The following is a 72,089-nucleotide window of genomic DNA, read 5'->3' as shown; positions in this document are numbered from 1 at the left end:
AAAAATGTTAAGATATTTTGGATCGCTATATACTATTTTTAACAAAGTGATTTTATGCAGCAAAAGTAGTAAAACATAAATAACTATATAAATTTGGTATCAAAGTTATCATATCATATAAACTGCATGAGAACCCCATAAAAAATAAAAAAAACACTGACAGAATTGCAATTTTTGGCCACCCCACTTCCCCCCAAAAATTGCATAAAAAGCGATTAAGTCATACGTACCCCAAAATGGTATCAATAAAAAATACATCTTGTCCTGCAAAAAAAAAAGCCCTCATAAAAATGAAAAAGTTATCTCCCTTAAAAAGATTACATGTTATAAAATCCAGGTATGGCTCCTTCACTTCTTAATGCTGCCATGTCCCCAAACTGCAGTTTATGACCACATATAGGTTTTGTTGTATTCCGGAAAAAATGCATAACAAATTGTGGTGTACATTTCCTCCTGTTACCCCTTGTGAAAATGAAACAATTGGTGCTAAAGCAACATTTTACTGTAAAACATGTAATTTTCAATTTTCACAGCCAAGTGTTTCTAAATTCTTTGAAATGTTTGCCGAGCAAGATCGTTCACTGCGACCCTCAAATTCCTTGAGGGGTGTAGTTTCCAAAATGGGGTCACTTTTTTGGGAGTTGCCACTATCTCAGGGTCTCTTCAAATGCAATATGGTGCCCGGAAACTATTCCAGCAAAACCTGCACTCCAAAAACAATACTGTGCGCCTTCCCCTTCTGCGCTGTGCCATGTGCCCATACAGCAGTTTACGACCATATAAGGGGTGTCTCTGTAAACTGCAGAATCAGGGTAATCAACATTGAGTTTTTTTTGCTGTTATTGTGCTACAGTAAAACAATATATTATAATGGAAAATCTACACAAAAAATGACATTTTTAAATTTCACCTCCATTTTCCTTTAATCTCTGTGGAACACCTAAAGGGTTAACACAGTTTCAAAAATCAGTTTTGAATAACTTTGAGGAGTCTAGTTTCTAAAATTGGGTAATTTATGGGTGGTTTCTAATTCTATTATGTAAGCCCAACAAAGTGACATCATTTTGCTTCTAAAATTCGAAGCTTTCTAACATCCTAAAAAACAAAATGACATTTACAAAATGATGCCAACATAAAGTAGACATATGGTGAATGTACAGTAACTATTTTATGAGGTGCCACTCTCCGTCCAGAAAGCAGAGAAATTAAAATTTCGTAAATTCCTACATAAATATAAAATCTTCTGTAAATTTTTTGATTTTTTTAAATAAATAAAGGTAAAACATATTGACTTAAACTTACCACTAACTTGAAGTACAATGTGTCACGGGAAAACAATCTCCGAATGGCTTGAATAAGTAAAAGTTTTCCAAAGTTATTACCACATAAAGTGACACATGCCAGATTTGCAAAATAGGGCCTGGTCATTAAGGCCAAAACTGTCTGCAGAGGCAAAGGGTTAAAGGAAGCCTTTCTTAAGTGATAACCTATCCTTAGGATAGGCCATAACTAGCTGATAGGTGGGGGCCCGGCCCGTGCACCCTTACCGATCAGGTGTTCTGTGTAGGTTGGTTGACAACCAGAACTACATTGGTCTGTCTAATTGTTTAAAGGGATATGTGGAAATGGCCTAAAAACAACAGAAAACTCACATATCACTCCAAAATGCAGACAAAAGCAGTTTTATAAATCGGGGCCTGTGTTTTTATTTTTGTAGAGCTGTTTTTTTTTGGGGTTCCTGACAGTTTCCATTGCTGGCATGCTCTCGGTGTCACTTTTTGTTTCATGCAGTTTCACACAGACCTCTTTATTGGAAAATAAAGGTCTGAAAAAACACTTGTGAAGGTGTCCCCCACCCCTCCATTAAAAAAAAAAGGTATATATATCTTAAAGGGGTTTTCCGGAATTTTGATATTGATGGCCTATCCCCAGGATAGATGATCAATACATGATTAGCAGGAATCCAAATCCTGCACCCCTGCATTGTAACCCAGGGCCATTCACTTGAATGGGACTGAGCTGCGGACAGGTCACGTGACGAGGAACTAGCGTAGGAAAAAGCCACAGCACTCACCGGAGAGCCGCAAACTCTTCAAACAGCTGATCGGCAGGGATGCTGGGAGTCAGACTTCCATGATTAGGTACTGATCACCTATCCTGAAAATAGGTCATCAATATCAAAATCCCAGAAAATCATTTTAAAGTTAAGTACAGCGCAGGAGAAGAGCATTGAAAAAGTACATTTATTTCAGTAATTCCATTCAAAAAGTGAAACGGACATTCTATAGATTCATTACATACACAGTGATCTATTTCAGATGCTTATTTCTTTTAATGTTGGTGATTATGGCTTACAGCTAATGAACACCCAAATGTCAGTATCTCATAAAATTAGATTATAGAAGACCAATTAAAAAGATTTTTAATGAAGAAATGTTGGTCTACTGAAAGGTATGTACAGTATATGCACTCAATACTTGGTTGGGGCTTCTTTTGCATGAATTACTGCATTCATGAGGTGTTATGAAAGCCCAGGTTGCTTTGACAGCGACCTTCAGCTCGTCTGCATTGTTGGGTCTGGTGTCTTTTATAGATTCTCTATGGGGTTTAGGTCAGGCGAGTTTACTGGCCAATCAAACAGTGATACTGTGGTTATTAAACCAGGCAATAGTGCAACACGCCGGACCTGCAGGGTATAGCGAAGTGAGGTCACGGTTATGGGCAATCGAGGGTTACTCACTGTATTGGAGAACCCTGGGCAGGCGCGTGGCAGTGAAGGAGAGGTAGACACGGTTCCTCTGGGGCACACTCTGTATATAGGGACCAGGCCTGATGGTGGATGAGGTGCCCTGGAAGTTACAGGTATTTTGAGTGCCTGGGGCAAGGTCCCTGTGGGATTCGTGACGCCGGTGCCTTTGACGGTGGCACACCGGTTGGTAGTTGGAATGATGGAGGTACATAGGTAGTATAGTGAACCAAACGTTACTTTACTGAACAGTCCAACTTTGTACAGCAGGTGGTATACCCACAGTCTTTCAAATCACAGTTCCACAAGTAGGCTTATTCACAAAATGGCAGGTAATAATTATGCAAGATACGCAGAGGGTAAATTCACAATGCACTCAGAAGCAGGTTGTACCTTTTCTCAGAAATAGTGTACACTGTTCTTTCTAGAACTCCTGTCTGGCTTTCTATCCCAAGGCCCGGATGCCTAAACAGTGCTCCAGACAAAAAAAAATACCTAGTAGCCATTGGCTCCTGAACTGAAAAATTTAGGAGCCAAATCAAATTTTTAGTCGCCAAATCGAAACCGAATCAAAATTTTGGTATCGTGACAACGCTACGCCGATCAGATCGGCATAGGGTTGTTTTGATACCAAAATTTTGATTCGCTTTCGTCACCATAAAAAAGTATTGCGATACTCAATACAGCGCAAAAAAAACACCAAAAAAAGCCGCGTGCATTTCGCATTTTATGAAACATTCGGCCCATAATAGAACAGTCCTATCCTATTTTTTGGGGTGACAAGGTGACTAAAAAATGGCGAATGCTCACCGCATAGGAGACATTTTTTAATAATTTAATAGTTTGGACAGCGCTATGTAATATGTTTATTTATTTATTGTTTATATATTTTATATGTAAAATTGGGAAAGGGGGGATTTAAACTTAATATTTTAGGGTACTTTCACACTAGTGTTTTTCTTTTCCGGCATAGAGTTCCGTCCTAGGGGCTCAATATCGGAAAAGAACTGATCAGGCATATCCCTATGCATTCTGAATGGAGAGTAATCCGTTCAGGATGCATCAGGATGTCTTCAGTTCAGTCATTTTGACTGATCAGGCAAAAGATAAAACCGCAGCATGCTACGGTTTTATCTCAGACGAAAAAAACTGAAGATTTGCCTGAATGCCGGATCCAGCATTTTTTCCCATAGGAATGTATTAGTGCCGGATCTGGCATTCAAAATACCGGAATGCACCCGCACTAAATCCGGACCCATTCACTTCTATGGGGCTGTGCACATGAGGGGTGATTTTCACACATCACTTGTGCGTTGCGTGAAAATCGCAGCATGCTCTATGTTGTGCGTTTTTCACGCAACGCAGGCCCCATAGAAGTGAATGGGGCTGCGTGAAAATCGCAAGCATCCGCAAGCAAGTACGGATGCGGTGCGATTTTCACTCATGGTTGCTAGGATAAAAGTCTATTCACTGTATTATTTTTCCTTATAACATGGTTATAAGGAAAAATAATAGCATTCTTTAATACAGACTGCATAGTAGAAGGTCAATATAATAAACATTGGTGGCGCAGTGCGCCCCCCAACACCCCAGTATAAGAAACATTGGTGGCACAGTGTGCCCCCCCCCCCCAACACCCCAGTATAAGAAACATTGGTGGCACAGTGTGCCCCCCCCAACACCCCAGTATAATAAACATTGGTGGCGCAGTGTGCCCCCCCCCCCTCAATATAATGAACATTGGTGGCGCAGTGGGGAGTGCCAATGAGGGTTAAAAAATAAAAATTAACTCACCTCCTCCAATTGATCATCTCCTGTTCTTTCTTCAGGACCTGTGGTGACATCACTGTGCTCATCACATGATTCATCACCATGGTAATGGACCATGTGATAAGGTCAGTGACATCACCACAGGTCCTGAAGACAGAACAGGAGACCGACAGCTACGCGATCAACTGGAGGAGGTGAGTTAATTTTTTTAAGTTATTTTTTTAACCCTCATTGGCACTTCCCACTGTGCCACCAATGTTTCTTATACTGGGGTGTTGGGGGGGCACACTGCCACCAATGTTTCTTATACTGGGGTGTTGGGGGGGCACACTGTGCCACCAATGTTTCTTATACTGGGGTGTTGGGGGGGCACACTATGCCACCAATGTTTCTTATACTGGGGTGTTGGGGGGGGGCACACTGTACAGGGAGTCCAAGAAAGAATCCAATGAGTCACAAGTCGGATCTTTAGTTCTTTTCACCTGTGACTCATTCGATTCTTTCTCCCTGTACTTGTCAGTGACTCAGAGCTGCTAGTGCTCGCCTTGCCTCAGCTCTGATTGGTTGGTGGGCGGGGAGGGGAGGGGCTGGCAGAAGCAGCTTCCACTCTAGGATCAGATTACACTCCTCCCGAGCCCCTCCCCTCCCTGCTGCCGGCGGCTCTGTGTGCTGTGACCGAGCTGACTGAGACTGAGAAGAACATCGGCGGGGCAGAGAACCATCAGCTCCTGTGCCCGCCGCTGTTCAACTGCAGAGCTGCCGTGGAGGGTCTAGTCGCAAATGGCGACAAGACTAAAAAGTCTTGTCGCCATTTGTAAATTCTTAGTCGCATTGGCGACCATTTTGGTCGCCATCTGGAGCCCTGCTAAAGGGTGGCTTAAATCCTTGGTAATTATATCTTCCTCTGGTATTAGATTCTTGCTGAACTTTCTACTGCATCTGCCCATCAGGGTTACTTATCTTTCCCTGGAATTTCCTTTCTTGTTAGGTGGATGACTGTGGGTTTCTCCCAGGAGGTTCTGTCCTGCAACTGGGGTGTCTCTACTGAGCTAATCCTAGCCTCAGGAGCTTCAGGTGGACGAAGTGACTCCTCTAGTCCCCTGGAATGAACTAACTCTCTCCTGTCTGGGCCTTCCTATATATAACTAGGGCTCTCCAGCTCACTCTAACGTCCGGGAGGCTAAACTACACCCTGACAGGCCTGACACCCAGCTAATACAGGGAAAAACATGCACATGACATTCAATGCAATGAAACACATTAACCTGTGCAGTGCCCACCTTTACCTAGTGGGACACTACAATAGTACCTTTGGCAATGTAGGCAGGTGCCAAGTTGTGCTGGAAAATAAATCAGCATCTCCAGAAAGCTGGTCAGTAGAGGGAGGCATGAAGTGCTCTAAAATTTCCTGAAGGACAGCTGCGCTGACTGCACCTCAAGCAACTTGGACTGTGTCTCTCTCCACCCTTCAGACTCTGAGTCCTTGATTTCCAAATTAAATGCAAAATTGCATCTAAAAACAGGACTGTGCAACAGTCAAATTCTTTTTCTCCTCAGCCCAGGTAAGATGCTTCCTACGTTGTCTCTGGGTGACACAAGGAATGTGACAGTTGTAGCCCATGTCCTGGATATGTCAGTGTGTGGTGGCTCTTGAAGCACTGACTCCAGTCATAGTCCACTCCTTCTGAATATCCCCCAAATTCTTGAATGGCCTTTTCTTGACAATCCTTTCAAGGTTGTGGTTATGCACCTTTTTCTTTCTACTCAACTTTCCATTAATATGCCTGGATACAGTATTTTGAAAAGCCAGAGTGGCTTATACTCCTTGTGATACGTGTCAATGACTAGCTTCTGGACAACTGTCAGTTCAGTAGTCTTCTTCATGATTGTGTAAGTCCCGAAATTTAGATCCGTGCTGCCGATATCCCAAAGCAGAAATCCAAAGCAGCTGGGAAGACAAAGTTCCTCCTCTCCACACGAGCACACAGGCAATCACTGCAAGCTGGCCAAGTTTCCTCTCTCTGCTGGTTTCCTCCTCCTGTAATTCCTCTTAAGAGACAAACCAGAGAAGATCCAAGATAGTAAAGTACTGCAACACTAGGTTCAGTCAAGGATATTTATTATACTTACAGGATATTATATAAAACATGCATATAATAATAAAACCAGATGCCCTGGGAAACCAGACCCAGATTTCACCACGCTTTTTCCAGGGCCCTGCGGTGAAGGTGGCCTACTTCTATAGATCCTGCAGCACCAAAAAACTGTGGACTCTAGACATTCCATGATTGTGTAGCCAGGGCCGGTGCAAGAATTTTTGCCAACACAAGCGAAGCTACATTTTGGTGCCCCAGAAGTTGAACTCTATGGTTCAGTTGACCCATTGTTGTCCGTTTGTTGCAGCCGTAATACAGACGCTAAAATGCTCAAATAGTTCGGCCATGTGAAAGCAGAGAGGTTTTCATGTTTTATGCAAATATGGCTTAAAAATAAGCAAGATAAAAAGGCACAATTAAAAAACAAACCAAAATCAATGTAAAGAACCATAAGAAGGCAAATAGCGCATGCACACAACCGGCATTTTCTGACCCATTCATTTCTATAGGCTGAATTTTTGCGACGGTTCTGCAAATTACAGAGTAAGTCCTATTCTTGTTCATACTTTCAGACGGTAACAGCCCTTGCAATTGATGGGTGTGAAAAAAATACTGAATACACGCAGAAGGACCCCTCCTCGCAGCTCACCTGGCCCTGGTCCCATCTGCAGCAGCTGGCTTCTCCTCTGTGTGGTCCTGGTATCTTCTCTCTGCTTCAGACAATCACTGTATTAAGGACCGTATTTTTCGCCCTTTAATACGCACCTAGGTTTTAGTGAAGGATAATAAGAAAAAAATAATTTCCATTATACCTCAGGTCAAAACAGCAATCAGAACCCCAATGTTAATCAGACCGCAGATCAGACCCCCAATGCCTCAGATCAGACCCCCATGTCAGCCATAAGCCCCCAGGACGGCATTCCGGCAGCATCTGGTTGACGCAAGTGTGAAACAAGCCTTTGAAAGCAGCCACAAACTGGTGCCACACACACACACCACTTTATCTATTTTTTTTAGGTTTTTTTCTGTCATTGCATTCAGTTGTTCAGTTTTTATCGCATGGGGGTAAAAAAAAACTGAAGTTTTACAAACATCATCTCTTAGCAACCATCCGTGAAAAACGCATCCCCATTCACTTCTATAGGGCCAGCGTTGCATGAAAATCACAGCATGTTCTATATTCTGCATTTTTCACGCAACGCACAAGTGATGCGTGAAAAACAATGCTCATGTACACAGATCCATTGAAATGAATAGATCCGGATTCAGTGAGGGCGCAATACGTTCGCATCACGTATTGCACCCGCGCGGAATTCTCGCTAGTGTGAAAGGGGCCTTAGGGTGCTCTGCTACACTATATTTTCTTATTTTTTGGCTTATAAGTAACATACTTTTACTAGCCTTTTTTTTGTTTTTTTTAAGGGGTAGGGAGTCCATTTTATGTTAATTTTTCACAGTCCGTGTGAAAATACCTGAAAAAAGTCACATCTAGGCAGGGGTGTAGCTAGGCTTTCCAGAACCCAGGGCAAGGATTCTGCATGGCAACACCCCACCCCACCCCTCCACACACACACACACACACACACACACTTGCCACTCAAGTTTACATAAAGAGGGAAAAGATCAGTGGCGCACATGGCATAAGGCATGCCACAATTAAAGGAAACCTGTCACCGGGATTTTGTATATAGAGCTGAGAACATGGGTTGCTAGATGGCCGCTAGCACATCTAGCAATACCCAGTCCCCATAGCTCTGTGTGCTTTTATTGTGTGAAAAAATCGATTTGATACATATGCATATTAACCTGAGATGAGTCCTGTACGTGAGATGAGTCAGGGACAGGACTCATCTCAGGGTAATTTGCATATGTATCAAATCAATTTTTTCACACAGCTTATTTTTTTCCCCAAAAAAAATATTGCATGCTCTTATTAGGGTACCTTCACACTTGCGGCAGAGGATTCCAGCAGGCAGTTACGTCTGACATTCACTTAAATATGTTCAGGACCTTGGACGAGAATGCTCGGAGGATTAACCCCCTGTATGCCGCGGTCACGCTGACTGCAGCATACAGGGGGTTTGCGGCAGCTTGTACATCCCCATCAGGTTCCCATGCTGCGGTGACGGGGAACCGAGGGTTGCTATGGCAACCCTGATGCCTTGAACAGGCATCAGGACTGCCAGCTACGGAAGCCCAGGAGATCCAGCCCCAGGGCTGGGTCTCTAGGCAACTGTTAGCGTCTTACAGTGAAAGACACTGACAGTTCAATACAGCACAATACAGATGTATTGTGCTGTATTGAAACAGGGATCAGATCCTGTCCCATAGTGGGACAAAAAATAAAGTGAAAAAAAGAAGTAAAATTTTTTTTTTTACGTTTCAAGAAAAAAAAATATATAATAAAAGCGCCCTTTTCCCAAAATAAAGTAAACATTTTTTTTACAAAATAGGGAAAAAGAAAGTAGACATATCAGGTATCGACCGGCTCTATAAAAATATCACATGACCTCAGGTGAACACCGTCAAAAAATGTAAATAAAATCTGTTCTAAAAAAAAAATTTTTTTGTCACCTTACATAACTAAAAGTGCAACACCAAGCGATCAAAAAGGCGTATGCCCCCCAAAATAAGACCAATCTAACCATCACCTCATCCTGCAAAAATTGAGCCCTTACCTAAGACAATTGCCCCCAAAATTTAAAAACTATGGCTCTCAGCCTATGGAGACACTAAAACATGATTTTTTCTGTTTCAAAAATGCTTATATTGTGTTAAATGTAAAATAAAAAAAATAAAAAAATAGACATATTAGGTATCGCTGCGTCCGTAACAACCTGCTCTATAAAAATACCACATGACCTAACCCCTCAGATGAACACTGTAAAAAAATAAAAACGGTGTAGAACGGTGTAGCCATTTTTTACATAATGAAAAGTGTAATAGCAAGCGATTCAAAAAGTCATACGCACCCAAAATAGTGCCAATCAAACCATCATCTCATCCCTTAAAAATGACACCCTACCTAAGACAATCGCCCCAAAAAAAAACAAAAAAAAACTATGGCCCTCAGACTATGGAGACACTAAAACATGATTTTTTATTTTTTTGTTTAAAAAAATATTTGTGTAAATATTAAATAAATTAAAAAAAGTTATATATATATATATATATATATATATATATATATATATTTATGTTAGGTATTGACACATCCATAACAACCTGCTCTATAAAAATATCACATGACCTAACCCCTCAGGTGAACACCATAAAAAAAAAAACTGTGTAAAAAAAATGCAATTTTTTGTCACTTTACCTCACAAAACGTGTAATTGCAAGCAATCAAAAAGTCATATGCACCCTAAAATAGTACCAGACAGTCATCTCATACCGAAAAAAATGAGCCTCTACATAAGACAGTCGCCCAAAAAATAAAAACTATGGCTTTCAGAATATGGAGACACAAATTTTTTTTTTATGTAAAACTGAAACAAAACCAAGTGTCATATTTGGTATTGTCGCGTCCGTAACAACCTGCTCTATAAAAACATTATAAAATGACATTTTACCTTTTGTAAAATGACAAAAAAAATGAAAACTGTGCCAAAACAGCAATCTTTTATTAACTTGCCTCACAAAATGTGTAATATAGAGCAACCAAAATTCATATGCACCCTAAAATAGTACCAACAAAACTGCCACCTTATCCCGTAGTTTACAAAATGGGGCCATTTCTTTGGAGTTTCTACTCTAGGGGTGCATCAGGGGGTCTTCAAATGTGACATGGCAGCTTAAAGGGAGTCTCTCATCACAGTTTCACCTTTTTAACCCTTCCCATAGCTTTCTAGCAGCCTTATAGTTAATAAAAACGTTACCTATATGAGCAATCCTGGACTTATAAAACCGGCAAAAAACAACTTAATAACATATGCAAATGAGGGCTCGCAAGTGCCCAGGGGCGGCGTTACCCTCGTAGGTTGCCAGCTAGCATAGCCTTATCGTCGCTTCCCCCCGCCCATTCTTTCCCTCTGCCCGCCCATCTACTTCTTGTTTCGTCGAGATCCTGCGCCTGCGCACTCAGTCCGTCGGCCGGCGCATGCGCACTGCGATGCCCATTCCTTGTACTGCATCACAGTAATTAATGTGCATGCGCCGGCTAACGGTGCGAAGCCGGCGCATGCACATTAATTACTGAGATGCTGTACAAGGAATGGGCATCGCAGTGTGCAGGCGCGGGATCTCGGCGAAACAAGAAGTAAGTAGATGGGCGGTCAGAGGGAAAGAATGGGCGGGGGGAAGCGACGATAAGGCTGAGCTAGCTGGGCACCTACAAGGGTAACGCCGCCCCTGGGCACTTGCGAGCCCTCATTTGCATATGCTACTAAATAGTTTTTTGCCGGTTTTATAAGTCCAGGATTGCTCATAAAGGTAAAGTTTTTATTAACTGTAAGGCTGCTAGAAAGCTATGGGAAGGGTTAAAAAGGTGAAACTTTGATGACAGACTCCCTTTAAAATTATCCCAGTGAAATCTGCCTTCCAAAAACCGTATGGCATTCCTTTCCTTCTGTGCCCTGCCGTGTGCCCATACAGCAGTTTACGACCACATATGGGGTGTTTCTGTAAACTACAGAATCAGGGCAATAAATATTGAGTTTTGTTTGGCTGTTAACCCTTGCTTTGTTAGTGGATAAAAATTGATTAAAATGGAAAATCTGCCAAAAAATGTCAAATTCTGAAACTTCATCTCCATTTTCCATTAATTCTTGTGGAATGCCTAAAGGGTTAACAAAGTTTGTAAAATCAGTTTTAAATACCTTGGGGGGTGTAGGGGGTCACTTTTGGGTGGTTTCTATTATGTATGCCTCACAAAGTGACTTCAGACCTGAACTGGTCCTTAAAAAGTGGATTTTGGAAATTCTGAAAAATGTGATTTTTTTTTATAAATAAAAATGACATTTTTTTTACTCAGTTTTACCACTGTCATGAAGTACAATATGTGATGAGAAAACAATCTCAGAATGGCTTGGATAAGTAAAAGCGTTTTAACGTTATTACCACATAAAGTGACATGTCAGATATGCTAAAAATGGCCTGGTCCTTAATGGGTTAATGGCAGAAAAAATAATAATATATCAATCACAACAAAAAACGAAAGCCAAGTTTGCTTTCCCTCACATAGGTCACTGGGGGGTGGGGGGCAAAAATATAATCCTGCAAAGGTTTCAACATAAAATAAAAGCTAGTCACCTCTTCAATCCCTAATGACTGTACTTCTGTTGGTCTTTATTTACAATCTGCCAGCAAAAATGTGGCTGCAAGTAATCACTGTAGCCAATCAATGGCCTTAGTTGCCACATGTCATACTACTACTCTTAGAAAATAGCCCCTTAAATAAGTGTATAAATAGAACCTCAAACAAACAAATGTATAGCTTCAATCGTATCACATCTCATATGACATTAGAGTATAGGTGACTCTAAACTAAATTGAAGCATACACGTCATAAACTTAGGTAGAACAAAAAAGAGAGAGGCGGTGCACGGCGGCACCCGTATGACGATAACCCGTTTGTCCTACCGCGTAGTTTGGCAACTCCAATTGTGCCGCAGTTACCTCTCGGATCAGTGATGGGTCCTTGGTATTAATGGTGCTGCACACGGATAGGAGTCCGACCTATGGTTCCCTAATATTACCCTAGCGGGGTCCTACACTAGCCCTAAGGCTTAATGACGGTACACCCACTAGAACAAGGGTGTCCCGTCCGGAACCTAACCCTGGAATTGGAGACCCTGAATAGCCCTCTCCTAGAACATCCCTACATGCATGTTTCAATTACAGGTGAGAGTAAGACTCATCAGGGGAAACAGCGGGGAGCTGGGCAGTTAAGTATGACAGGATACACACATGATGTGCCATGTGCATCGGGATCAGCAGGCCCCAAAATAATTAATTTATCTCATAGATCACTCAGTACTATAGAAATTACTGTTCTTAGCAAGGGCCTATCCTTTGTTCCAACACGTCGTTTTGATGCCTTCTCATGGACCAAAGATTTACAACTATTTATTCGTAAATTGAGATGGCATAAATTCTTTAAAAACAAGGAGAAACGACAGTGTCAGGAACTTGGGATACCTACAGACATGCTTCCCGATGTTAGATTTCTAGACAGCTTGGGAGAAACGGATATCGGCCAGGAAGGGGAGGGACCCTTCACTGCACTTAAAGATAGGAGCATGAAAATGCCACCCCCTAGTGATATATCCTGTCTAGATGTCTTTTCCCAGCTTGTAACAGCTGATTTTTCATCAATCAGCCCTTCTGCTCCTACATCTAACTGCACAAGGGAATTAGAGTGAGAAGCTATTACTGCCTTAAGGAAGGACTCCTCGATTACCGTGAAGCTATCCGACAAAGGGGGCAACATGGTAGTCATGGACTCGGATGACTACAAACTCATGTGTGCACAATTACTAAAAGACAAAAAAGGCTATGAGATACTTCTCTCGAATCCAACTGAGCCGTATCTCCTAGCAGTTACCACCCTACCCCCCTGAAACGGGGTATCCCTAGGGGACAATACCTCCGAGTTCGGAGGAACTGCTCCAGTGACGAAGCATTCTTTAATGAGGCGAGGGCTCTCCAGGATAGGTTTATAGCAAGGGGGTATCCACGATCGGTGCTTGGGGAAGCCTTTAAGCACGCATCAACTAGTAAACGTAATGACCTACTAAGCCCTAAAAAGAGGATCACGGACAGCCCCCAACCATTGAGGACTATTTCAAATTTCGACACCGCTAACCCGGATATCAAAAAAATACTCAACAAATATTGGCCAATCCTGAGGATGGACCCGGACCTTTTACAGGTCGTTACGGAACGTCCATCTGTGTCCTATCGGCGGGGCAGGAGTCTCAAAGATAGGTTGGTAGCTAGTCATTTCACACCACCCGTCAGGGCAGGTACCTGGCTGGACCGGAGACCAGTAGGCATTTATAAATGTGGTAGTTGTAAAGCCTGCCCCTTCCTGAATACGGCCAAAACTATTGTAGGATCCACCTCTGGCCAGGTGTTCCAGGTACGAGATTTCATCAATTGTAGATCCAGGGGGCTGGTGTATTTGTGCCAATGCACTTGCCCTCTGGACTATGTTGGGAAAACTACGAGAGAGTTCAGAAGGCGTATTTTGGAACATATCAATGATGTCAAAAATAAGGAAATTACTCCGATAGCTGGACATGTTAATGATCATCATGGTGGGGATCCAGGATGTCTTCGATTCACGGCACTTGAATTAATACATCCATCGCCACGCGGAGGGGATTGGGACCGGAGGATCCTACAAAAAGAAAGCGAATGGATCCATAGACTCCGGTCTCAATCCCCCCTTGGCCTAAATGAAAGATTGACTTTTTCCTGCTTCTTATAATCCGTTTTGCTTACTGGCCTTTGGCCTATGCCAGTTACATCCACACTTTTTTCCCCTTCCCCCCCCCCCCGCCCCTTCCCTGTCCTTTCCTTTATCCTTGCAGCATATGGGCACGGATGGACATTTTTATCCTTTTGGACTGAGCCGGGTGCGTGAAGTACCCAAAACTTTTTGCTATCACAAACGGTGAATAGTAAATGTTTCACCGTCATCTCCATTATTTCTCTATATACTCTATATCTATTATTACAAGAACTCCTTGTCTTCACTATGGCCCTTTTATTTAATTATCTACCATCTTGATATCCTCTTTATCTATAGATTTATACATACCCCCCTCTGAGTATTAATCCGGAATAACTAAGCCACCATTTATTATCCAGATGGTTGATTTTTATATTTCTATATTACTTATTTTCATGTATCCATCATCATGGACCTACAAAAGCGGCTTTAGACTATCATTGACAGATTGTGGCCATGCACTTTTGCCACTTAATGTCGCTAGATATATATCATTGGGAGGATTTGATGCTCCCCTATTCGTTCTGGCCCTTTGCGCTCCACTCTGGAACGCAGGGCTCAGTCTGGTCATACCGCATCCAGACGCCGGGTTCGCTGTGCGTTCCACGCTGGAACGCAAGACCCTATGACGTCATATCCGGACGACTGAACCGGATATCCTGCGGCGTGCGTTCCACGATGGAGCGCACGCCGACACTAGTTCAGGCGTGTGAGCCACACACCCGGGGGGGGTCACCTATCAACAGGTGATTAGATTTCTAATTAGAGGACCTGTATAAATTAAGGGCTACTTGGATCTGACCAAGTATTGGACCCTGGGAGGCTTCTGAGGTTCTGAGGGACTCATCTTTATAAGTAAGTACTCCTTTTTTATTACAGCCAGCCAGGAGATGATACTCTCTGGGCATACCTGACATGTATGTACTTCTTTGTCATTAAGTGTACTTCAATTAGTGGACGGCCAGACCCTGAGGGGCCGGACTACACTATCCAGATCACCGTTAAAGGTAACTAGTCCATCAACTGTTACGTGACTGGAGATTCCGCTGTGATACTACCTATTACTATTTTTCTAGTATCCTTACATATTGGATGTGAGTTAAACAGACTCTGGACTACATTAATACAACCTGTTGTCTAGAGCACCACTATTTAGAAGACTGCCATTTGTTTCTCCTGGCATCAACCACGATCACGTATGCGCTTTATATCTTGCCGTACTCCAGTGAGTGTTCTCCTATAATCTGATAGATGTTGGTGGAGGCGTCTCACAATAGTGGGTGTGTAACCTGTGTACGCTTGAACGCATATATATAGCGTGTGTTATCTTTTTCTTTACAGATATCTACGGTTGATGGCTGTCTGTGAGTTTCACATGCCCGCTATATCAAGATGCCCGATCTTGTATTTATCCCTTTAGACCTCCCGGGAATACTATCTGGTCCAATTCCCTTTCATTTTTAACTTTATATGTTATTTGACACCGCCTGCTAGACGGCTACCTGATAGGGATGCCAACATTGTTTGGGTCTCCTCCCGTCTGACATGGTCTTTGCTCTATTATCCTTATTGGTGATTTATCTTATACGTATCCACCCCCTGATGATCCCACATGGTGGGGGAAACGCGTCGGGGCTTTACACAGACTTGATCTGTGACATAATTTGACTATCCTTCATTCGGTGTCTTTATGTAATTATAGTTTAGTTTATTGCATCGTGTACCTGTTGGTCCTCTGCATCAACAGGGCTGTATACGCCGTGCACTGTGTGTTATTGATCCTCCTTGTCCACGCCCATACCGGCCCGCCACAGTCGACCCTGACTCTCAACCACCTCACTCGTTAGGGCACATCAGGAGTGTCCAGTTAGGTTCGAGGACAGGGGGCCTCCACCATCAGGAGTCGCCCCTGGGCTCAGGGCCGAGCATTAGGGTTTTTAGCCTAGGGCTATCTCCAACATCCCCTCCCCCAAAAAAAGTTTGGTTATCTGGGTGGTCCGATGTGGGCTTGGACATTATGTGGACAATGTGTCTGTCTTAAGTAATATTAAACTTTAATCATTTATATTTTTGCTAGGGTTAGGCTTTAGCTGGACTTGACTAAATTTTGAATACTTAACCCATCATTATATTCTTTATCTCAATTTGCTGGATGTTTGTATCTCCTAGAACTAAGAAGTATCCTCCAAGATGCTAGATCTCAGAAATTGATTTCTCAGGAGGAACAAGATTTTCTGTATCCAAAATCCCCGGTACTTGCAACATTTTATAGTTTACCCAAAATCCATAAGGGCACCAATCCACTCAAAAAGAGGCCAATCGTATCTGGAATTGGCAGTATCTGCCAGAACATTGGAATCTATATTGATAAGATTCTTATGCCGTTTGTGGTGTCCCTCCCGTCCTACATCAGGGACACCATGGACCTCCTCAAGAGATTGGAAGGTGTCAGTATGGATAGGGGGTTAATTTTGGGCAGCATAGATGTCGAGGCCTTGTATTCATCTATTCCCCATCATGTGGGACTCGGGGCCGTACAGCACTATCTAAGTATGAGGGGACGTCAGTATGTTGCACACAATAAGTTCATCTTAAAACTTTTGGAGTATTTGCTTACCCCCAATTTTTTCTTGTTCTGTAACAGGCTCTACCACCAGCTCAGGGGCAAAGCGATGGGTTGTTCTTGTGCGCCAACCTACGCAAATTTGCTCCTGGGCTAGTGGGAATCAACTATGGTCTTTGCAGACAACATGTCGTTGGACACCGCCCCCATAATCATGTGGGCGAGGTATGTAGACAACATTTTGGTAATCTGGAATGGCACAAAGTCTACTTTTTCAGATTCTGCGAACAGTCTGAATAACAACAATATTGGGCTCAGATTTACTCATGAATCCAGCACGGATACCCTCCCTTTCCTGGATATATCGATCTCTAGGAGAGAATCGGAGGAACTATCCACCACTATCTTTAGGAAAACAACCTCGACAAACTCTGTCCTGCATTAGAGCAGTAGCCACCCTGTACCCCTTAAAAAAAAAAGGGATTCCATGTGGCCAATATTTGCGTCTTCGACGCAACTGCTCAGATGCAGCAGAATTTAAAAAAACAAGCAGACATCCTAAGGACAAGATTCTCGGAGAGAGGATATCCTGACGATGTCCTGAGGAAGGCGTACTGTAGGGCCATCTTAGCTGTACGTACAGAATTATTGGTGCCTAAGGAGAAAAAAGTGGAAGATCGTAAAATTTGTCTTATTGCAACTTTTGATAGTACTGTCGACCGTACGAGGAAGATCCTTGAGAAGCACTGGCCCATCTTACTTTTGGACCCAGATATCAGTGAGGTCATACTTGATTATCCACAGATCACGTTTAGGAGGGGCGGCAGTCTCCAGGACCTTCTGGTGCACAGCCACTACGTGCCAACTGCCCAGCCAGGAACATGGCTGGACCGCAGACCCATTGGCAGTTTTAAATGTAGTGGCTGTGTAGCTTGTAACATCATTCAACCAGGGAAGTCTTTCTTTAGCAATAATCTGCAACGTGCATTCCCGATTAAAGACTTTATCAATTGCCGCACTAAGGGGGTGATTTATAAGATCACCTGCGAGTGCGGCAAAGAGTACATTGGGAAGACAAAACGGGAATTGCGCAGACGCCTGGGTGAACACCTCGGTTACATTGCTAATAAAAGGAACACGGCTGTGTCCAGGTACGTTCAGGAATGTCACCGGGGTGATTCAAGATGTATTAAGGCTATGGGAATTGAACATGTGAGAGCGCCAACAAGAGGTGGGGACTGGGATAGAATTCTGTTGCAGCGTGAAGCTCGCTGGACATTTGTATTGCGAACGCTCTCACCTCTGGGCCTTAATGAACAGCTCAACTTTAGCTGTTTCATTTAATATTCTTACACTACAATATCTGGGCCCCAAATAGAAAGGGACCTTTGAACCAATGTTCAACAAAAACCCTCCCACAATATACTTATAAAAATATCCTCTTGTAACTCGCTCACTATTTGTTTTTGTTTAAAATGTCCTGATCTCAAGTTAACCAACTATTTAAGAGCAGACTTAGCTCTCTGGTGCCCAATATATGCTTCCCTCCAGATATGAGCTCTGCATGTGTATTGGGGGCACCATATTTAAGTAATCATTTCCCTGTGTGGAATTTATGCTATAAATGCATTGTTATATATACGCGACTTCGTATTTCAAGATGTGCATTCGATCGGAGCCGGGAATGCGTCCCCGTTGCCCGGCAACCAGGTCGGAATAGTATCTCGCATACATCTGCGAGATGCAGCGCAGTGACGTCACCTTACGTCTGTGCGCTCCAAGCTGAAGAACTGGCCTCATACAGCGCATGCGCTATTACACTCAGCGCTGCACTCCAGAGGCGTGGCTCAAGAACCAAGCCTTATTTCCAAGGTTAGTTCCGGAAACCTTCTGTGCGCATGCACGGTTGTATCAAGCGCCGCACAAGGGAGGTATATCCGGAAACCAAGCCTCGGTTTGGGGGCAGGTACAATATTTAAACCCGAACAGGTACCGATGCCATTGCTGACCACATCGGGCCCAGAGCGGGGTGGATACTATCTATTTCCTCCACCCTGTGTCACAGGTTATCAAGCTCCTTTTGAGCAGTACCAGGCCTCATAGCTTGTAACCTGTGAATTAAGGATGCACATGGCACATCATGTGTGTATCCTGTCATACTTAACTGCCCAGCTCCCCGCTGTTTCCGATGAGGAGTCTTACTCTCACCTGTAAGTGAAACATGCATGTAGGGATGTTCTAGGAGAGGGCTATTCAGGGTCTCCAATTCCAGGGTTAGATTCCGGACGGGACACCCTTGTTCTAGTGGGTGTACCGTAGTTAAGCCTTAGGGCTAGTGTAGGACCCCGCTAGGGTAATATTAGGGAACTGTAGGTCGGACTCCTATCCGTGTGCAGCGCCATTAATACCAAGGACCCATCACTGATCCGAGAGGTAACTGCGGCACAATTGGAGTTGCCAAACTACGCAGTAGGACAAACGGGTTATCATCATACGGGTGCCGCCGTGCACAGCCTCTCTCTTTTTTTTCTTCTACCTAAGTTTATGACGTGTATGCTTCAATTTCGTTTAGAGTCACCTATACTCTAATGTCATATGAGATGTGATATGATTGAAGCTATACATTTATTTGTTTGAGGTTCTATTTATACACTTATTTAAGGGGCTATTTTCTAAGAGTAATAATTAAAAGTTACCTTTTAATATCAATTTTTTTTTTTATCACTTATACCATATTACTCATTAATGCAGGTGGTCCTCTAAAATATATCATATACTCTATATATACAGGTCCTTCTAAAAAAATTAGCATAGCGTGATAAAGTTCATTATTTTCTGTAATGTACTGCTAAACATTAGACTTTCATATATGTTAGATTCATTATACACCAACTGAAGTAGTTCAAGCCTTTTATTGTTTTAATATTGATGATTTTGGCATACAGCTCATGAAAACCCCAAATTCCTATCTAAAAAAATTAGCATATCATGAAAAGGTTCTCTAAACGAGCTATTAACCTAATGATCTGAATAAACTAATTAACTCTAAACACCTGCAAAAGATTCCTGAGGCTTTTAAAAACTCCCAGCCTGGTTCATTACTCAAAACCGCAATCATGGGTAAGACTGCCGACCCGACTGCTGTCCAGAAGGCCATCATTGACACCCTCAAGCAAGAGGGTAAGACACAGAAAGACATTTCTGAACGAATAGGCTGTTCCCAGAGTGCTGTATCAAGGCACCTCAGTGGGAAGGAAAAAGTGTGGCAGAAAACGCTGCACAACGAGAAGAGGTGACTGGACCCTGAGGAAGATTGTGGAGAAGGACCGATTCCAGACCTCGGGGGACCTGCAGAAGCAGTGGACTGAGTCTGGAGTAGAAACATCCAGAGCCACCGTGTACAGGCGTGTGCAGGAAATGGGCTACAGGTGCCGCATTCCCCAGGTCAAGCCACTTTTGAACCAGAAACAGCGGCAGAAGCGCCTGACCTGGGCTACAGAGAAGCAGCACTGGACTGTTGCTCAGTGGTCCAAAGTACTTTTTTCGGATGAAAGCTAATTTTGCATGTCATTTGGAAATCAAGGTGCCAGAGTCTGGAGGAAGACTGGGGAGAGGGAAATGCCAAAATGCCTGAAGTCCAGTGTCAAGTACCCACAGTCAGTGATGGTCTGGGGTGCCATGTCAGCTGCTGGTGTTGGTCCACTGTGTTTTATCAAGGGCAGGGTCAATGCAGCTAGCTATCAGGAGATTTTGGAGCACTTCATGCTTCCATCTGTTGAAAAGCTTTATGGAGATGAAGATTTCATTTTTCAGCACGGCCTGGCACCTGCTCACAGTGCCAAAACCACTGGTAAATGGTTTACTGACCATGGTATTACTGGGCTCAATTGGCCTGCCAACTCTCCTGACCTGAACCCCATAGAGAATCTGTGGGATATTGGGAAGAGAACGTTGAGAGACGCGAGACCCAACACTCTGGATGAGCTTAAGGCCGCTATCGAAGCATCCTGGGCCTCCATAACACCTCAGCAGTGCCACAGGCTGATTGCCTCCATGCCACGCCGCATTGAAGCAGTCATTTCTGCAAAAGGATTCCCGACCAAGTATTGAGTGCATAACTGAACATAATTATTTGAAGGTTGACTTTTTTTTGTATTAAAAACACTTTTCTTTTATTGGTCGGATGAAATATGCTAATTTTTTGAGATAGGAATTTGGGGTTTTCATGAGCTGTATGCCCAAATCATCAATATTAAAACAATAAAAGGCTTAAAACTACTTCAGTTGGTGTGTAATGAATCTAAAATAGAGTCTAATGTTCATCAGTACATTACAGAAAATAATGAACTTTATCACAATATGCAAATTTTTTTAGAAGGACCTGTATATTCTTTTGCCACATGTCATACTACTGGCATCACTGCTTGGTGAAATTTGTATATATATTTTTTAAGTATCAGACAACCTCTTTAAAAGAGATCATGTCGTCTCTTTTGATAGGTTTGTTTTAGGAAATACTTGCAATGATAAGTATTCTTAAAGAGTCACTGTACTTTCACACAATTTCATTTAACAAAGAATGGTGTAACAAGCAAATTTCCAAAATCATTTAAAAAAATAAAAATAAAAAAACCTGTAAAGTTGTGACCACTAGTGGTCTCATTTCTGCCTAATTTGCAGTCCACTGCCTGTTGTCAGGCGAGATCCGTCCCTAGTAACTAGGGATGTCCCGATACCGGACATTTGCATGAGTATTTGTACCGATACCTGATAGCCGTGCAACGGCGAGTCCCATATGACATCTTGCCTTTCGGCTCCCTCACTTATCGCCTTCATTTTGCAGACTGCGCATACGCCGTTTAGTTCCATCGCGCGCAGCCGTCACTTCTCATCTTTAGAGTGAGCGTGATCACTGGCTTCAGGCGCTGGAGAACACAAGGCAGGGATCACCCTCACGCTAAAGACGAGAAGCGACGGCCGGACGCGAGCGCGATTAAACTGAACGGCGCATGCGCAGCCTGCAAAATGAAGGCAGCGAGTGAGGGAGCCGGGATCGCACTGTAACAGGCAGCGCACAGCACATGCGCGAGAAGAACGCAGTCCCGGCCTCACGGCAAGATGTCCATCACAATGTAGAGAGGAGGGGTAAGAGGCTTATCGTGCCTTGACTGCCCCCTTGACTTCAAGAAGGTGCCAACAGACATTAAAACTGCAATTTTAACAAATATGAGAAGACAGACTGAGGAAAGAAAATCATTATTAGCAACACACTCGGGGATACTTTAAGGTACTGTGGTTGGTTTAATATTTGTTTTCCTGGTGACAAGTTCCCTTTAAAGCCACTTCCTCCCAGTACTCTGGTACATCTGCATGGGAAGGATTACAGCAAAGCAGGTGGGTATGGTGCATGTAATGGAGGAGAAATTCAGTTAATTTCCCTCCATTTCATGTTCAAACAGTGAATATAAAATAAGGTGGGGGGGGGGGGGGGGGAGGGAAATGGGCATATAATAGTGATTCCCAACCAGTGTGCCTCCAGCTGTTGCAAAACACCACCTCCCAGCATACCCAGACAGCCTTTGACTGTGCAGGCATGCTGGGAGTTGTAGTTTTGCAACAGCTGGAGGCACGCTGGTTGGGAATCACTATTATATGCCCATTATCTCCCTTTATATGCCCGTGTTTCTAAACCAGTGTGCCTCCAGCTGTTGCAAAAACTGGATTTTTGTACTCACCGCAAAAACCTTTTCTTGTAGGATATATTGGGGGACACAGCATCATGGGTATATGCCCAGCTACCACTAGAAGTAAAAAGTGTTGGCTCCTCCTATCTGGGCTATACCCACTGCAGATGCAGGAGTAAACCAGTAGGTAGAAAAGCAGTAGGAGCACAAGAAAAAAAACTGCAAGGCCTCTTTCACACGGGTGATATTTCCGCACGGGTGCAACGCGTGAGGTGAACGCATTGCACCCGCACTGAATCCGGACCCATTTATTTCTATGGGGCTGTGCACATGAGCGGTGATTTTCACACATCACTTGCACGTTGCGTGAAAATCGCAGCATGCTCTACTTTATGTGTTTTTCCCGCAACGCAGGCCCCATAGAAGTGAATGGGGCGGCGTGAAAATCGCAAGCAAGTGCGGATGCGGTGTGATTTTCACTCACGGGTGCTAGGAGACGATCGGGATGGGGACAATCATTATTATTTTCCCTTATAACATGGTTATAAGAGAAAATTAATTAATTAATGTTTTGCACTTGCGCAGAAAAATTGTGCATTTTCCCGCGACGCACCCGCATCTTATCCGGCCCAAAAACATGACGCCCGTGTGAAAAAGGCCTAAGCCAACAAGTCCTAAACCAGAAAGGACCAACAGAAAAACATAGCCACAAAAGGGTGGGATCCGTGTCCCCCAATGCATCCTACGAGAAAATGATTTTACGGTGAGTACAAAAATCCAGTTTTCTCTTAAATGCATTGGGGGACACAGCACCATGGGACGTCCTAAAGCAGTCCACAAGGGAGGGCAGAAAAACAGCAATGCAACACAAACTTCTGCTTGCAGAACCCTGCGCCCAAAACTGGCATCAGCAGAGGCCAAGGAGTGGATGTGATAAAATTTGAAAAACGTATGGACAGAGGCTCAAGTGGCGGCCTTGCAGAACTGGGAAGCTGAGGCCTGATGTCTAACCGCCCAAGAAGCCCCGACCGCCCTAGTGGAATGAGCGGTCAATCGAAAGGGAGGAACACGACCCTTGGCAACATAGGCCTCCTTAACTGCCGACCTAAGCCAACGGGATATGGTGGCCTTGTAAGCTTGGAGGCCCTTGCAAAGACCTTCAGGGATCACAAAGAGGAAGTCCGACCGGCGAAAGGGCTCAGTCAACCAAAGATAGAGGCGAAGCGCCCTAGCAACAACCAAACGGTGAAGAGAACGCTCCCTAGGATGAGAGGGGTTAGGAAAAAAGGACAATATCCTCATTAATGTAGAATGAGAACACCACCTTAGGGAGGAAGGAAGGGACTGGACGCAGAACCACCTTATCCTGATGAAACACTAAGAAAGTGGATTTGCAAGAGAGCGCAAGAAGTAATCGCCACAAGAAAGGCGACCTTAAACGAGACAAAGGAAAGAGAAATATCCTGTAAAGGCTCAAAAGGGGAGGCCTGAAGCGCGTCCAGGACAATGTTCAAGTCCCACGGTTCTACAGGAGGACGAAAAGGCGGAACGCGGTGAGCGACCTCCTGCAGAAAGGTTCTCACTCGGCGGCGAGAAGCCAGGGGTTTCTAGGAAAAGAACAGATAGGGCTGAAATCTGACCCTTGAGAGAGGCCAGCTGAAGGCCCTGTCAAAGCCCGCCTGGAGGAAATATAAGACCCTGGGAATAGACAGGTAGAGAGGGTGAAACTGAGCAGCCTCACACCAGGAAAAATAAGTCTTCCAAGCATGATGATAAATTCTGGAAGACTGGGGTTTACGTGCGTGGAGCATAGTCTGCATAACAGACTCCGAGAGACCGCGGGGTCTCATAACCGCGGCCTCAACCGCCACACCGTTAAACGCAGCCGATGTAAATTTGGGTGGAGTAGCGGACCTGGGAAAGGAGGTTGGGACGTAGAGGGAGGCGCCACACCGCGTCTGCAAGTAGGAACAGAAGATTTGTGTACCATGCACGGCGAGGCCAGTCCGGGGCTACCAGAATCGCCAGAACCCTGGGAAGGAGCGGAATGGGAGGAAAGAGGTACACGAGACCGAACTGGGACCAAGAAAGGACCATAGCATCCGAGGCCAGCGCCTGAGGGTCCCGGGACCTCGCGAAGTAGCGTGGGACCATGTGGTTGAGATGCGAGGCGAAAAGGTCCATGTCCGGCGTGCTGCAACGCTGACACAGATGAACAAACACCTCTGGGTGAAGAGACCACTCGCCCGGTTCGGGGTTTTGGCGATAGAGTCCGCCGCCCAATTGTTGACCCCAGGAATATGGACTGCAGAGAGGATCGGAACGAAGGACTCCACCCACTGAAGTATGCGAGATGCCTCTTCCATGACCCTCATGCTTCTGGTGCCCCCTGATGATTCAGGTACGCCACCCCAGTGGAGATGTCAGTCTGGATTCGGACTGGAAGACCGGAGAGAAGGTGTGTCCAATGAGAGAGAGCCAGAAAGATCGCCCTGAGCTCCAGAATATTGATGTGCAGGGTGGATTCCACTGCTGACCACAGGCCCTGAGCAGATAGGGACCCAAAGACAGCTCCCCAACCCATCAGGCTGGCGTCTGTGGCGATCACCTGCCAACGAGGGGGAAGAAAGGACTTGCCCAAAGATAGGGTGCAAGGTAGAAGCCACCAGCACAACTCCTTGCGTACAAGACGGGGAAAACGTACCAGACGGTCGAGGCCCGGCTTGTACTTGTCCCAGCTGGATAGGATCACCAGCTGAAGAGGCCTGGAATGGAATTGCACAAATGGGATTGCCTCGAAGGAGGCAACCATCCGGCCCGAAACCCGCATGCACGTCCGAAGAGGTGGAGGGGACTGCTTGCGAATGCAAACCACTGCATCTCGGAGAGCCACCACTTTGTCCTGGGGAAGGAACACTCGACAGGAACTAGTGTCTAAGGTCATGCCCAAGAAATCCATTCTCTGGCAGGGAACCAAGGAGGACTTGGGATAGTTGACCAACCACCCAAACGGAGACAGGACAGACAGGGTGATACGGAGGCTGGCCAGGTTGTCCTTCAGAGACGGAGCCTTCACCAACAGGTCGTCCAGGTAGGGAATCACTGCCACCCCCTGAGTGCAGAGGAGAGCGATAAGAGGGGCCAGGACCATCGAGAAGACCCTTGGGACAATCGCTAATCAGAAGGGCAGAGCCACAAATTGGAAATGCAGAGAACCCACCGCGAAGCGAAGGAACCGCTGATGGGCCACGGCAATGGGAATATGAAGGTATGCGTCCTGTAGGTCGATGGACGACAAAAAAAAAAAAAAAATCGCCCTCCTCCAGTGAGGCAATCACTGACCTGAGCGACTCCATGCGGAAGTGTTGGGTCCCAACAAGGCGATTAAGCGCTTTTAGATCCAGGATAGGGTGGCGGGAGCAGTCCTTTTTGGGGGACCGTAAAAAGATTTGAATAAAATCCCTGGAAGCGTTCCGACTCGGGGCCATGAACAATCACTCAGAGGGATTGAAGGGACTGAATGGCCAGGAAAAACTATGCTGCCTTTACGGAAGACTTGGGGGGACGAGACATGAAAAGCCGACTCGCAGGAAGAGTGGAAAACTCTATTCTGTAACCGGAGGAAATGATCTCCAGGACCCATGCGTCGTCCACGCTTGCACGCCACGACTGCTGGAAGTCCAGCAAGCCCCCCCCCCATGTGGTAAAGCGCAGTCATGCAGAAGAGGTTTTTGCAGACTGGGGCTTTGAAGGCTTGGGGCCAGAGTGCCAGGCAGATCTGGCCTTGAAGGAAGGCCCCCCCCCCCCCGACTTCTTGTCCGAGTGGGAGGAAGAGTCCCGAAAGGAGCTAAAATTTTTGGACCTTGAAGTCGCCAAGGGAGGGCGACTGCGTTTCTGGGGAAGTAGGGAGCTTTTTCCTCCCGTGGCCTCTCAAATAAGCTCCACCAGGCGCTTCCCAAACAGCTTTTCACCCTGAAAGGGGAAAGAGATCAGCGACTTTTTGGAAGCTACATCTACCGCCCATGGCCGTATGGCGGATGGCCACAGAGTTAGCAGCCGCACTGCTAGATCGGCCAGCCGATTCCAGGGAGACATCACATAGGCATCGGGAAGCCTGGAGAAGCTGAGAAGCAAAAATCAAAACCTCACCTGGAGCAGAATCTGGCAGCAAAACGGATGAGCTGCTTGGCCCAGACCACGCAGGCTTTGGCGACCCAGGAGGAGGCAAAAGCACGCTGAACAGCGGAGCCGGCCGCTATAAAAACGGCCTTAGCCAAGGAATCAATCTTATGGTCACGGATTCTGCACTGAAAGGAAACAGAGCGTCCGAACCCTTAGGCTGGGTTCAGACCTGAGCGTTCTGAAACGAGCGCTCTGTATGCGCGATTGTACGGGCGTTTACAATCGCGCATACAGAGACAGGCGTGCACACATTGTCGCGCGTTCCCGAATATCTATGTGCGGGAACGCGCGACAAACGCCCCAAAAAAAGCTCAAGCACTTGTTTGAGCGTTGGGCGTTTTACAGCGCGATCGTACGCGCTGTAAAACGCCCAGGTGAGAACCATTCCCATAGGGAATCATTGGTTCTTGCCTGTTGAGCGTTTTACAGCGCGTAGGAACGCGCTGTAAAACGCTCAGGTCTGAACCCAGCGTTAGAGATCTGCAGGCGCTTATCAGGCTGACTCCACTCCTTTGCCAGGAGTGTGTCTAGGTCCGGGTGGTTAGGAAAAACCAACACTAAACGCTTGGAACGGCGGAAGGACACAGGATCCTGAGAAGAGGAGGGAGTACCCTCCTGCACATTGAGAGTGTCTCTAACCGCCTTAATGAGGTCCTGCATGGCCGCAGATAAAGTAGAACTCTGCTCTGATACAGAATCGGAGTCAGAGGTGTCCCCAGGAGCGGCAGAAGACGAGACTTCACCTGTCTCAGACTTGTCCAGGGAGTTACCAGAGGACGCGGAGGATGAGCGGGACGCGTCCGAGATCACTCGAGGTCTTTTACGGGACCTGGTGTCAGAGCGGCAGCGAGCCCCTTCAGCAGCATGGTCCCTGTGAGGGGCAGAGACTGCCACAATTTGAGCAGGCAAGCGGTCCAGCGACTGCACCATGGAATGGGACAGGCTGGCAAGGTCACCTATGGCCTGGGACAGTGAGGCGGCCCAATCAGGAGGAACCGCCACCGCAGGGGGTACCAGGGCATCAGTAGGGGGCATGGGAGCAACGCACTGCACGCAAAGAGAGTTAGGTTGCGGGGAAGGAAAAGCTTTACTGCACTTAGAGCAAGCATAGAAAATAGCTACCCCAATAGACACCCGGGCTTTAGGGTCCGTACTAGCAGAGGACATAAATGGCAAAAAAGAAAATAATTGTATAGCCAAAGAGGCTATACTACCAGGCCCCAGGTACTGTGCCCCACGATGCGAAGAAGCAGTGAAAAAAAGAGCAGGAACAGTCTAAATGGCGATCAGGCTTTAGCTGCAAAATGGAGCCTCTTCTCAGCTCGCAGAAGAGACCGTCCCTTGAGAGGAAAAGACCGCGCCTAGCAGTGATACCGTGTTTCCCCGAAAGTAAGCCCTACCCCGAAAATAAGCCCTATCTCAATTATCAGGACGGGCTGTAATATAAGCCCTACCCCGAAAATAAGACCTAGTAAATCTCCTTAAAAACGCTTTGTAAATGTTGCCTAGTGTCTCCGTTTGCTGCTACCGTATATTTAAAAAAAAGAAGTTTTCGCTCACTGCTGTCCCGCCGGAGGTTCTCTTCTCTCCTCCTGGCTGATGTCTGCTGCTGCTTCCCTGTTTCATTGCCGCTGACGTCAGCCGTGGATCTCCTCCCTCCAGAAGCCGTCTTCGGCGCGCTGACGTCAGCGGCAATCTCGGCTCTTCATTTTCCTCCCCTCCTCCCGCTGACGTCTGCGCCCCCCCCCCCCGCCCTTTTTGCACGGAGCTGGCTGACGCACCTCTCTGTACAGGGACCAATCATCACCTCAGAGAAGAGTACCGTACTGTAAACGCTGTTAAACAGGTATTTTTACAGTACCAGAAATACCTAATGATATAAAAAACGAACTCCTGACCTGATAAGGGGGGGGGCTCGGGACACAGAATTTTTACCCTAGATTTTAACAGGTTTTTAAGAAAAGAAAATAAGCCCTACCCTGAAAATAAGCCCTAGTGTGTTTTTTTGGACTAAAATTAATATAAGACCCGGTCTTATTTTCGGGGAAACACGGTAGGAGCAGGCAAGGAGGTCCCTCCCAGTGCGAGGAGCAGTCGGAGCACCCCCTGCAGCAGGACAAAAAAACCTGCATAAAGAGAAAAAGAAAGAAAAAAATAAAACAAAATAGCAGCAAGACCTGCAGGAAAAAAGCAGGTCGTGTCTGCCTCCTAAAGACACTAGAAAAAAAAAATGCATTCAAGAGAAACTACAACTCCCAGCATGCCCGCACAGCCAAAGGTTGTCCGGGCATGCTGGGAGTTGTAGTTTTGCAATAGCTGGAGGCACATTGGTTGGGAAACACTGTTATAAGCCCATTTATTAATATATTAACCCTTGTACAAAGTAAAAGTAAAGCAGTTGTCCATAGCAACCAAATTCCAGCTTTAATTTTTCTCATTACCATCAGCAACTGCGCCGCTGTTATAATTGGTATCGGTAATTGGTATCGGTGAGTACTTAAATAAAGGGATCGATACTCTGTCTGAAAAAAAATGGTATTGGGACATCCCTACTAGTAATGAAAGAAGACAGCAGATAGGAAGTGGGAGTGTGTCAGAGATAGCAGAGATCATGAGCCTGATAGAAGAGTGAAATGCATCTAGTTGTGCAGCCGCAACAAGGAATAATATGGCTGAAAGATACATTAGGGAAGCCCTATAAAAAAATAAAAATAAAAGTTTCTTTCACAGTTATGAGTGTACAAAGAATCACAGCCATTATGCCAACTTTTTTTTTTTATCTCGTGTATGCTTTAAGCATTTTGTTAGAACTCCGAATTGTGCTGTTTCTCTGTTATTCCTCCTTGAAATTTATGAATAAATGACAACAGGGTGTTAACCTTACCATCATGAAAGGGGTGTGTCCCTACAGAGTCTGGCACTTTCAGCAGAAAATGGACTATGCAAGGATTTTTAAGGACACCTCCCTCCAATTTATTCATAAATTTATAATAGTTATAACAGAAATAACAGTGCAGAGTTCTAAGAAAAGCGATTGCGATCCCAGCATTATATTAGATTATAATGAATACAATTAATTACTCAGACATTTCAGTGTAGATGACAAGTCCTAAGAACACACTGTTTGTTTTTCAATAAAGCTACCTCTACTTACCTGTATTTGGAACTTTTTAAAACCAGAATAGTTGGCCTTTTACAGTACTGTCAGAAACACAATGTTTTGCTGAGACGCATTACAAATAAATGCATAATCATTTTGTTCAGCACAGATTTATAGAAATAGAGAAGAAAGCGCAAGCAGTTACATAAAAATGAAATGTAGAGGGTATGTACATACGTGGGGTTTTTCTTTTTTAACACAGACATGAATAATCAGGGCACTCAATCTACAGCAACACAATAACAGACTCTGCAATTCAACATATGGCGCCTTAAAATGAAATCTCTTGCAAAACATGGAGCCACTAATAAGAATCACATTTAAAGTGTGTGCACATAAAGGGAAAACAGCACTATACACAAGCATGTGTCACACACACTAAAAATCAGTTCCAATACACAGCACCAGGTAATAAATGACAGGATTCCTCATGGCAGAGGAAGTATTTTGAGTCCCAAAAATAAAAAAATAAAAAACAAAACAAAAAAAAAGAGCCATCAGTCCTGAAGCAGGCCAAGAATACAGGAATAAAGCGCAAGTAGGTTCATTCCTTTTAAAAAAAAAAATATATATACATTTTAGGTGAATGGTCTGCTGTCACTAGAGCAGCCCAAAATGAACACCTGCAAGTACGCAATGGTCTTGGTGAAACTGGAAGTGATCTGTCCGCTGCTCACACTTTGTCTTTGTGTTTCACTTTTGAAAGCCTGCGTGATGCTCCACTCTTGTTTAGTAATTTTAGGACACGGTCCTTGTGATCAAGTACTTTAAGCATGCAGTCCCGGGATTCTGTAATCTGGTCCATCACTAGTTTACAGCGCTGCATGTTACCCTGCAGAAAGGAGCACAATGACATTCACATCAGTCTAGTGCTTTTAATGACTGATGACAATGGACTGTAACATGCTGAAAATTACATGAAGCAAATATATAAACAGCGACAACAGCAACAGACAAGCCCCGTCTATATACTTTATTAATGCATATGGTTGTCAGGAACATCCTCTATAAGATTATTATAGATGCAGTCCATGATTTTTTATTTTTTTTTCCCATTGTAGCATTGCGCGTTTATGCTAAAGAGTTTGGCTTCATATGTCCATACAGCTATTACCCAGGTGCACTATGGAACATCCAGGTAAACTTGAGATTGGCCCTTCCTTCACAATGCTACCTTTGAAGGAGAAAGAAAACTGCACCAAACCACAAAAACCTCATCCCAACTGTGAAGCATGGTGGAGGAAGCATCATTGTTTGCGGAGGCTTTGTTGCCTCGTGGCCTGGATGTATAGTGATCATTGAGAGAACAATTAATTCTAAGGTCTATCAAAATACTTCACTGAAGAACATAAGGGCAGCAGTCCATGATCTCAAACTTAAGAGACACTGGGTGATGCAACAAGACAATGACCTACATATAAGTAAATCAACAATAAAACTAGAAAAGCTACAATTTCTGGGGAAATTGTTTGAAGTGTTCTTGCCTCCACCAGTAGTCTACAATTGGAGTGGGCAGAGTAACTGGTGTGTGGTTGGAAGTGGCTGGAGTAACTGTGGAAAGGTTGGACTGTGCAGAGTAACTTTATGGAGTGGGCAGAGTAACTGTGTGGAGTGTTCGAGTGAGTAAAGACAGTAAACATTACACTAACCAATGGATTGATCAAATTTAAAAAGTGCACATGGCAAGCTTGATAGAGTGAGAAATGCATTTCAACTTTTATTTATATATATAGCACATTTAATTGCAATGTTGTTGCCCAAAGTGTTTCACAGTTACATTTATAAAAAACATTAGCAGCCGATTTGTGTAGGTGGGCTTGAAAATGAGGAAGTGGTGGCAGTTTAGAAATTATGTCCTGATTTTTCAGCTCACACTCTAGCTTTAAACATTCCGCCATTCATTCCTTTGGGACCAATTTCGCCACAAAAACGACAATATTTCTTGAACCATTCGGCATATTACTGTCTATGTAGTGTAAAAACTGTGGGAGGAGTTAGGGTGGTAAATTTGGCTATAATAAGAATATATATGTGAGATAACAGCAAGTGGTCTTGCCATGCAGGAACACTTAAAGGGATTCTGTCACCAGTTTTTGACCCCCACATTCAAAAATATGGTTATGTGCATGGAGCCCTTGTGATTCCTAATGTGGTCTTATAAGCTAAATCTGTAGGCTCATTTAGTGTAAAAAACGTTTTATCTAACCTGTCATTCATCAGATTAAGGTGCCCAGGAGGATGCTCATGTCTCCAAGATGCCGCCCGCCGCCGCCGTTCGTGCCCAGCTCCTCCTTTGCTGTCATCAGCGATGTGCCCAGCTCCTTCTTTGCTTTCATCAGCGATGTGCCCAGCTCCTCCTTTGCTGTCATCAGCGCCGCCTGAGAATACTTTGCAACGCCTCCGGCTCTCCCTCACTCCCCCCTCCTTCTTCTCTAAGATCCCGCGCGTGCGCCAGCGTTCAGGTCATCGAGAGGTTGAGCGAAGTGCCAGCGCATGCGCACTTCGCTCAATGAAGCTGAACGGAGATGTCCGCACGGGCGCATCAGGCACAGGCCTGTGCGCACGCGCGGGATCTTAGAGAAGAAGGAGGGGGGAGTGAGGGAGAGCCGGAGGCGTTGCAAAGTATTCTCAGGCGGCGCTGATGACCGCAAAGGAGGAGCTGGGCACATCGCTGATGACGGCAAAGGAGGAGCTGGGCGCGAACGGCGGCGGCATCTTGGAGACATGAGCATCCTCCTGGGGACCTTAATCTGATGAATGACAGGTTAGATAAAACGTTTTTTACACTAAATGAGCCTACAGATTTAGCTTATAAGACCACATTAGGAATCACAAGGGCTCCATGCACATAACCATATTTTTGAATGTGGGGGTCAAAAACTGGTGACAGAATCCCTTTAAATAGCTGAAAAATATTTGTGTTTTTAAATAGCCAAGTCAGGGTACTGACCTTAACCCTTCTGAGATGCCCTGAAAAAGGGCTGTGCGCACAAGGTATTCTAAATATATTAACTGCAGGGAGGAATAGTCCAAAATTCCACCTCAACTTTAGGTTAAAGGGAGTCTTTCACCTAAAATGACCATTATACACCACAAACATGATGATATCCATTACATTCCCCATATTATAATCTTACCTTTCATATTGCTGTCCGTCGCCTATTCTCTCCTAAAAACGCTTTTATTCCATATGCTAAATAGGTTCTGAAGGTGCCCAGGGGTGGCGTTTATGCGGCCGGTGCCCAGGCTCCACGGCGCTGTTCAAATCAAACCCCTCCCCTTTCACCCCTCTGGCCCGCCCTCGGTTCTTCAGATACCATCCTCCAGTCAATGACAAATCCGGCGCCGGCGCCTGCGCACTCCATTACTCACTAGGGCAGAGGCAGCAGAGCATTTAATGCGCATGCGCCGGCCCGTACATCCCGATCTAGCCGGCGGAAGTAAACTGCCAAAATATCGGGATGTACGGGCCGGCGCATGCGCATTAAACGCTCTGCTGCCTCTGCCCTAGTGAGTAATGGAGTGCGCAGGCGCAGGCGCCGGATTTGTCATTGACTTGGAGGATGGTATCTGAAGAACCGAGGGCGGGCCAGAGGGGTGAAAGGGGAGGGGTTTGATTTGAACAGCGCCGTGGAGCCTGGGCACCGGCCGCATAAACGCCGCCCCTGGGCACCTTCAGAACCTGATTAGCATATGGAATAAAAGTGTTTTTAAGAGCGAATAGGCGACAGGACAGCAATATGAAAGGTAAGATTATAATATGGGGAATGTAATGGATATCATCATGTTTGTGGTGTATAATGGTCATTTTAGGTGAAAGACTCCCTTTAATCTTATTTGCAGATATACATTTTTGCGAAGCAATTACTGATGAAGTGGGATCTGCAGATCACAGGTTTATAAATGGAAGGGTTCACTTTTTCTCTCTACACTGTGGATGTTTACTCTGTCAACTCAATAAAAGAACAGCACAACTGTGTGTGGCAAGTTTAGTTAGATTGTGTCAGTCTTTAATTGGTACTTTGATAACAATCAGACCCCATTTAAAAAAAAATAAAGTAATCAATGCAGAAATCTAGGTAATCCCAAAGGGTTCACTTACTATTTCTTTCAACTGTCAGTCCCCTGCTGCTTCAGCGACTCCCATCAGTCTGTGTTTACTTTGCTGCAGCAATCACCTGCCATACATCTACAGCATAGTAGTTGTGAACCATCACAGCTTTAGTGTTGAAGCTGTAGGGAATTTAACCACCTAAGGCTACTTTCACACTTGCGTTTGATCGGATCCGTTCTGAACGGATCCGATCATATTAATGCAGACGGAGGCTCCGTTCAGTACGGATCCTTCTGCATTAATAACTTAGAAAAATTTCTAAGTGCGAAAGTAGCCTGAGCGGATCCGTTCAGACTTTCAATGTAAAGTCAATGGGGGAAGGATCCGCTTGAAGATTGAGCCATATGGTGACATCTTCAAGCGGATCCGTTCCCATTGACTTACATTGTAAGTCTGGACGGATCCGCACGCCTCCGCATGGCCAGGCGGACAGCTGAACGCTGCAAGCAGCGTTCAGCTGTCCGCCTGTCCGTGCGGAGGCGAGCGGAGCGTTCAGCTGAACACCGCCAGACTGATGCAGTCTGAGCGGATCAGCATCCATTCAGACTGCATCAGGGCTGGACGGAAGCGTTCTGCTCCGCTCGTGAGCTCCTTCAAACGGAGCTCACGAGCGGACAGCAGAACGCTAGTGTGAAAGTAGCCTTACTGTTTTGCCCCAGTCCAGCTCCAGCAGTGGGAAAAGTAGCTAACTGGAGGGGGACGCCTGCTTTAGATGCTGCTATCTCCTGAATGGTAGCAGCTAGAAACATGCAACTGATCTTGTTTGAAAGCTGACAATAAGGGAATGACAGCAATATGTTCAGTACAGGGGAAGATATCACTGATAGAAATCAGGATGCTGTAAATGCAGCTGAAAGTGAATTTTACCTGCGATTATTCCCGACTTGACTTCTAACAGCGATTTCTTTGTTGCTTGTCATTTTGGTATTGTATGAAAGCCTGGACTGTCACCTTTCAAACAAGACCAGTTGCATGTTTTTAGCTGCTACCATTCAGTAGATAGCAACATCTAAAGCAGCCCTCCCCCTCCAGTTAGCTACTTCTACCACTGCCCGAGCTGGACTCGGGCAAAACAGTTAGGGGGTTGAAGGGGTTTTCTGAGTTTCATATATTGAAGGCCTATCCACAGGACTATGAATAAGTGCAGCATCAGAGCTTTGGACGACTCCGGGCAGCCCAGCTGATCAGCTGTTTGAACAGGCCGCAGCGCTCCAGTGAGTGCTGCATTTTCTTAGGCCAGTGATGTCACGTTGATTGGTCACATGGCCTAGCTCCAGCACACAGTCCTATAGAAGTGAATGGGCCTGAGCAGCAATACCATAGTGCGATTATGGAGACACCACATTTATAGGTTTGTTATGATTTACTACTTACTATAATTAAAAGGGGCTTTTTTTTTTTAAAAGGAAATCAAACAAATTTATGGTGTTCTCTGTGTGGGTTAAAGTACAATGGGATAATTTGACAGACTGAGTGATTACAGATGTGGCAAGCAGAATAATTTTAATATATGTTTAGCTGTGTGAGTTTTTACATGTAAATTTTTCTACATATATTTTTTCTAAATCTTTATTTAAAGTGGTTTTCACATTTTTTTAGTTCACTTGGGGGACCTGTACCTGCCAAAGACAGGATTCAATAGCCACTGGAACATGGCAGGCCTGGGGACCATCAGAAGGCAGGCCTGGGGACCATTAGCCATCTAACCTAATCAGGTACCGTGATTTCTATTGACCACAGCATCTGAGGGAGTTAAATTGTTGTCTCTGATACCGGCAGTGAGAGAACCGGTTGCCAGCTGCATTATTTAGCTGACACCTGCAAACAATGACCACAATGTACAATTATAGGCCCCGGGTTGTTAACTATCTGTGCTCAGTGACACAATGTTATGTCAGTGGGAAAAGGTTAAGCCAATGCAAACAGTTATGTCAAGGCTGCCTGATAAAACTACATTTCCCCTGCTACATTTCACCAATATTACCATCCAATAGCCAGGGAGTAACTCAAGCGTACTACCTTTCTTATCCCAAACTCTAGTGACTTCTTTATCTCTATAGGCGACCATGGTGGTCTCCAAGAGTGTGGAGGTCCAATGCGGTGACCTCTGGCTACAGGGCCTGTAGATAGGCAGCCATCTAATCTCATTTGGACGATGTTAGCAATCCAAGATTTTAGAAAGATTTATTAGAAAGTCTAAAACACTCCCTGATGATTAGTTACAATAAAACTTCGATTTTTAACAGTTCCCCTTTAGGCCTCAAAAGGAAAAAATGACTTTGCTACTAATTTCTTTTTTAAACTAGAGTAAAAACATGCATATAGAGTTTCATCGGGTATCGAATTATCAAAACTTTTGTACCGGTATCGATTCGATACCGGGATTTGACATTAACCGCTACTGCGCAGCCTAGTATCAAAGAACATGGCGCACGCTGAGAGCAGCGCTCTCCATGTTCTCCTCAGCAGCACAGGGGAGGAGGAGTCACTCCCCCCTGTGCCGCTGCTGCCAATAAGAAGAGAGAGGGGAGGGGCTGTGGCCACTGCACCACCAATGAATATAAGTAACCTTCTAATACAAATACAGAAGGCGGGTGCTGGCGGTAGAATCACATAGCTGGCTCCTGACCTCTATGACAGGGCGCTGCGATCCGTGGCAGTTAACCCCTCGGGTGCCACAGCTGAGGGGTTAACTGTCGCTGATCGCAGCGCCCTGTCATAGAGGTCAGGAGCCAGCTATGTGATTCTGCCACCTTCTGTATTTGTATTAAAAGGTTACTTATCTTCATTGGTGGCGTGGCGTGGCGCAGTGCACCCCCCCCCCCCCCCCCCCCCCCCAGTGCTGTGTGCACAGGGCAGCAGGGAGAGTGTAAAGTCCTATTCACCCTTAGGGTGAATAGGACAAGAGATTAATAACTATTTGCCCCCTTAGGGGCTAGAACCTGGGGTCTTTTAAATAAAAAGTAAAAAACTAAGAAATAAACACCAAAATATTAAGTTTAAATCACCCCCATTCCCAGGTTTACATAAAAAAAAAATATATAAACAATAAACATATTACATATCGCCACGCCCCAAAAAGTGTGCATTATGCGGTGAACGCCGTAACAGAAAAATAAATAAATAAACCTGCGCGATTCACCTTGTCCCCCCCCAAAAAATAGGATCGGACTGTTCGATTACGGGCCGGGCGTTCAAAAAAGCAGCGTTCATTTCGCATTTTATGGGTGTTTTATTTTTTTTGCGTGGTATCGAATGGTATTGAATATTGCAATACTTTTTATGGTATCGAAATCTAAAATCAAAATTTTGGTATCGAGACAACCCTACATGCATATACTTTACATAAAAAAGTAAGATACCTGTATAAGTTCGTTGATCCTGTGCAAATCATCATCTGTGGCAGTTTTCTTTTTCGGAATAAGACCTTCTTGTAGCACAGTTAAGCGATCAAACACATCTTGCTCTAGTTTAGTCTGAAAAATCCATGTATATATAAAGGTCAGTGTTCTAATTGAAAAAGTATAAGAAAATAAAAAGAACATGACAAGTCTTTAAAGACCACAAAGCTTACTAATTGGAGAAGCTGAGCGGCACAGAGATGAGTCTTCCAGCCTTGTACACGACAAGCAATCCCCTTCTGGTTGGCAATCTCCTGTAACGTCAACTTCTTCTCTTCTGCAAGGAAACAACCCAGAAACACAACAGTTGATGAAAAATTGGTGCTTTCTGCTTCTTGAATAGCAAATTGACCTAGATGATAAATCCAACTGGACATTTGGAGCCTAAATCTCAAGACGTAAAGTTCTGTTTTACAGAATGACCTCTTTATTAAAATATCGGCAGTCTTTAATATGATCATGGCATTCTGCACATTTTCCAGTTACTTGCCTTTGACCCGTACATCACTGTAACGCTGAAAATGATGATAGGCAGCTTTCCAAGGATTACGGTAGTGACGGAGAAGAGTAATGGGGGGCCGAGGTTTAACTGGGACATAACGTACACCTTCTTCATCTGAAAACAAAAGAAATGTAACAGCTAGCTTAGATGACTGCTGAACCTTAAAGGGCTTCTGTCACCCCACTAAAGTGTTTTTTTTTTTTGGGCTGGTGAAATTAGTTATATTGCGATATATCACAATATAATTGTGTCACTTACTTTGTTCCAGCAGTTTCTTCAAAAAACGAAGTTTTATCATATGTAAATTAGGTCTCTAACAGCAAGTAGGGCGGCTACTTGCTGCTGCAGAAATCCGCCCTCTCGCCGTGTTGATTGACAGGGCCAGCCGGGATCTCCTCCTCCGGCCAGCCCTGTCGGCATTTCAAAAATCGCGCGCCTCTGTGGGTTCGGCGCAGGCGCTCTGAGATGAGGAGGCTCGTCTCCTCAGAACTCCCTCAGTGCGCCTGCGCCGATGACATCACCGAAATAGAAGACGTCATCGGCGCAGGCGCACTGAGGGAGTGCTGAGGAGACGAGCCTCCTCATCTCAGAGCGCCTGCGCCGAACCCACAGAGGCGCGCGATTTTTGAAATGCCGACAGGGCTGGCCGGAGGAGGAGATCCCGGCTGGCCCTGTCAATCAACACGGCGAGAGGGCGGATTTCTGCAGCAGCTAGCAGCAAGTAGCCGCCCTACTTGCTGTTAGAGACCTAATTTACATATGATAAAACTTCGTTTTTTGAAGAAACTGCTGGAACAAAGTAAGTGACACAATTATATTGTGATATATCGCAATATAACTAATTTCACCAGCCCAAAAAAAAAAAAATCACTTTAGTGGGGTGACAGAAGCCCTTTAACTTGTGTTCAAGCACATTTTGAAAAATCCAATTCAAAGAATAGAGCCTGATAACTTATTCTCTGCATCCAAGATTTGTGTAGCAATGTAAACAAGAGAAACCAGGACATTAATTAAATAAATAAATAAAAAAGACATGCAATACCTATATACTCCTTAGGTGGGGACTTTCGTTTCTCTGGGCGAGATGTGAGCGGTTTTACAGAGTGACATTTCTCCTCATCTGTACTATTGGTCTCCATCATATCACCTTCCTCTGTAGATATAATATGCTGCTGTTTGCGAGGCTTTTTACGAGGTGAAGCTCCTGGTGGCAATTCACCAGCAGTAACAGAGATGTTATTGGCTAACAAAGCAAGTGGGGAAGAGATAGATCCAGACGTCAGTGGAGGCACTGCTGGTAAAACAAAGCACAAAAGTAGAATAAGAGTATTGTAAACATTTCTACATACTAAATAAAGCACAACACAAACTTTCACATTAAAGGAGTTCTCCCGGTCAGTGATAGCGATGACCCTCAGGATAGCCTGACACTCCACTCCACACCACCCCCCCACTGATCAGCTGTTACCGGCACCTGAAGCAGCACTCTTAATAGAGCCAGAAGCACAGCTCCAGTCAAAGTGTAGAGGCTGGGCCAGGCAACTGCAGCTCCTATTCACTGTGTGGGACCACCACCGATCTGATTATTTATGACCTATCCTAAAGATAGGTCTTCAATAGCAATAACCCAGAAAATCCCTAAAAAGTGCTAAGAAAGTTCAGGCTGTCACCAGGCCATTACAGGTGACAGTGTCCTCATTGTCTCCACAAAATTAGGGGTCATCTGTTCTGCTTGTTTCTCGTGACTATAGACATTAAACTCTGTCTACCTGCAGCCACCACTAGGCAGGATCACTGCATGCAGACTTGTACAGCTAGTATTTTTAATGTGCAAGTACCTATAAAAAAAACTGCCATTTATAAGTTAAAAACAAGTACAGTATAGGTGCAGGGACAAGGGACAGCAACCAGAGGGGAACACAATGGAAACAGTTAATATCTTTCCACAGAAAATAGGAAACAAAGATAAAGTGCGAGTGCAATAAGTGGCAATGACTAGATATATGCAGGACAGGAAGGTTCGCGCCATTCCTTAGGAGACACTTTATGAGTAACCGATTCCTCTCCTGCATATATCTAGTCATTGCCACTTATTGCACTTTCTTTGTTTCCTATTTTCTATAAAAAGATATGAACTGTTTCCATTGCGTTCCCTTCTGGTTGATGTCGCCTTTTCCCTGCACCTAAACATGTTTTTAACTTATGAATTTATCAATAAAATTTATATTGATTCTAAGCGGTCTGGCAATTTATTATAGGTACTTATACTATGCTTTTGCCATAGGTTTACACTAATTTGAGTAACACATGTATAGTTAGCATGAATTTTTTTAAAATAAGCTGAGTTTCTTTTGGTTTTTAATTTTTAATGTTTGAAGGGAAGGAAGCAGCAGAAAATGGAGCAGAGACCCCCTAGAAAGATAGATTAATACATTTATCAGCAGAGATGTTCAGACATATTTAGCTCAAATAAAATGAAGTCATAAGTACAGAAGTATGCCATATACTGTGCATTTTAAAGGGGTTGTCAGGGATTCTGATATTGATGACCTATCCTCAGAATAGGTCATCAACAGTCTTGAGCGACTAGAGCTTCAGTTCATCGATCCAAAGTTGATTCAGTCAAACACTTCTTTCTCCGTACAGCATTAAAATGTATTGGGTCTGTGGAGCCAAACTTAATTTCTCCCAAAGTTCCGCGAGACTTTGGCGAATTAATTCGGTATTCATTTCTGCATCTTTAATAACATTTAATATTAGGAATCCAAAGTCGGGGTTTGGTACCAGCTGGTACCTGTCCATCAACAGTTTTATGAGGCTGCAGCACTCTGGTGAGCTCTGCTTCCTCCTCCTAGGCCAGTGACGTCACATTAATTGGTCATGAATGGGGCTGAGCTGCAATACCAAGCGGAGGCCTGGACCTGACCATATGACTAATTATACATGCACATGAATCAGTGTGGTGTGACAAAATAGCCCACTGACCTGTTGGAAGGTAGAACTTGGTATCCACACCAGAGAATTGTGGAGAATTTACAGTAACTGGGCCATGAATATTAATGAGGTTTACCCTACCAATAATTGACATTGGATATTTAGTTCAGGCATTTATTTTAGCCTGAAAACTTTTCTAGTAAGGAAGTAATATAAAGTTGCAGAATCTCATGGAAACTGTAATACCCACATACCAAACTGAGGATACACATTGCAAAGCTCACAGACAATCTCACAACTGCCCGGTGAGGATGCAACGGCATCAGCACAAAATTCATGTCAGTTCTACTGCAGCTCAACAATACAAAATGGGTCACTTTTTAACTTATTAAAAAGAAAACTGCATACCTGAAACTGGCCTTGCTATGTCCATTGGCTCCACTTCTTCCTTCACTTTGGCCTCTTGTACAGCTGTTCCAGAAGGTGCACTGCTCAGGAGAGGTGGAGGTGCTGACAAGGTAGGAACAGCAGCTGGAGGGACATGAATGCTGCTGGGGAGCGGTCCAGGCACAGGCTGAGAGGGAGGGCTGGGTACAGCAGCTGCAGGATGATGAGAAGAAGGGAGGGATGCAGCTGCACTCGGCTGCTCACCACCTGTGCCTGGATCCCCAGTCACTCCTGGTGCCACAGAGATGTGAAGTTCAGCTTTAGGTTTAGCACTGCATGATAAGAAAATGCAAGTATACATTTGGTGAAACATAAAACTTACCGATCAGTGACAGAGAAAATTTTGTAAAGGGAAACAAAACTAATGGAGCATTAAATGTACAGAATTTCCTAGAGGGCAGCAGATTACTGCTCGGGATAGGGATGCAAATCAATGGATTGAATTCTCAGAAGGGCACAAGGAAAGGGACTTAAAGACAATCTGCCATAAAACCGGACACATACTTCTTTCTAAACAGCACTGTCAGATTATTAATTTAATGACATAGAAGCTCCAGCCATTGTCCCTGAAGACAGAGCGCCCGTGTTTCTATGGAAGATAAAGACAAACATGAAGGGAGGGAAGACCACCTCCAATGTTTAAGGAGACTTCTGGTTTTTGCATGCAAGGGTTTCAGTAGGTATAGACTCTCCTTATATACACAGGCTCATCAACTAAAAAAACAAACAAAAAAAAAACAAAAAAACAAAAAAAACACCCAGATAGAAATACTGGATTGCTGCAAAACATGTCATGCAGTTGTGCATGTCTCAGGCAGATATGCAAAAGATTACAGGTGTGGTCTGATTGCGCACAGGAGGGCGTATAAGTGCTTCCCCCGATGCACTATAAAAAAGCTCTCATAGGCTACTTTTGGGTAGTGTACCTCTTGGCGAGTGATCAATAACTGCATAATGGAAGCAGTCACTAATATTCGTTATATAAACCGCACAGCCATTTATCCCCCCCCCCCCCCCCACTTTTTTTTGGGGGGGGGGGGGGGGTTTAGTGTCTTATAAAGAGAAAAATACTATATATACATACACACACACACACACACACTAATTGGCTTCCAATAAGAATTACATTGAATAAAATGTTCTACTAAAATTACCCAGCAGGTCGAGGAGAAGCAGAGGTGCTGCGCAGAGCACTGTCATGGCGAGGGCTCACAGCATCTCCTGGATGAGGAGGAATAAGGCTTTTTCGAACAGACAACCTAAGAGGGAAAAAAAGGCAAGTGGCAATTGCAAAAAACACATAATAATATGACCTTATCTTGTGGAGGTTGATAGATATTTATTAACACTTACCCATCAGTGGTAGGCTTCTTGCGCAATATGCTAGGCCGTGGAGAGGAGCCCTGGGCTGGGGAACTACCAATACCTGGACTTTGATTGTGACCCTGCATGACTGTAGCACTTGCTGCTGCTGTAGTAAAAGCACTATTTAGGGGATTGGCAACTATTGTAGCCCCTTCTGCAAGTACGACTGCAATGACAAAAAAAAAAAAAAAAAGGGGGGGTGTAAGGTTATAGAAAGCAAAGTTTCAACCTTTCTATAAGACACATTCATCTATGGAAAACATTATATTCTGCCTCATGTTTCTATGCCACTCAGATCAAGCTCTCATCAATATGCATATGCCAAAGGCTATGTAATTCAAAGATATACAAGTAATGTGTATTTCCAATAACAATTAAAATACAAGCACATACATTGAAATCAGTAAACTGTTCAACACGAGAAAATACATTTAATCAAATGTAATCTGTCATTAGAAGACACAATACCAGAAGGCTTTGGGTCACTTGATGCTTGTTGGGCATTAACTGAAGATGTCTGGACACCCTGAGTAGTGATAGATCCTGCTGGATGCATTCCTTGGTTGCTGATGGGAGGGGGAGGGATACCCTGGGTAGCAATTGGAGTAGCTTGAATGCCTTGTGTACTGAAAGGTGTAGGCTGCATCCCTTGTGAACTGACTGGTGCTGGTTGAATTCCTTGTATGTGACGTGTGTGTGACGTGTCAACATTTATCAGCTGCATGGGGTTCAAATGGACTGTGGAAGCCACTGACTGGGCTGTGATGGCAGAATTTGGAGCTTGAGCTGAAACTAAAATGATATGCAAATATTATTTTTCAAATAATTATCAAACATTATATATTATCATAATATTATTATGATTAATGTCTCACTAGCAATTTATTAAAAATATATCCTCATTTCCATGGAATAAGAGTATCCCTTTAAAATAGAATCTGTTATCATAGAGGCATATCGAAGGTTTTTATCAGTGAGGGTCAGAGTGCGGAGACAAATCTCAGCACTCAGACCCCACTGATTAGGATTAAAACCTTTGATATGTTGCTACGACATATGAAAAGTTTTTTCAAGTACAGGGACACTTTAACACTGGACTTATTAGTAACTGCTGAAGGTGTATTCCCAGGTAAGACATTTATAGCCACAAACACAAAAAAACAAACAAAAGCAAAGCGCACAATCTGCTCACTAGTAACTATTAACTCAAGAGAACAGACCACTGTCCAAATGTTCATAGTAACTTATGGCATCGTCATCCAAAATGACAACCTTCAAAGACCAGGCATAAACAACAACAAGGAGTTCAGAAAACACCCATCTGAAACCTTTAATGTATGAAAATCATTAAAGTTTTTTTTTTAGGAGTACAATATTGATACTCAATTTTAGTAGGGGTGCCAGGAGTCATACCCCCACTATCAGATGTTTGCAGAGACTGCAGCGCTCTAGTGAGCTCTACTGTCTCTTCCTAGACAAGCAATGTCATGTTCATTGGTCACACAGCCTATGTGTAGCTCAGTGCCATTCAAGTAATTGGGCAGGGCTGCAATACCAAGTACAGCCACTAAACAACGTAGGGCACTATGCTTCATGTGCGGTGAGAAGGTTGCAGTGCTCTTCTTCGAACAGCTGATTGGCAGGGGTCTGACCCACAACAATCTGATGCTGATGATCTCTTGTGAGGATAGGTCATTAGTATTGTACCCCTGGAAAATGGCTTTAAAGGGGATTTTCAGTACTTGTATACTTATGGCCTATCCTCATAATAAGTGATTAGTAACAGATCGGTGGGGGTCCAACACCTGGCACCCCCAACAATCAGCTGTTTTGGGCAGCCCCTCGAGTTGGAAACTATATTGTGAACTGAGCCAGATGCACAAGGTTCCATCCACAGACCCCCACAGATTTGATATTGATGACCTATCCAAAAGATGGGCCATCAATATCTAAGTACCGTAAAACTAATTTAAACCTAAAAATATAAATAAGCTTGCAACAGAAGTTTTCCAACCAAAGGCATTTACACAATTTTCCCATAGATGTATTTAGTTGGACTAATAGGAATCCAACAGGAACTTTCATGTCCTAATTCCTAAAAGGGGAAGAAATGTTTTTCTCTTACTGACCTGGGTATTGACGAATAGTGGATACCGAACTGGTTATAGGTGTGTAGGTATGAGCAGCCAACGGGTAGCCAGTTTGAGGATATGTGGGTAGAAAATACTGTAACTGCACAGGTACAGGTGGTCTGTGAAAGTGGAGAGATAATGAGTATTTGTAAAATATTTTCATACACAAATTTTAACCAAACCTCTAAATTACAATACAATAAGATCCATTTGTATTACAGGACATTTAGGCAGAAGTACTGATGGAAGTCGTTTTTTAAAGGGGCTTTCCAAAATTTTGATACTGATGACCTATCCTCAGGATAGGTCATTAGTACGAAAATCTCAGAAAACCCATTTAAAACAAAATAGGGTTAATTACAAACATTCCTAGTTCAGACAGCATGCACAAAGTCACACTACAGATTGTGTTACAGTGCTCACAGCCAGCTATACACTCCCACCAATGGAGTTACAATACCTCTACGGTTTTTTAAGCACTGAAAACTGCATGTTATGAGTAGATGCTCCAGAATTGTTATTGCATGGGGAATGCAAGTAGTATGAAACAAGCAGTGTATAATGCGATGGAAAAATTAATGAAGCCAGCAAAGGAGCCAATATGGACAATCACAATATATTATTATTAAGTGTCTTTTATTAAAAGGGTATTCCCATTACAATGGGAACATATTGCTAGGATACGCCCCCATTGTCTGATAGGTGCGGATCCCACTTCTGGGATCCGCATGCGCAGCCGCCCTACATTCATTTCTATGGGGCTGCTGAAAATAGCCGAGTGCTGACTGGTGCGCCCCCATTCACTTATTTGGGGATAGCGCTGGGTGGTGCCTGAACCCCGTTAAACCCAGGGTCCTCCAGCTACCGCTCTCCCCGCTCCGTTCTTGGTGTAGGTGCGGATCCCAGAGGTGGGACCCGCACCTATCAAACAATGGGCACATCTCCTAGCGACATGCCCCCATTGTCTGCGATGGGAATATCCCTTTAACTTTCTGTACATGATAAATGACACTTGCTGAAGTGAGACAGCCCCTTTAAGAAGGCACAGAGTTGTTGTTTTTTGTCAGATTCCAAGAGACTCAATCAGAATTTGCATTACGGAGACAGACAGACAGAAATTCTCCCCTCTAAGTACTAAGACGCCATATTGTGGAATATAAAAAGCACAAAAGGCGTCATATTGTGGCAAATAGAGCACGTCGATGGAAACAAACTCAACTTGCTAGCAGATGGCATACAGCAAACAAGAATTGCTGATTAGAAAAAAGTAGCACAGATACATAACGCTATTATATTAAATGAAAGCAAAACCTTCTCGAAATCCACCTCTGACACAGGCTCAAACCTACTTGTGAACAGAGCGTTATTCGATAGTCGTTGGATACAGAGGCATCATTTCCTTTAAGAGAGTAATTCTAACGGAGACATCATAACTGATTGCCCTATGCAGCTAACTAATCAACTGAAATTAATTCAGGACTTGCTGTCATGTCCTGTACACTGCAAGGCTCTGTTCACATCTGCACACTGGTTCCTGTTGCTTACCAGAGAGAATGCCATTTGCACTGCTTTAGCAAACAGCCAATGCAAAAACATAATTATAGTACATTTGCTGCACATGAAAATACGAGGCTATAACGTACCTATTTTCACTCCGTGCCTCCATGGCCATGGGATTGGGAGAGGATCTGTGACCGGGAATAGGGATAAGATTGCTTCTCTCAGGCCCATACTCTGATTGTATTCGAGGTGAAGTGTGGGAGATTTGCTGTGGAACAACCTTAGCTAAAAGATAAAATAAGTCAATTTAACTAAATGAAAGCAGAAGTGTCATAGGGCGATAAGCACAGGTATGCAATAAAACAGACCAGATAAAATCAGGCCATTTTCAGGAATCTGCCTTTCTTTTGACTACGCTTTGACAGTAGATCATTTTTTTCTCAGTTGGTTCTGTGTGCTCAAAATAGCCATTAACGGGGGTTGACCACTTTAAAATTTCTTGTCCAAAGGTGCTGGAAACAGTACAATAAGCCGCTTACTAATATACAGCTCCTACCGTCATGTTGTACAGTCCACTCCCCTATCTGCACTGGGCTCCAGTGCTCAACATGGCAGTTGACGAAGTGGCACATGACCAGACCCATCCATCAGCTGTCTTCACTGAATAACACGACATTATGCGTACTAGGCTCCCATGGCGTATGCAGTATTCTTCAGTGGAGGCTGCTGATGGATAGGCCTGGTCACCTGCTCCTCCATCAGTGGCCACATTGAGGAGAGGAGCACAGAGCACAGGGATGCAGACTGTACTTAAAAAGGAGGTGGCAGTGGTCAGTGGGGGATATCGGCTGTGAACCTGTAATAACTATATACTGGTAAGTCTATGTACCCGTTTCCAGCACATCTGGAAAATAAATGTTAACACATTAAGGATACAGTGATTCTCAATTTTATTTTTTTACTCCTTGCCTTCCAGGAGCCAAACTTTTTTAATTTTTCTGTTCACATGGCCATATAAGGTCTTGTTTTTTGCTGGGCAAGTTGTACTTTCTAATGGCACCATTTTACATTGAATATGATGTAGTAGGAAGCTGGAAAATAATTCCAGAATAAGTGAAATTGGAAACACACACAATTCCTCCACAGTTTTATGGATTTATGAGGTCATTCATCAAACTGGTGTATAGTAGAACTGGCTTAATTGCTCATAGCAACCAGATTCCACCTTTCATTCCGGACATCTTTGGAAAAGAAAAGGAGGAATCTGATTGGTTGCTATGGGCAACTAAGCCAGTTCTACTTTACACCAGTTGGATAAATGACCCCATTAGTTTTTACAGCTTTTTCTATGCAGTAAAACTAACCTGCTTCCTTCATTATAATTACATCAATACAACATTTATATAGCTTTTCTTGTGTTTTAATACAAAAAAAAAAAATTGAAACACATTTGTTTCTTTGCATTGCCATATTCTGACCCCCATAAACTTTTTATTTTTATTTTTTACAGTTATGTCTACGGAGCTGTGTGATGGCTCATTTTTTTTGCAAGGCAATCTGTAGTTTTTATTGATACCATTTTGGTGTATGTATGACTTTCTGATCACTTATTTTTTTGGGAGGGGAAGTGATGAAAAAGTGATAGTCTATTTAGATTTTTTTTCTGTTATGGCATTCAGCATACTGGATAAATACATTCCTATTTTAAAAGTACAGGCATTTTTCAACATGGTGCAAATGATCTTTATTTTTTTATTGTTTATTATGGAGAAAAGAGGGGTTATTTCTAAATGTAAAAATATATATATATATATATATATATATATATATATATATATATATATATATATAAAATATATATATTTTTTTTTACCTTTTTTGCACACATTTTAAGAAGAGATTGTTCAATCCCTTGTCACATAAACTGCAACGAATTACCATTGCAGTCTATGGGAGTTACACTATGTTCCTATGAAGTCTTGTCATCTACAGGAACTACTGATGTAGTAACCTCGGATCCTTCAGAGGAACAAAGGCTACCACAAGAAATTAATGGCTTCCCCAATCGAGCGTGGGGAGCCGTTCAGGGCCTGGGAGTGCAGCGCTCCTGGGCAAAACAGCTGCCTCAGATGCTGTGGTCATAACTGAGGGGATCTAAGTGGTTCAATGTCTGACCAGTGTTGTCGACAATCACTCATTAGCCCTGAGTATCCGCCATTTAAAACAGCAGAAACCTGGCAGCTATGGCGCTATTTTTAAAGGGAGTCTGTCACTGACTTTTCACTAACTGAACGTGGTACCTTTCACTAACAGGATGTGGTAAAAGTAATCTAAACATACTTGTATGACATTTTGGTGGTCACTGAATATCCAGGAAAATAACGTTTAGTGCTATGCAAATCGTCTCCCGACTGCCCAGCTGGTCTGGATTGTATTTTAAAGTACCCAAGCCCAAGCGAAAGGCGAGTATATTAACATGAGTTTTACACCATTTTGTGCCCATAACAAACCAGTTATAGGGGTTTGACACCCCCCATAAAAACATTATTAAATATCTATTACAGAGGGCTGAAAGGACCTTACAAAAGAACAAATTTACTTACCTACAGGAATGTTGGAAGTGGTCACTGCTGTAGCATGGGAGGAGTGAGATGGCATTGTCATGGTAACAATGGTGCTTGTAGAAACTTGTGTGTGGGCAGCAGACCCTGTGCCAGCATTTAAGCAAATAAGTTAAATTCAGTAATTATAACCTATGCTGCATTTACCAACCTCTACTTAGGCAGCTGTATATCAGATGTAGTGTAACCTCATATTTTGAGTATTTTTTCTATCCCTGTGCAAGTTTCCTTTTCTCTCTTCAGGCCTGCTTTGAGGTGGGCTATTTCTGGTATGATGTAAGAGCCATGATGTGGCCACTGGTGTCTCCTGCTGCTTCCCTCTCACACGATGCAGTCTCACAGACACACTGAAGTAGGGAAGCTGCATCATGCTCCTCCTCCCTATGGACTGTTTTCTTTTGGGATGGAGGAGGTGTTTGAACAATTGGAGACAGAGTACAAGAAGGGGAAGGGGACTACAGGGTGATGGAAGCTAAAGAATATGCTAATTTCCCCACAAAGGTATATTACAAAGTCTAATGCATTGACACGGACTACTAAATTCTAAGAAATACCTACCTGATGTTGTTACAGACGGCAGAGTGTTTGTTGCCAGAATGGGAGCCACGGTTGCTGCAGCTACTGGGTTTCCAGTGCCAAAGAGAGTCTTCTACCCAAAAAATATAGCGAATAATTTGTTACAAAAATAATTCAATATTCTAGCTCAATACTAAAACTATTTTTGTACTAATCCCTTAGATCTCAGAGGCAGCACGGTGTATTGCTTAGTATAAGGACCCGTTTACACAGTGCAGTATTGTATACAAGTGTGTATCACATGTATTTGAGGATAATACAATACCTGCATATCTTTAGCATGGCTGATTTTTTTTTTAACTGTTTATTTTCAACCCTGCAAGTTCAGAGCCTTCCCTCTAAGGCATACTCTCTCAGCCTCTCTTCTATCAAAAGTGGAGCAAAGATAAACTGGCTTGGTTGCTAGGGGCAACTAAGCCAATTTTCCTTTGTACCATTTTTGTTAAATCTCCCCCAATGTTCTAATCTCTGTAGCTCAAACATCTCATAAGGGACCGAGGGCATAATGTGACTGAAAAGCCTAGTTTAATCACAGCTGTCTTGCCACTGCACAGGCATAGGTTAGCAAGAAGCAGGAAGAAAGGAGGAATAAGTGACTGTACCGTGAAGACTACACATCAGGATTGTATGTCGTCTGTAGACCAAGGCCAGTAGCCACTTCATCTTAGGGCACATGGGTCTTGAATGGAGCCATGTACTTAAAACTGTAGGATGCTAAGACTATGAGCAAATTGCTTTATGTTTTATTGCATATTTCCAATGCATTTAGAATATGAATGTGAATTACATTTTTAAAAGCATGCTCTGTCTAGTATTTGAGGAGACTTTACCGCCCACTGATTATAATGGGGAAAACATGATAGAAGTGAACGCTGTGGTTGCCAACTGTAGCAGAATGTATTAATAATATAAACTGACAACGGTTAGGATGGGTTAATATGGCCCGATTATTGGGTCGATTGTCCGAAACTAAAATTTGCATGAAAGCTGGTTCCAGATAATCGGCCCTTGTAAAAGTGCTGCAAATCAACTGATGAATGAGCAAAACAAACAAACACTCATTCATCAGGAGAAATTATATTTTGTGCAGACACCTCAATCATCGTTTTTGCGCAGTAAATGGTCATATGTAATCAGTGGTTTGCCGTCCAGAAACATTGGCAACTGAAGTCAGATTCATCGCTCGTCCACATACTGTGGGGGTGGATTCTGCGTGTAAAGGTAGCTTCTCACCACCAGTGACGAGCAAGCAGTTATCAACAAGAAACACTTCCTACCCAGTAATTTACACTGTGATGACAAGCAGACAATGTGTCTTTTTAAGGGGCTGTGGACCCCTGCCGGTCTGATATTGATGACCTATCCTCACGATAAGTCATTTATATTAACGGCTCATGAGGTAATAGGACTTTTTTTTTTTTAATCCGTGTATTTTTTATTGTCGAGCACATTGCAGCAAAATGACAATCAGCAAGTAACATTTGTTTACACAATAAAGTGCATCAATATTACAATATCAGTTTTTGTCCTCATTATGCTGCATGCTTGACATTTTTCCCCTCATTTTCAATACCACCCACCCCCAAACCAACCCACAACTAAAAGTGCATTGTATTGTCTAATGTTGTACAGCACTGCCTTATATTGCATTGTGCGGCGAGACGGCCAATCCAACATCACACGACATCCTATATTTCTCTACAAGTATGGGCAATCCACAGATTCAAGTTCCATCTCTCAGCAATCAAACCCAGTATAATGTAATCTATAGCGTTTAAACAGGATTACTACCCAATCCAGGCATTTGATCTCGGATGCATTCTTCTGCTAGCGCCCTTGAAACTAGTCTTGGATCAGACACTCAACCCCCCCACAAAGACATAAACTTATTTGGACGTTTCCTCAGGTAATAGGACTTATCACAGCTCAGTCCTGGGTCTTTACTCACTTTTGACTATTTAAACAGTCATGAAAACAATGGAATTGGATGATTAATTTAAGAATCTTATGTTATATACATCACTGTAAGGGACAAAGCATTAATTTTACAGTACCTGTGCCATGGCATGCAACTGTTGTTTCTGAGGTCCTAAAGCAGGATGTGTGGGCAATGTAATGCGTGTTCCAGTATCACGAACCTGGGCAGGTCTCTGAATGCTGATTGTTGCAGGAGGAGGGTGCTGCTGAATTGACAGTGTTGGTCTAGGTAAGAGCAGAAAGGCAAAATGTTCAGTGGTAACTACCATAATAAAAAATAAAAATGAACTGTCAAACAAAAAAAACCTGAAAGAAACAACATTAAAAAGAAAACCTACATAAACCTTACGTACCTTAAAACTGGTTCTGCAGCATGTGCTGGAGTGGTGGTGATAACTGGGGACTGCGCTCGGGTAGCAGACACTGTGGCCACTACAGCAGGGGTGACTGAAGTCGCTGTGGTTACTGGAGGGCGAGACTGTGTAAAAAGGCAATGAGTTCAATTACTAAAGGAACTCAAAAGAAACTCTAAACATTCATATTTTTTTTTATTGTGATTAAAATGTGGAAATGTTATTGTCACATGTGACTTTTTCCCCGCACTGGGAAACACAGGTGTTCTATTGCAACCATGACTTGACATGCAGCCCCCGGCCTTAAAGAACCTATTTACCACTAATGAACATTCAACCATTAGGAAAGGAACTACATGAACAACAGAAACATTCAAGCGGTTGTTAAAAAAAAAATTAATAAAAGAAAGCTCTGACACCTTATCACATTTATTTAATATGTTAGATAAAATTTCTATATAGTGTTACAATACATTATATTCTGATTTTTTTTTATTTTTACCTGTATAGGGGGGTGGATGATGTGCTGCGCTACCGACTGTGCAGTAGGCGCAGAGGGCATCTGATTAGAGGCTGGTCTTAAAACCGTAGTCACTTTGGAGCTGGACATCACAGCAGCTGCAGCAGCTCCTAAGAAATGAGTTAATGAAGAATGGGAGAACTGCAAATTGTCCATTTTCTAATAGTAAATTAGGCTGGCGTTTGTGGCATTTTTTCCACACTTTTAGAGCGCTTTTTTAGGAAATGCGTTCTTTGTTTCAAAAACGTCAGCCGAAAATCTATGGGACATAAAGTAAGAACACACTTGTGTTTTTTTTTTGCATCTTTGGAGGTATTTTTTATGTAAATGGAGAAGGTTGAAGCTATAAATTGCAGCAGATTGAGCGGTTTCTATATTTTTTGTGGTACAAGAATGCCAGGCCAAATTTATGTGTATAGGGGCCCTAAAGGTGTTCTCTGAGAGATATATAAGATGGCATTCAGCAACCGGTCTAGTATGTGACCAGAACAGGGTTTGTCCATTTGTAGAGCTGCTTTGGGTGGGATGGGGTGGCGTCCTGCTACACTGGTGATCCAGCCTTCACTTTACATTGCTGATCTTTCCTGTGAGGCTGCTCAGCCTGAGGGGGAAGTCTCACATGTTCATTTCATTACTGTACTTTAAATTGTGCATGCAGAACTTTACGCTACCTGCCCAGCTCTTACCGCCCCAGAATGTCAGCATTAGCAGCACAATTTGACATGTTTTTTTTTTAGAAGAGAATCTGTTAGTGGTTCTGGCTTACAACACCTTTCACCAGAAGAAGTAATGTGTTCTTAGTTGTGTACTTTCTACACGTGCCTATTTTTTATATAGTTACATAGTTGGTAAAGGGAACCTGTCAAAAACATTTTGCTGCTCATACTAACAGTAGAAGTAGAGACAGGCGAGTTGATTTCAGCGGTTTGTCATTTAAAAGTAAGTGGTTGCTGAGAACCAACATCACAATCCTTGCAGACTGAGGGTGGAAAAGAGTCCCGGCCACCTGAGAAGGTTATTCACAAATTCATGCTCTCCTGCTGAAGACTGACCGGCTTCTAACTAGTTTTCTCCCTTTCTCTCTAGGAGAGAACTGACAGTCATCAGAAGGGTGAGAGTGCAGGAGATTATGAATAACCAGGACTCTTCTCAGGTAGATGTGACTCTTTTCAAGGCCCGGGCTGCAATGATTATGATGCTGGTTCTCAGCAACCACTTACTTTTTTAGCTCATGAGCGACACATCGCTGAAATCAGCATTTCTGTCACTATTTTATTCTGCCCTCAGTAAGGTCAGCATAAAGTTGATGCCAGGTTCCCTTTTAAGGTTGGAAAAGACAAAACTCCATCAAGTCAACTTGTAATCCTGCTATACTGATCCAGGGGAAGGCAAAAAAAAACAAAAACAAAAAACTCCCCACTCCAGATGTGGCAATCAGAACAAATCCTGGATTAATGTCTATCTTCCTTTTAAAGAAGTGGTGAGCCAAAGGGGTTTTCCAAGATTAGGTCCTATTTTAACTAGCCTCTGTAGCATGTCATACCAAATAAAAGACACATACTTTCATGTTCCCCATAGCTCCATTTCAGCAACCTGGTTCTATTTGGCGACCTTCCAGTCTCTGGCTTGTTTAGTTCCAGACAGGGTTATGTACGTGGCTTCAACCTATTACTGGCTTCAGCAGTATCACCAAGCAATCCTTTACAATCATTGGCTGCAGAAGTGACCCCGTGTGTACCTCAGCCAGAAGTAAATGGCCAGTCTTACTCTTGAGAGATATCCATCTATCTATGAAGAGCAACAGAATCAGAAACCGCAAAAATTTGCTTCTACATTCACAGCCTCTGACAATTCATCGTAAAGTTGCCAGGTCCCGATTTCATTAGCAGCAGATGGCCGGCCTTACTCCGCTAAATATGATGTCCACTCCTCGAGTTAACTTGTTCACCCTTAACCATCTCAGATTAGTAATTTTTAGCATTACCTCTCGGCAGATGGGAGGCTCCAATATGCAGAGGAGGTCCCGGAGCGCCGCTGCGGATTATAGACATCTGGACATTAGTTGCAGTCATGATGTGATGCAGATTGTTGGGGTGTCCCTAAAAGAGAGAAAGGGAGTCAGTTAATAAACAAAGAAAAAAAGACAAACTTAATTTTTCCTGTAGAAATATTCAGGACAGTTATGACATAGAAACAGAGAGGATTGACGGCAGACAAAGACCCCACGGTCCCTCTACTCTGCTCTTATATTATTTCTCATTTATTTCAGGATACACACGTTTATCCCAGGTATGCTTAACCCCTTAGGGCTCTTTCACACGAGTGGATGTTGGGCGGGTAATCCACTGCGTTAAAGATCCAAGATCCGATCCGGACAGCAGAGACACGGAGCAGTAACATGACCGATAATGCTCTTTGCCTCTCTGTGACCTTTTTACTACAAAATCACAGTGAGATACAGTTGTCACCATGATTTTGTAGTAAAAAGATCACAGAGAGGCAAAGAGCATTATCAATCATGTTACTGCTCCGTGTCTCTGCTGTCCGGAGCGGGGGTTGGCACTCTTTCACGTAGTGGATTACCCGCACAACATCTGCTGGTGTGAAAGAGCCCTTAGTGCCTGGTTTTTGGCACCATTTTGGGCGCACATAACTTACTGATTATTTTTTTTATTAACTCTTTCTGAAAGATGGAGAAAAAAAAAAAAAAAGAAAAAAAAAAAAAAAAAAAAGGTTATGTTTAAAATTTTGCGGCGTTCATTTTTCAAAATAAATAACATTACAGCGATACCAAAACACATAAGTTGTTATTTTTAAGTTTTATTACTTTTGCACAATAAAAAAAAAAAGAAAATGTTTTTTTTTTTTTGCATGGCGGCATCCCAGGACCCATAGTTTTTTTAATTTTCGTTCCACAGAGCTGTGCGAGAGGTTGATATTTGCAGGTTTTCATTGGTATCATTTTATTATATAAAACACTTTTTGAGCGCTTTATTCTGTTTTAGGTGAAGAATAAGCAAAAAACTGCAATTCTGGCTTTTTTTTTTTTTTTTTTTTTTTACAGTATTTACTGTGTAGTGACAGACAAGGCCATGCCAAATATGTAGAGGGGATTTTTATTTATGCTATTTTTTTCCAATTGAATCAGGTCCCCCTTTCCCTTCTTTCCTCAAGGCTATAGAGATTAAAGGGGTTGAGCACTTTCTGGCTGCTGTTGATCAATGTGTTTATACGGCTCTAAGTCTTTGTTGATATTCTGCACCATTTTTTTTATATTTCATAGGTATGCCCCCTTGTTGGCAGTCTTTTGTGCTGTCCACACAGAGGTTCGGTCTATAAAATGGCTCCTGATGGCGGATCATGTGACCAAACCAAATAAATTGAGCCTCCTCCATTCAAATACGCTGTACCTGCCTTCTGCACCTTTTCTTTTGGGAGTTCAGAGCAGGTGGAGTGTGTTAGAGTGGAGGAGGTTGAGTGGTGTGTCTGGTCATATGTCAATTTCATAAACAAAAGTCCCTTTTAGAGACCCTCGGGATATTTATATATATATGGCAATGGTCTAATGAGACCTTGAATCCCTGTAGGGGTCCCTAACTGATATTAAAACTTATATCTTTAATGGTTATTAATTAAAAATTTGAAACGAAAAAGAAAAAACACGCTCGGAAGAACAGTTATTTAAAATTGTCAGTGTCTGATATTGGCTAGGGTTAATTCGGAGTGGTGTGGTCGCGTTCCCTTTAAATCAACGGGATGTTTTGATGGATGTGAATACGTCCCACCTAGTGTTGTGGGATAATATTGGAACCAGCAATTGGATTGAGGGTGATTTGCTTTATTCAGAGTGATTCTTAGTCACATTACATGTGCTGGCTGAAATGTCACTCCTACTATAAGTTCACTGTGACCTTTAGTAACGCTCTGCTAACAATGTTGCCGTTTCCACTCCTGCAGATGTAGCAGTCAGCTTCTCACACGCAGCTTTTACTGCTATCATGTGCTGGCTGAAATGTCACTCCTACTATAGGTTCACTGTGACCTTTAGTAACACTCTGCTAACAATGTTGCCGTTTCCACTCCTGCAGATGTAGTAGTCAGCTTCTCACACATCGCTATCGCTACATCACCATTCATCCTCTATCTATGCTGGCTCCCTATCATCTCCCTCTGCTATTGCTCTAGCGTGTCCTCTATTATCATTCATAGAGGCACGCTGTAACACTATCTGTCCCTGTTAGGGCTCGCTCTCACACTCTCTCCTATGTTTGCAATGCTGCTGATTGCAGCGTACTAAATACTTCGTTTCCCTGCCGGTCAGACACTGCTTAAAATTGACAACACATTTCCCTCCCTCCCGACATGTTTCGCCACACCGTGGCTTCGTCAGGGGATAGAGGTGTATGGTTCGAATTAACCCTAGCCAATATCAGACACTGACAATTTTAAATAACTGTTCTTCCGAGCGTGTTTTTTCTTTTTCGTTTCAAATTTTTAATTAATAACCATTAAAGATATAAGTTTTAATATCAGTTAGGGACCCCTACAGGGATTCAAGGTCTCTGGTCATATGTCCCTCCATCAGTGACCATCTTCTGTAAAGGACCTCTATGCTGACAGCACAGAAGATATACCCAACAAAGGGGCATACCTTATGAAATATAGGAAACAGCACAGAATATCAAACAAAAGCTATATTAGCAAGTGCCATATAATCATCTTAACAACACACTGGTGAACAATCCTCAGAAAGTGGCCAACCCCTTTAAGTTCTTTCAGTCTCTCCTGATATGTTTTATGCTTCAGAGTCCACCATTTTTGTAGCCTGCCTTTGCACCAATTCTATTTTACCTGTCTCTTTATAGGTGGGGTCACCAGAACTGGACACAGTATTCAGGATGTGATGTCACTAACACCCCATACAGTGGGACCACAATCTCTCTCTTCTTACTTGTTATACTATACCTCCAGCTATACAGCCAAGCATCTGACTTGCTTTCCCAGCAGCCTGTCCACACTTAAACTATGTGCATCTTTGGGGTAATTTCTTATGATTGCGTGTTACTCATTTTGAGCCAAAATAAAACAATTTCAACTGGTCCGCAGTTTCTGTGATACAGGTGGTTAAAAATCAGTCTATTTTCAGACTGTCCCTCCTGAGTACCATCAGCAGACAAATGTGAAGCCTTATTTTTGATCTTCTGACCCTCATTATAGCTACACTCTTACTAAACTGATAATATTGCCTAAATTAGTGTTTATGGAGGTTAGGAGATCAGAGATAAGGCTTCACATTTGTCAGTTGATGGAACTCAAGAGGAACAGACTGCAAACAGACTGATTTGCAACCGCATGTATCACAAAAACTGAAAATTGAAACAATTATTTTAGCTCAAAGTGATTAAAATCAATAAAAAAAAATTGCCCAGAAGCTGTCCAGTCTAATCTAAAGCAGTGGTGCCCAACCATTTTTCGTCTGAGGGCCGCACTAGACATGGTATAAATTTCGCGGGCCAGAACCAGGTAGCTTTGCCAGAAAGAAATGCAAACACTGTGAGGGGGCACGTGTAAGCATTACTAAAATACATAATATGTAGGCCTTCAAATCTGCGTTTGGAGCCTCTGTTGCAGATTCTGTCGAAAGACCAGACAAAAAAAAGTCTTGTATGCAGCACTTGTGTCCGGTAAAAAGACAGGATCCCAAACGGAAACTGAACGGATCCCATCATAGTCGGTGGAGTCTGTTCAGCTCCTTCCCTGTGGGGTTACAGAAGGAGGGGGAAGCAGGGTCACTAGTGGGGTGACAGGAGAAGGGGGGGAGCAGGGTCACTAGTGGGGTGACAGGAGAAGGGGCGGAGCAGTGTCACTAGTGGGGTGACAGGAGAAGGGGCGAGCAGTGTCACTAGTGGGGTGACAGGAGAAGGGGCGAGCAGTGTCACTAGTGGGGTGACAGGAGGAGGGGCGAGCAGTGTCACTAGTGGGGTGATAGTAGGAGCGGGGGAAAGAGGGTCACTGGGGACCAGTCACAAGTCCACGCTCCTTACCTCTCCAGCAGCCCTGTCATGTTGCCCAAGGTCCTCCGCTCTCCTTACTACAGCCACCACGGGAGCCGGCCCCTCCTCCTTCCAGCTCCCGCCGGCTTCCCCTGCCTGACTCGACTAGTATTGCTGTGGCGCGCTCATACCAACCAATAACAAAGCTTCTTGCTGTAAGGAGCTTTGTTATTGGTTATTTCAGGCACAGGCAGCATCGCTGCGCTGCCTGTGCCGTTTACAGCGCTCACTGCGCTGATGAATGTGGGGAAAAAAGTCTAAGGCGTATTGTTACGCCTTAGACTTTTTTCAGGGAGTCGCACGGGCCGCATAAAACAGCATGCCGTAGGTTGGGCATCACTGATCTAAAGGCTTGTTTTTTCCTCCAGTCTCCTCAGCTTATCTCAGAAAACCCCTTTACAGTAGGTCATTTTTATGCACTACAGACACCCAGCTCAGAAAGAAATTACAATATACATTTACTATAGAAATAATACATTTTATAAAATAATGGTGCATTAGTAATGCAAAAAAAAATATAAAAAATACAAAAAAAATATAATGTACCTGTCACATGACATAATACACTGTATTAATGCTGTAGCATACCCTGTTCTAGATACTTACCTGCTGCCCACTAATAGTGGCTACAGGGATAGCTGAAGCCTGAGGAAGACCACTCTCCATTGTGACTGTGACTGGCCCAGAAACCTTTGGAACAGCAGAAAGGGCAGAGGGAGGTGCTGGAGCAATTGGTCTGCTGGGAATAGTTGGCTTCAAAGGCTGCTGTGGGAAGTCATGAATAGTCAACTACATGCAAGAAATTCTTCAGCAAATATTAAAAAGTATGTCAAATGTGACACTTTTTGTTGGACTTTTAGGAACACTGTCTTGGAATTGTTACAAGTGTTGCCTCACGTCAGAAACTTATCCCCTATCCCGGCTATTTCTAGCATTCCCACAGAAATGACTAGAGCAGCTCAATTCATCCAGGAAACTCGGGCTCCCTGTTTGTGTGACTGGTGAGGGTCTTAGCAGTAGGACACCTATTAGATACGTATCCCTATTCAGGGATAAGGAGAAGAAAAGAAAAATTACAGGAAAAAAAATAAAATAAAAAAAGATAATGCACTAATACAATAGATGCAAGCATTATATATGGAGTAAGCCCTCACTCTGATATGATAAAATCTGAGACTCTTAGCGAATATGTTTTGATCAAAACACCTATGTGCCCGCCTACCAGCTCCAAGGTGGTCTCAGGTCAGGCGGGTCCTACGCTAAATCTACTTATGCCGTTGGGCATCTATGTTCAGGAGAGCAGACTCCGCACATATGGTGTGCTGCTCCTAGTCACCTCCATGTGCATCCAGCAACTGATAAGAGGAGGAGCAAGCACACCCATATGTACCACCTAATCAAGGCGGCCTGTTTGATAAAAAAAAAAAAAAGCAAAAGTGCACAAGAATGCTACTCCCAGGACAAAATAGGAGCGCATTAACACTTGAAAGTGCCACTCCTTCAAGTATATACTGTACAAACTAAACAAGAATCACAGAAATTAGCCTTTGCCAACCTCTAAATAACGGATTCACCATAGTTTTGTTAATATACATTTAGGCAGAAATATTCCTCATTTTTCAAAAACATTTAGAAATAATTTTATGACAGCTATGACCTCCACACGGTGCATTTATCAATCTATGAGACATGTGAGGCTATTCCTATATTTCAAATTTCTTTCTTTATACTATTAGAACAAACCTGCCAAAAATGGCATACAAGAAACACCTCATGAAATGACAGGACAATCACCTTTAGGATATTCTCAGAGAACGTCAATGGAACATTTGGGAGATGAGCAGACTGAGCTGTCATAGTCAGAGGACTTGCTGAGTGGTTTGGAACCATCTGTAACTGTGGGTATGGCCGGACCACCACAGCTTCTTGTTTGTCATCCCTTGGGGGAAGAACTGTATTTGCTGTAAGCATGTCACGTGGCTGACCCTCCATTTCCCGTAAAGGCTCATCACCACCTTCATTAGGGAAAAATAAAAATAAATGAAAGCCGTTAAGTTAAAAAAAAATATTGTGGGCAACATGATGGAAAACAGACCAACATTAAAGGGATTCTGTCACTTCAGTAATTTCATTTATCATGTAGAGAAAGTTAACACAAGCCACTTAGTAACGTATTGCGATTGTCCATATTGCCTCTTTTGCTAACTGGATTCATTTTTCAAATCACATTATACATTGCTTGTGTCCATGGGTACAGACCACCCTACTATCCAGCTATGGTGGTCGTGCTTGCACACTATAAGAAAGAGCATCAGCCTCTCTGGTGGCCGGGACCATGGGAGTGCACATAGGCTGGTGCTTTTTCCTATGTTGTGCAAGCACGACCACCACTGATGGATTGTAGGGTGGTCTGTAACCATGGAAACAAGCAGTGTATAATGTGATGGAAAAATGAATCCAGCCAGCAAAGGAAGCAATATGGACAATCACAATACATTAGTAAGTGGCTTGTATTAACTTTTTCTACATGATAAATGCAACTTACTAAAAAAGAGACAACCCCTTTAAGAGCCAGAAACATTTGTGACATTACAAACAAGGCACAAATTAAGGCAATGCTAATGGAGGAAAACCTGTCAGGCATATTGAGCAATCTGCAGGCAGCACATTATGGAGCAGGAGGAGATGAGCAGATCTAGACGTATATTCATTCCAAATGCTTCTCTCTCTGTGCTTAGGTGTCCAGTGGGCAGTCCTAAAAGACTTAGAGCCTTCCTTGTAAGACTGTGTCCACCAATATCCATCAGTCATTGACTAGGACCATCCACTGGTGTCCAAAGCTCAGGATGAGCAGAGTTATAAATGAATGCAGTTTTACGGAACCTTTCTCCACAAATCTCTTTATCAATCTGCTCAGCGCCATACCATACTGCCTGCAGATAGGACTGCATGTACAACACAACGGGTCTCTTTAACAATGTATTTTTGGAGTATATTAAAATGTCATCAACCTTTCACTTTATGGCAAAGTCATCCTGCTAACATTATATCTAACACAAAAAAAAAAAAGAAAGCTCCAAACAAGACTTTGACAACAATAAAACCCCAGAGCACCCATAAACATCAGTGCAATGAGAGGTCAGCAGCTTAATGTTGAGCTGTCACCAAAAGTGCCGATGAAGGAGCTCAGAAGCTTTAACATCAGCCATAGAGGCAGTGGGGAGGTTAGACATGACATGCACTCAACGAGTCACCAGAAGCTGAGCTGATATATGTATATATCATATTAATACTAAAGTATTTGGAAGTCTAACTATTGGGCACTTTTTTCTAATAATTTAGTACAAGAGAGGGAAAGATTTACATCCAGCAGATATACATACACGTCTTATGGATACTACCTGTCCCTTGAAGATTCTGACCCAAGGTCGTTCCACCACCTATAAGCTGTGGTGAATGAATGGGAGCCCCTTGACGAGAGAACTGTTGTGAACTCATGTCCTCCTTATAAAACAAAACAAAACCCATGATTAACGCATGACAAGATGTCAGTACAAAAACAAGGTTTAGTGCTATCTGCTAGGAATAACAGGACAAATCCATACATCTGTGCAATAACATTTGTGCAATAACAGAAAGGGTACGAAGAATTGGACCACCTCTAGGCACAATGTCCGCAGTTTCAGGGCAGCTTTCAGCTCTAACCTAAAGGATGTATCTGCCGACGAGCTTCAAAACTTCCATTAACAGAACTGTAAGGCCCCTTTCAGACGAGCGGGTGTCACGCTGCGGACAGCGTCGCTCCCGTCCTGAACTTGCAGCACTGCCGGCCGGGGTTACATAGCATCATCAATCAATATAATGCTATGTAACCCTTACAGCTCTGGAATGTATTGTCTAACACTGACAGCATTATATAATGCTATGTGACCCCAGCAGTGCTGGAAGTTCAGGCCGGGTGCTACGCTGCGAGTCTGCAGTGTGACACCCGCTTGTCTGAAAGGGGCCTTAATGCAGATTACGTGCGATTTTTCTGTGTGGATTTTGGATCTGAAAAATCTACAAGAAAATGTGCCTCGAAACCTTCTCCAAAAAAAACAAAAACAAAAAATATGAACTCTAAGGCCTCTTTCAGACGGGCGTTGCGGGAAAATGTGCGGGTGCGTTGCGGGAACACCCGCAATTTTTCTGCGTGAGTGCAAAACATTGTAATGCGTTTTTTTTTTCCTTCAAATACTTTTTTATTGAAATAGATAAGTCATATTGTAATGCGTTTTGCACTCGCGTGAGAAAAATCGCGCATGTTTGGTACCCAAACCCGAACTTCTTCACAGAAGTTCGGGTCTGGGATCGGTGTTCTGTAGATTGTATTATTTTCCCTTATAACATGGTTATAAGGGAAAATAATAGCATTCTGAATACAGAATGCTTAGTAAAAGAGCGCTGGAGGGGTTAAAAAAAATAAATAAAAATAAATAAAAAATTTAACTTACCTTAGTCCACTTGATCGCGTAGCCCGACATCTCTTCTGTCTCTTTTGCTGAAAAGGACCTGTGGAGAGCATTCATTTCAGGAACAGGACCTGTGGTGATGTCACTCCAGTCATCACATGATCCATCACCATGGTAAAAGATCATGTGATGGAACATGTGATGACCGGAGTGACGTCACCACAGGTCCTGTTCAGCAAAGAAGACAGACGAGATGCCGGGCAGCGCGATCAAGTGGACTAAGGAGAGTTAAAAAAAAATATTTAACCCCTCCAGCGCTATTTTACTATGCATTCTATATTCAGAATGCTATTATTTTCCCTTATAACCATGTTATAAGGGAAAATAATAATGATTGGGTCTCCATCCCGATCGTCTCCTTGCAACCGTGCGTGATAATCGCACCGCATCAGCACTTGCTTGCGATTTTCACGCAACCCCATTCATTTCTATGGGGCCTGCGTTACGTGAAAAAGCACCCGTGATGCGGAATACACACAGCCGGTGCCCCGTGTATTGCGGACCTGCCGTATGCAGGCCGCAATACGACAACAATCATGTGAATGAGCCCCAAGTGTGTATACAGAGATAGCTGTCAGTCACTGATAGTTCTACACAGGGGAGGTGTCATCAGTGATTTATAGCATTCTCTGGGTGGGTATACATAGAAAGCTTTCAGTCATTGATAGGGGTGGTCTTAACCCTTTCTACCCCGGGCCAGTTTTCACCTTCCTGCCCAGGCCATTTTTTGCAAATCCTACACGTGTCACTTTATGTGGTAATAACTTTGGAACACTCTTATTTAACCAGGCCATTCTGAGACTGTTTCCCCGTGACGCATTGTACTTCATATCAAATCTGTATTCAGCGCACTCTGTATAGAGACTGTCTGTAGGGTTCCAGAACATTGTACTTCATGATAGTCATACATTTTAGTCAATATATTTCACCTTTATTTATGAAAAAATCCCAAATTTACCCAAAATTTGGAAAAATTCACAACTTTCTAAATTTCTCTGCTTTTAAAACAGAAAGTGATAACTTATAAAATATTTATTGCTTAAAGGGGTTGTCCGGGTTCAGTGCTGAACCTGGACACGCCTCCTTTTTCACTCCGGCAGCCCCTCTGACTAAATCGTGCAGGCCAAAGGCATTTTCAGGAGTTCTGGTGACGTACCGGGGTGCTCCATAGGGCTACCAGGAAGCCCGGTGACGTAACTGGCACTGATGGGCGGGCTTTAGAGCTGCCCTAGCCAGTTAAACGGCTAGGGCAGCGCTAAAGCCTGCCCATCAGAGCCGGTGACGTCACCAAACACACTGGTGGGCGGAAGCTTCCGCCCGGCAGTGTGTTATGATAAACAAAAGAGCCTGCGCAATGTAGTGCATTGGAGCATTTCATGCTCCGATGCTAGCCTCAGGGAGGGTACCTGGGTGAAAATAAGGGTATGTCCGGGTTCAGCTCTGAACCCAGACAACCCCTTTAACATTCCCCATATGTCTACTTTATGTTGGCATTATTTTGCAAATGTCCTTTTTTTTTTTTTTTTTTTTTTTTTAAGGACGTTAGAAGGCTTTTTTAAGATCATTTCCAAAACCCACTTTTTAAAGGTCTGAAGTCACTTTGTGGGGCTTACATAGTGGAAACCACCCATAAATTACCCTATTGTAGAAACTACACCCCGCAAGTTACTGATTTTTACAAACTTTGTTAACCCTTTAGCTGTTCCACAATAATTAAAGAAAAATGGAGATTAAAATTTAAATATTTCCCTTTTTGGCAGATTTTCCATTTTAATACATTTTTTTCTTTAACACATCGAGGGTTAATAGCCAAACAAAACACAATATTTATTACGCTGATTCTGCAGTTTACAGAAACAACCCACATGTGGTTGTAAACCGATGTAAGGGCACAGAAGAAAAGGAGCGCCATATGGTTTTTGGAGGGCAGATTTAGCTGAACTGGTTTTTAGATGCCATGCCCATTTGAAGCCCCCCTGATGCACCTCTACAGTAGAAACTCCCAAAAAGTGACCCCATTTTGGAAACTAGAGGATAAGGTGCCAGTTTTATTGGTACTATTTTGGGGTACATATGATTTTTAATTGCTCTAGATTACGTTTTTTGTGAGGCAAGGTAATCAAACAAAAGGCTGTTTTGGCACAGTTTTTACTTTTTACAACGTTCATCTGACAGGTTAGATCATGTGCTATTTTTATAGAGCAGGTTGTTATGGACTTGAGAATATCAAATATGTCTACTTTCTTTGTTTCAGTTTTACATTATTTTTTTTCTAAAATGCTTTATTATGTTTTTGTGTCTCCATTTTCTGAATGCCTTATTTTATTTTATTTTTTTCTGCCGACCGTCTCGTGCAGGGGCTTGTTTTTTACAGGAAGAGTTGACGTCTTTATTGGTACCATTTTTGGGTACATATGATTTTTTGACCATTCATTATTAACCTTTATGGGGCAAGGTGACCCAAAAAATTGGTAATTTTGGCACAGTTTTTATTTATTTTTACAGCGTTCATCTGAGGTGTTAGGTCATGTGACATATAGCAGATCGTTAAAGGGGTACTGATCCCCTCTGAAATGCATTACAATACATCTGTATTGTAATGCATTGCCTGTTAGTGTATGACACCGAGTCATACATTGACAGGTTGCTTAGGAGACGTAGCCCGAGGCTGGATCTCCTGGGCATCCGTAGAAGGCAGGTCCCAATGCCATGCAAGGCATTGGGAAGCCTCTGCACGGCATCGGGCTGCCTTCTCACTCATCGGGTCCCCGCCACAGCAGTGCGGGGACCTGATGGGCTTCCTCACCCGCAGCAAACCCCTTCTATGTCGTGGTCACCGCTGACCACAGCATAGAAGGGGTTAATGCGCCGACATTGCATTTTCACCGATGCCGGGGCATATAGCAGGGGTTCGGCTAACGGGAACAGCAAGTCCCCTGCAGCTGATCGGGCAGGCGCAGTTCCTGCACCAGCCCGATCAGCAGGCCGTAATAGTACTGCGCTGGGCGGCAAGTCACATCCCACTGCGCCATACTATTACAGCATTGGTTCGGGAAGGGGTTAAAGGAGTCGGCTGATTTTGTATATTAATGACCAGATCATCGTGGTGGGCCCAACATCCAGCACCCACAACGATCAGCCGTTTGAGGAGAGCGCAGCCTTATGCGAGTTCTGCGTTTTCTTCACTGTTTACCTGCTTGCTGTTGACATCGCAGAGGTGAGCAGGTGTAATTACAGCTCCTACGTCCCCATTCACTTCAATAGGAAGCAACAGATGGAGTGTAACTGCTCTTTTCCATTGAAGTGAATGGGACGGTGGAGCTGTAATTACACTGGCTCACCACTAAAATGTCAATGGCGAGCAGGTAAATACAGAACATAGCGTACTACGTCCTCTTCATACAGCTGGTCGGTGGGGGTGCCGGGAGTCAGATCCCCTCCCCACTGTTTTCCTTCAGTTTTCCCCTTAGTTACGGCTGTTTTGAATCCTACATTATAAAAGGACCTTCTCAAGATGGCTCCTCTGCCAGTTCTCCGAGGCCAAAACTGCCTTCCCTCACTTCCCATACACACTTGCTGTAGCCAGCAGCTCCCTGCCAGCCAATCAGATTGGATTACTGAGACACGCCTCCTCACTCTGAAGCCCAATTCAGGCAAGCAGTGTGAAGGACCGCCCCTTCGTCTTCCTAGCCGGAGACAGAAGTGCCATAGAACGGTCTTTTAAGGAACCAGTGGAAAGGGACAGGAGACATTAATGAAAGCTGTTATTATAAAGGTAATTACGGATCTTTTGGCAATCATTGACAGACTAACTCAGGTATACCTGCCTAGCTCTAATAAACTAGCAAATAAAAAAAAATATGACAGTTATCCTTAAAGTTCAGAAAGACTGGAGATTTTAATGTACAAATTACACGTTATGCCAGGGTCACATCGCCTTTTAGTTCTCGGTTCTCCTGATCAGTCAGAACAGAAACATTATAAATAAAGGATCCTTTATCGGGAGTGTCCATTATGCACATTTTCTTCTGTTTTCTTCAGTTCCACCTGAGATCCATTATCTGAGATGGGAGGAGGAAAAGTCCTGTGAGGAGGAATTTTTCTTCCATCAAAAATAACAGAACTACGAAAGAACTGACAAAAATGGATGTAAAATGAGTATAATGGGCGCTTACAATAAAGGACCCTTTTTAAGTTATTTTTCTGTTCTTTTCACAGATAAGAATGGAAAACTAAAAGGAGATGAGAACCTAGCCTTATAGCAAATCTATCAATCGGCTCTGTAACATGCTGCCTGCAGATAGCACGAGATGTCTGTGACTAAAGGGTCTGTCTCACTTCAGCAAATGGCATTTATCATGTAGAGATAGTTACTACAAGGCCCTTACTAATGTATTTTGATTATCCATATTGCCTCCTTCGCTGGCTGGATTCATTTTTCCATCACATTATACACTGCTCATTTCTATGGTTATGACCACCCTGCAGTGGTGGCCGTGCTTGCACACTGCATGAGAAGGTGGTCGCGACCACAGGATTGCACATCGGCTTGCGCTTTTTCCTATAGTGTGCAAGCACGATCACCACTACTGGATTGCAGGGTGGTCGTAACCATGGAAACAAGCAGTGTATAATGTGATGGAAAAGAGTCAAAATGGACAATCACAATACATTAGTGTCTTGTATTAATTTTCTCTACATGATAAATGCCATTTCCTGAAGTGACACAACCCCTCTAATGGGGCTCATCTGTAGGATTTTCCATGCAAAATTCAATGGAATATGTAGCCTCCTGTAGTGCCTCCCACTGATGTGGAAACCCATTCACATGCATGGGATGAGAACATTTTTGCATGGAACCGGTGTCAAGTCATGGCAAATGTGTGCCATGCGAGTTTAACCTCGGTGCAGTAGTTGATCATCAGGGGTCCATCTACTGGGGCACATTCATATCACTGTAGGTGACTGGTCAGTCACATGACACTCTGCTTACGGAGTTCAACAGGCAATACACAAGGGTGACTGGGAAGAACTGTCATAGGGACCTTGCAGCTTTCTACAAAGATGAGGGAGCAGGACTGTCATAGGGACCTTGCAGCTTTCTACAAGAGTGAGGGAGCAGGACTGTCATAGGGACCTGGCAGCTTTCTACAAGAGTGAGGGATCAGGACTGTCATAGGGACCTTGCAGCTTTCTACAAGAGTGAGGGATCAGGACTGTCATAGGGACCTTGCAGCTTTCTACAAGGATGAGGGATCAGGACTGTCATAGGGACCTTGCAGCTTTCTACAAGGATGAGGAAGCAGGACTGTCATAGGGACCTTGCAGCTTTCTACAAGGATGAGGAAGCAGGACTGTCATAGGGACCTTACAGCTTTCTACAAGGATGAGGAAGCAAGACTGTCATAGGGACCTTACAGCGCTTTATACAAGAGTGAGGGATCAGGACTGTCATAGAGGACCTTACAGCGCTTTATACAAGAGTGAGGGAGCAGGACTGTCATAGGGACCTTGCAGCTTTCTACAAGAGTGAGGGAGCAGGACTGTCATAGGGACCTTGCAGCTTTCTACAAGAGTGAGGGATCAGGACTGTCATAGGGACCTTGCAGCTTTCTACAAGGATGAGGGATCAGGACTGTCATAGGGACCTTGCAGCTTTCTACAAGGATGAGGGATCAGGACTGTCATAGGGACCTTGCAGCTTTCTACAAGGATGAGGAAGCAGGACTGTCATAGGGACCTTGCAGCTTTCTACAAGGATGAGGGATCAGGACTGTCATAGGGACCTTGCAGCTTTCTACAAGGATGAGGGATCAGGACTGTCATAGGGACCTTGCAGCTTTCTACAAGGATGAGGAAGCAGGACTGTCATAAGGGCCTTGCAGCTTTCTACAAGGATGAGGGATCAGGACTGTCATAGGGACCTTGCAGCTTTCTACAAAGATGAGGGATCAGGACTGTCATAGGGACCTTGCAGCTTTCTACAAGGATGAGGAAGCAGGACTGTCATAGGGACCTTACAGCTTTCTACAAGGGTAAGGGAGCAGGACTGTCATAAGGACCTTACACAGCTTTATACAAGGACGAGGGAGCAGGACTGTCATAGGGACCTTACACAAGTTTCTACAAGGACGAGGGAGCAGGACTGTCATAGGGACCTTACACAGGTTTCTACAAGGACGAGGGAGCAGGACTGTCATAGGGACCTTACACAGGTTTCTACAAGGACGAGGGAGCAGGACTGTCATAGGGACCTTGCAGCTTTCTACAAGGATGAGGAAGCAGGACTGTCATAGGGACCTTACAGCTTTCTACAAGGATGAGGGATCAGGACTGTCATAGGGACCTTGCAGCTTTCTACAAGGATGAGGGATCAGGACTGTCATAGGGACCTTGCAGCTTTCTACAAGGATGAGGAAGCAGGACTGTCATAGGGACCTTGCAGCTTTCTACAAGGATGAGGAAGCAGGACTGTCATAGGGACCTTACAGCTTTATACAAGGATGATGAGGGAGCAGGACTGTCATAGGGACCTTACAGCTTTCTACAAGGATGAGGGATCAGGACTGTCATAGGGACCTTGCAGCTTTCTACAAGGATGAGGAAGCAGGACTGTCATAGGGACCTTACAGCTTTCTACAAGGATGAGGGATCAGGACTGTCATAGGGACCTTGCAGCTTTCTACAAGGATGAGGAAGCAGGACTGTCATAGGGACCTTGCAGCTTTCTACAAGGATGAGGAAGCAGGACTGTCATAGGGACCTTACAGCTTTATACAAGGATGATGAGGGAGCAGGACTGTCATAGGCACAGTGCACAGCTTTATACAAGGATGATGAGGGAGCAGGACTGTCATAGGGACCTCACACAGATCTCTACATGCACCCTATGCTGGAGGAGACAGGGCTTACAGAATACGGGGGGAAGCCACAGTATTATGCACTGCAGCCCCTTGTGGGGGCAGACTAACCATGACATAAAGCACTTTCTAAAAGTGTCATATCCCGCTCGGTAACCGGCACGGCACCGCTCGGGGGCATCACTCCGCACAGAAGCCGCGTCAGGTCACTTCGCAGAGCATAAACCTACACAAAGCATACATACCAGGTGATGGACACGGCCCGCGGCGCCTCCCCGCTGCAAAACAAACGAGGATTACACTGTCAACAACCCCGCTGACTGCTCCGTTCTCTCAGTTACTCTTTCGGTTTCCGGTTCCGGTCTCGGTCTTTCTCTCCCCTCAGTCTGACTGAACCGCGCTCCGCCACCAATCACGTGACAGATGACGCCCCGCCCACCAACCTTCTAAACAAGACGGAAAGCAGCATCCAGGATCTCCACGCAGGACGACTATGGTCTATTTTTATTTATTTATTTTTTTTGACATTTTTTTTTTAACTAACTTTATTGCTATGGTACTTACAGACACGGATAGATATATGTGTGTGAGGAAATAAAGCAGTGTGTGTGTATTCTAGATTATTTGCCCGGATGTACCATGAAGGGCTGTTACTAGCGTGTCTGAATACTAAGTGCGGCCGCTGCAGTGGTGTCCCTGGTAACAGGCGGGCAGCCAGGGCGGACGGTGGGGGGGCTAGGTACACGCAGCGTCAGTCAGAGTGGAGCCAGGTTTTCAGACCCTGCAGAGGCTCGTTATGTTACATAGGTTGGTCTCAGGAGCTGTATAAATAAAGTTTATTGAAGCGCACCTTCAGGGCCGCAGTCGTGCAGATCATGTCAGTGGGCAGGTATGGACAATGTGTTATCCTGGACATAGGCAGGAGCTAGAGCAGGGCCTATGGCAACTGACCTGCAGACTATGCAGCTGTTGGGCCACAATTTTGGACTTGGATCAATGACTATTTTGTTATGGGGGGGGGGTTAGTTACATTGAAAAAGTGTGACAGCAGTAATGCCGATATGCAATGTTCTGTCTTGTATTATGGCCGATTCATGTCAAATTTCTGTCACTTAAAGGGGTTCTTCTCAGTTTTCTAGCACCTGCCTCTAGGGTTGTTGCAGGTATTGAACTTTCGATACCAAATCGATACTTTTAGCCCGGTATCGATACGATACCGGGATTTGCCTTTTATTGATACTAGGCTGTGCTACTGCCCTGCCCACAATCGGAGAATATGGATCGCGCTGCTCTCAGCGTGCGCCATGTTCCCTCAGCAGCACAGGGAAGAAGGAAGCAGTCTCTCTTCCTGTGGCCACTGCGCCACCAATGATAACTATTGTTTATTATATTACAAATAGTGTTGAGCGAACTTTTGTTTTAAGTTCTGCATCTAAAGTTTTGGTTTGGGTTATCGAAGAATCGTGTTATGGATTCTGCTACCACGGACATTGTCCGTGGTAGCAGAATCCTTAACGCAATTTTTCGATAACCCGAACTTTAGACGCCGAAAAAAGTTCGCTCAACACTAATTACAAATGCAGGCGGCAGCAGAAACACATTGCCAGCACCTTGCCTCTGACAGGGCGCTGCGAACCGCGGCAATTAACGCCTCAGGTGCCACACCTGAGGGGTTAACTGCCGCTGATCGCAGCGCCCGGTCAGAGGTCAGGTGCCAGTAATGTGTTTCTGCCGCCGGCTGTATTTGTATATTAGTGCGCCCTCCCCAGTATTGAAATCATTGGTGGCTTCTGATCGGAGCCCCAGCAGTGTAATTGTCCGATCGGTTACCATGGCAGCCAGGAAGCTACTGAAGTCCTGGCTTCCATGGTAATCTCCCTGCTGCTGTGTGTACTATGCACAGGACAGCAGGGAGAGCGTGAAATCCTATTCACCCTATTAGAGCTCTATTAGGGTGAATAGACAATTCCAGGTTCTAGCCTCTAAGGCTGGGTTCACACCTGAGCGTTTTACATTCCCTATCGGCATGGTTCTCACCTCGGCGTTTTACAGCGCGTACGATCGCGCTGTAAAACGCCCGACGCCCCAAGAAGTACATGAGCTTCTTTGGGGCGTCTTGTCGCGCATTCCCGTACATAGACTTTCGGGAACGCGCGACAATGGGCGTTCGCTTGTCTCTGTATGCACAATTGCAAACGCCGGTACAATCGCGCATACAGAGCGCGACATCCCGAACGCTTAGGTGTGAACCCAGCGTTAGGGGGGAAATAGTTATTAAATAAACTATATATGTAAAAAAAAAAAAACACACTAAGGCTACTTTCACACTTGCGGCAGTGCGAACTGGCCGCCGGATCCGCCGATCTGCCGCTGACTGAAAGCATTTGAGAGACGGACCCGGATGCGGATCTGTCTCACAAATGCATTGCAAGGACGGATCCGTCTCTCCGCTTGACATGCGGACAGACGGATCCGTCTTGTACATTTTTTCACATTTTTACCGATCTGCGCATGCCGGAACGACGGATCCGGCATTCCGGTATTCTGAATGCCGGATCCGGCGCTA

The 72,089-nt window shown here is 43.8% G+C and overlaps 1 protein-coding gene and 1 long non-coding RNA gene across 11 annotated transcripts; one reads left to right on the top strand and one right to left on the bottom strand.

The window, feature by feature from the left end:
* The first annotated feature begins 14,877 nt into the window (after nt 1–14,877).
* LOC122933719 lies at nt 14,878–15,853 on the top strand. Its single transcript, XR_006388539.1, has 4 exons — nt 14,878–14,923; nt 15,009–15,075; nt 15,145–15,293; nt 15,410–15,853. It is a non-coding gene; the product is annotated as an uncharacterized LOC122933719 (long non-coding RNA).
* Nucleotides 15,854–29,751: 13,898 nt separating this feature from the next.
* SAP130 (Sin3A associated protein 130) lies at nt 29,752–69,924 on the bottom strand. 10 transcript variants are annotated; one of them, XM_044291263.1, is made up of 22 exons: nt 69,769–69,924; nt 62,646–62,703; nt 61,536–61,656; nt 59,947–60,167; nt 58,759–58,917; nt 54,084–54,198; nt 52,082–52,209; nt 51,580–51,704; nt 51,304–51,451; nt 49,232–49,322; nt 48,656–48,760; nt 46,196–46,337; nt 44,550–44,671; nt 42,889–43,212; nt 42,409–42,586; nt 42,210–42,314; nt 41,017–41,327; nt 38,717–38,968; nt 37,663–37,788; nt 37,346–37,449; nt 37,134–37,247; nt 29,752–30,489 (listed from the first exon to the last, which is right to left on the bottom strand). In XM_044291263.1, the coding sequence occupies exons 2-22, from the start codon at nt 62,673–62,675 to the stop codon at nt 30,331–30,333; spliced, it is 3,180 nt and encodes a 1,059-aa protein (XP_044147198.1). In that variant the 5' UTR covers nt 62,676–62,703; nt 69,769–69,924; the 3' UTR covers nt 29,752–30,330. The 10 variants fall into 10 exon arrangements, with proteins under 10 accessions (XP_044147198.1, XP_044147199.1, XP_044147201.1 ...); XM_044291264.1 differs by having other exon boundaries at nt 38,717–38,965; XM_044291266.1 differs by having other exon boundaries at nt 49,232–49,319.
* Between the last annotated feature and the right edge of the window lie 2,165 nt (nt 69,925–72,089).

The sequence above is a fragment of the Bufo gargarizans genome, chromosome 4 (assembly GCF_014858855.1).
Source record: "Bufo gargarizans isolate SCDJY-AF-19 chromosome 4, ASM1485885v1, whole genome shotgun sequence".
In the NCBI taxonomy this organism is placed as follows: Eukaryota; Metazoa; Chordata; class Amphibia; order Anura; family Bufonidae; genus Bufo; species Bufo gargarizans.
Note: the sequence above shows the minus strand (reverse complement) of the source record. Positions and strands in the feature narration are given on the sequence as shown.

Excerpts from the sequence above, each read along its gene's own strand:
- SAP130 (XM_044291263.1), bottom strand. The coding sequence starts at position 62,675 with ATGTCGGGCTACGCGATCAAGTGGACTAAG. Across the intron at positions 43,213-44,549 it reads CACTATTCGTCAATACCCAG|TTTCAGCTCAAGCTCCAAAT; the intron begins GTCAGTAAGAGA and ends ATATCATTTTAG. Across the intron at positions 42,587-42,888 it reads AAGTGACCCAAAGCCTTCTG|TCGTACTTGCAGAAGGGGCT; the intron begins GTATTGTGTCTT and ends TTGTCATTGCAG.